The 67,126-nt window shown below is 45.9% G+C and overlaps 16 protein-coding genes across 16 annotated transcripts; 12 read left to right on the top strand and 4 right to left on the bottom strand.

Moving 5' to 3' along the window:
- Positions 1-15,598: 15,598 nt before the first annotated feature.
- Positions 15,599-16,466, top strand: F5B22DRAFT_295169 (uncharacterized protein). The gene has a single exon (XM_047970457.1). It carries the CDS (start codon positions 15,727-15,729, stop codon positions 16,234-16,236), a length of 510 nt encoding a protein of 169 aa, XP_047829096.1. The 5' UTR covers positions 15,599-15,726; the 3' UTR covers positions 16,237-16,466.
- A 2,392-nt stretch (positions 16,467-18,858) lies between these two features.
- Positions 18,859-20,883, top strand: F5B22DRAFT_295188 (major facilitator superfamily MFS-1). The gene is made up of 3 exons (XM_047970458.1): positions 18,859-19,254; positions 19,321-20,499; positions 20,559-20,883. The coding sequence occupies exons 1-3, from the start codon at positions 19,021-19,023 to the stop codon at positions 20,592-20,594; spliced, it is 1,449 nt and encodes a 482-aa protein (XP_047829097.1). The 5' UTR covers positions 18,859-19,020; the 3' UTR covers positions 20,595-20,883.
- A 289-nt stretch (positions 20,884-21,172) lies between these two features.
- On the top strand, positions 21,173-22,059 carry F5B22DRAFT_648402 (uncharacterized protein; the record flags this gene model as incomplete). The annotated part of the gene is made up of 3 exons (XM_047979006.1): positions 21,173-21,389; positions 21,454-21,567; positions 21,659-22,059. The coding sequence occupies 3 exons, from the start codon at positions 21,173-21,175 to the stop codon at positions 22,057-22,059; spliced, it is 732 nt and encodes a 243-aa protein (XP_047829098.1).
- Positions 22,060-22,308: 249 nt separating this feature from the next.
- On the top strand, positions 22,309-23,850 carry F5B22DRAFT_295328 (uncharacterized protein). Its single transcript, XM_047970459.1, has 3 exons — positions 22,309-22,802; positions 22,980-23,539; positions 23,620-23,850. The coding sequence occupies exons 1-3, from the start codon at positions 22,557-22,559 to the stop codon at positions 23,714-23,716; spliced, it is 903 nt and encodes a 300-aa protein (XP_047829099.1). The 5' UTR covers positions 22,309-22,556; the 3' UTR covers positions 23,717-23,850.
- A 358-nt stretch (positions 23,851-24,208) lies between these two features.
- F5B22DRAFT_648404 (2,5-diketo-D-gluconic acid reductase A) lies at positions 24,209-25,345 on the bottom strand (the record flags this gene model as incomplete). Its single annotated transcript, XM_047979007.1, has 4 exons — positions 24,209-24,703; positions 24,831-25,125; positions 25,191-25,201; positions 25,271-25,345. 4 exons carry the CDS (start codon positions 25,343-25,345, stop codon positions 24,209-24,211), a joined length of 876 nt encoding a protein of 291 aa, XP_047829100.1.
- A 1,257-nt stretch (positions 25,346-26,602) lies between these two features.
- On the top strand, positions 26,603-28,687 carry F5B22DRAFT_614349 (uncharacterized protein). Its single transcript, XM_047975457.1, has 3 exons — positions 26,603-27,067; positions 27,151-28,456; positions 28,532-28,687. The coding sequence occupies exons 1-2, from the start codon at positions 26,978-26,980 to the stop codon at positions 28,273-28,275; spliced, it is 1,215 nt and encodes a 404-aa protein (XP_047829101.1). The 5' UTR covers positions 26,603-26,977; the 3' UTR covers positions 28,276-28,456; positions 28,532-28,687.
- An 8-nt stretch (positions 28,688-28,695) lies between these two features.
- On the top strand, positions 28,696-33,192 carry F5B22DRAFT_614352 (WD40-repeat-containing domain protein). Its single transcript, XM_047975458.1, has 4 exons — positions 28,696-29,356; positions 29,464-29,693; positions 29,802-29,959; positions 30,022-33,192. Exons 1-4 carry the CDS (start codon positions 29,107-29,109, stop codon positions 32,612-32,614), a joined length of 3,231 nt encoding a protein of 1,076 aa, XP_047829102.1. The 5' UTR covers positions 28,696-29,106; the 3' UTR covers positions 32,615-33,192.
- A 621-nt stretch (positions 33,193-33,813) lies between these two features.
- F5B22DRAFT_614354 (WD domain-containing protein) lies at positions 33,814-35,997 on the bottom strand. Its single transcript, XM_047975459.1, has one exon. The coding sequence runs from the start codon at positions 35,878-35,880 to the stop codon at positions 34,381-34,383; it is 1,500 nt and encodes a 499-aa protein (XP_047829103.1). The 5' UTR covers positions 35,881-35,997; the 3' UTR covers positions 33,814-34,380.
- Positions 35,998-36,149: 152 nt separating this feature from the next.
- Positions 36,150-37,591, top strand: F5B22DRAFT_295611 (Oxo-4-hydroxy-4-carboxy-5-ureidoimidazoline decarboxylase). Its single transcript, XM_047970462.1, has 3 exons — positions 36,150-36,335; positions 36,478-37,063; positions 37,202-37,591. Exons 2-3 carry the CDS (start codon positions 36,491-36,493, stop codon positions 37,253-37,255), a joined length of 627 nt encoding a protein of 208 aa, XP_047829104.1. The 5' UTR covers positions 36,150-36,335; positions 36,478-36,490; the 3' UTR covers positions 37,256-37,591.
- F5B22DRAFT_295589 (uncharacterized protein) lies at positions 37,523-39,785 on the bottom strand. Its single transcript, XM_047970461.1, has one exon. The coding sequence runs from the start codon at positions 39,313-39,315 to the stop codon at positions 37,927-37,929; it is 1,389 nt and encodes a 462-aa protein (XP_047829105.1). The 5' UTR covers positions 39,316-39,785; the 3' UTR covers positions 37,523-37,926.
- A 986-nt stretch (positions 39,786-40,771) lies between these two features.
- On the top strand, positions 40,772-41,661 carry F5B22DRAFT_295651 (uncharacterized protein). Its single transcript, XM_047970463.1, has one exon. It carries the CDS (start codon positions 40,945-40,947, stop codon positions 41,404-41,406), a length of 462 nt encoding a protein of 153 aa, XP_047829106.1. The 5' UTR covers positions 40,772-40,944; the 3' UTR covers positions 41,407-41,661.
- A 1,864-nt stretch (positions 41,662-43,525) lies between these two features.
- On the bottom strand, positions 43,526-44,619 carry F5B22DRAFT_614370 (uncharacterized protein). Its single transcript, XM_047975460.1, has 2 exons — positions 43,717-44,619; positions 43,526-43,548 (listed from the first exon to the last, which is right to left on the bottom strand). The coding sequence occupies exon 1, from the start codon at positions 44,582-44,584 to the stop codon at positions 43,772-43,774; it is 813 nt and encodes a 270-aa protein (XP_047829107.1). The 5' UTR covers positions 44,585-44,619; the 3' UTR covers positions 43,526-43,548; positions 43,717-43,771.
- Positions 44,620-46,305: 1,686 nt separating this feature from the next.
- On the top strand, positions 46,306-46,780 carry F5B22DRAFT_295574 (uncharacterized protein). Its single transcript, XM_047970460.1, has one exon. It carries the CDS (start codon positions 46,468-46,470, stop codon positions 46,705-46,707), a length of 240 nt encoding a protein of 79 aa, XP_047829108.1. The 5' UTR covers positions 46,306-46,467; the 3' UTR covers positions 46,708-46,780.
- A 3,909-nt stretch (positions 46,781-50,689) lies between these two features.
- On the top strand, positions 50,690-51,711 carry F5B22DRAFT_295871 (60S ribosomal protein). Its single transcript, XM_047970464.1, has 3 exons — positions 50,690-51,018; positions 51,103-51,219; positions 51,300-51,711. Exons 1-3 carry the CDS (start codon positions 50,905-50,907, stop codon positions 51,516-51,518), a joined length of 450 nt encoding a protein of 149 aa, XP_047829109.1. The 5' UTR covers positions 50,690-50,904; the 3' UTR covers positions 51,519-51,711.
- A 7,566-nt stretch (positions 51,712-59,277) lies between these two features.
- F5B22DRAFT_648412 (uncharacterized protein) lies at positions 59,278-60,914 on the top strand (the record flags this gene model as incomplete). Its single annotated transcript, XM_047979008.1, has 5 exons — positions 59,278-59,973; positions 60,030-60,077; positions 60,134-60,250; positions 60,306-60,359; positions 60,834-60,914. 5 exons carry the CDS (start codon positions 59,278-59,280, stop codon positions 60,912-60,914), a joined length of 996 nt encoding a protein of 331 aa, XP_047829110.1.
- A 1,955-nt stretch (positions 60,915-62,869) lies between these two features.
- Positions 62,870-64,813, top strand: F5B22DRAFT_657659 (uncharacterized protein; the record flags this gene model as incomplete). The annotated part of the gene is made up of 1 exon (XM_047980064.1): positions 62,870-64,813. The coding sequence occupies one exon, from the start codon at positions 62,870-62,872 to the stop codon at positions 64,796-64,798; it is 1,929 nt and encodes a 642-aa protein (XP_047829111.1). The 3' UTR covers positions 64,799-64,813.
- Positions 64,814-67,126: the final 2,313 nt, after the last annotated feature.

The following is a 67,126-nucleotide window of genomic DNA, read 5'->3' on the forward strand; positions in this document are numbered from 1 at the left end:
AGCTGAACAGGCACGGGAGACCTGTCGCAAGGACGTGTTATCGCGCATAGAAGCTGAAGTGTGCCGGATTCTCGCTGCCGTACAAGGAGTTTAGCTTAGCTCGACTCACAACTTCTTTCCATGCATTAGGAATCTACATATATCGAGGAACGTGTACTAAGCATGATTTCTATGTCACTATTGAGCTGGCCGAGATAATGCTATGCAATTAGCTCATTGACCTAGGATTTGTAATGACACATCAAGGAACTCTAATGAGACACTTAGATCACGATGTAATCAAAGGCGACATCGGTCAGACTTTCTCGTTATGCTAGGGTGTAAGGCATACAGCGACTATGAGTTAGATAGAGGCTACTTGCGTATTATCTTGTAATAGATCAGGGGCAACTCGGACACTAGTTGGAGAAGATAGTCAAGCAACTCTTGTATTACGCGGTACATGGTCCCTGAGACGTTTCCTAGACCTGCCCCTCGTGATGTAGATCGGCTCTTTCCGGGACAACGGGACCTCGAATATTAATGTACAGAGTCCTGAGTGTAGCACTGACGATTCCAAGTCAAATATATTCTCTTGGATGGGTATGTTGAAATAGTGAATATATCCCAAAGTATGTTAATTTGCTACAGAACCGCTCGGGGGTGGTTGGGCTCGAATCTGATTTCCATATGAGTGGTTCAACGTCACCTCCATGCAATAAAAGTCAGATACGGCGCCATTAAATAGTATCATTATAAATTAGAAACCGCATTCTTTGTGACTCGAAGAATACTATATATATATGATGCTCTACGATCTTGATTAGGTACTGACCTTGACTGTTCGGTCGAAATTCCCCGTGATTGATTGACGATGAGATGAGCGGAACCCCGTCCGCCGTATATGGGACAAGAATTTTCCGGGGATGACTTGAGTCAGCGCTTGTGCCGCCAAGTTGCTTCAAGACGCCTGGATGTCATGGGATCGGAGCCAGGTGGTCCATATTTTACCCGCCCTCCGGAAGCCCAGCTTTGCCGGCCGGGTTTCTACAAGCTAGCTTGTTATGGTGCCACTTTTTCGACATGTTTATTTGGCTATCATAAATAAATACGGGTTGCAGTCAGCTTTGGGTATCAAAGGTTTTGGCCCCTTCATGGTATATTAACATGCAAGTATGCTCCACGATGTAACGTGACACCTTTGTGCAACAGAAAGCTCGAATCACAGTTGCGAGATATATTACTCTCCTATTGTGGTTTTCGCTACACACAGTCGCTGGTGGAAGGCTTTGACGCTCGTTGAACTAAATCAATAGCACGAGTTTACCCAGGACTCTATATCGTAACGCTCGTTTTGAGCAGGGCTCGTTCCGAGTGCTTAGTGAGACTCAAAGCAGGGCAGTTGAGGCTACTAAGAATATCTGCCTAATGCATATTATACTGTAAAAGCCGTCAACAACCTAGTCATACTGTCCTACAGTCTTAGCCCCTTAATGCCTACAGCAAGGAAATCGCGTTAGAGGGGTTTTGCTACGAGCACAGTGAACCAGTTAAGATTAATGAATCTACACTAGTCTCTAATTGCCTTATCCTTGATAAAGCCTAATAGAATCGCACATCCAACTGAAGCGCTGAATCGGTCAACAGACTAATGGTAAATCTATGTGGCCAGCTGAAGGCGGTGTTGAGATCGTCTTGGGTAATTATTGGCTCGACGTTTCTCTCTTACATTCTCTTGTTACTGAGTGAGTATACGCTGTTTATCTTTGGTAGCAACATGTGGTAGATAAGCTATGAGGCCCTCATCGCAAAGCTTCACAGAATATCATGTAGAGTTTGACATTTCGTCTCGTTTCATTTGCAACTGTATTTTTGCAAACATTAATTTCGGATTACTCTGGAAATTATTCAATTACCATACCGTGTTCTAACTCGGCCTACAACCTAATTTATGTGTAGAAGTTTGTCTCCGACTGTCCACCGTTGAATCTGTCATATAGGCCAAGAGGGCCGCAGCTATCGAAAATTTACTACCCTGTTATAACATTTATCTTCCATGGACCCTCCTTTCTCATGAAGGGACCGCCTCTAACTCAGCCATTAAACTAGCAAGCGAGCTAGCATCTTCGTATTGTTATTTGTATCCGTTAACCAGCGGTTCGTTCCGTTTGACCCGTACGCTACGAAGACCTTCGCGACCAACCCCTTGATCAACGTAACAGCTGTACAGACGAAACACATAGGCATTCGACGCTTGGAGTAATCTGTATAGGTTGATTGATTGATTGACCGTGTTTAACGTCGTAGGGACTAATCTGCGTTACAGTTAGTCCAGGCCTCCGCAAGGGCACTGGGATATAGTAAGCTATCCACTATTATTCTATGTATATAGTAGCTTTAAAGCTATTTTTTTACTTCTTAAACGTGTTAGGTTATAATTACGTATCCATTCCTTTTAGGACTTCTATACCTTATACGTTTAGTTCGTTCCTTTTAAGTTTGGAATTTAATTTGGTACACCTATAGGATTTGGTATTAGTTGTAAAGGGCAATAATGGATACAACTCTATATTTAGGGCGGTAGTTTAGCTAACTACCGTTAAATATCCATAATCTTTATAACCATTTACCGTTAAGGCTTATAACTAAGCTAAGCTACAGTAAGTATATAATAGGTTAACGGGTAAGTAGATATAATAGCGGTAAGCGGGCTTATCGTTAAAATTAGGAAGTATTATACTTTTAAATATATTAATTTATATTATATTTAAGGTAGTCTTATACTTTTAAGTATATTAATTTATATTATATTTATATTTATATATAAAAAGCCTTTAAAGGTTATATATATAAGAATTTTTAAAGGTTTATATATATAAAAGGTATAAGGGAATAAATATCTTTTAATATAGTTATATTTACTTTTTTATTTATATTATTTTTATATTTTTATTTTATATATATTTTTCTATTTTTAAGCTTTTGGGCTTTTATATATAAGGAATAAAAAAAAAAAAAAATTAAAAACCTATAAAGTATAATATATAATATATAATATATAATTTAAAATATAAATAAAAAGGTATATTATATAATAAATATAAAGGGCTTTTTATAAAGTAATATTTTTTTTATTTATAAATAATAACCTTTATTAATTAATATAGATTAATAGCTATATTATAATATAAAAATTCTAATAAGTTAATTATAATTTTAAGGGTTATTTATAGGTATTTAAAGGATCTGCTATAGGCTTTTTAAGGGTAGTAGGTTATAAGGGTAGTATATTATATATAGTTATCCTTTTATTCGTTTTTTATAAAGCAGGAATAAAGGAATTATTATTAATAAAAACTAATTATTTTATTTAACTTAAGAACTTTAACTACTATAAAGCTTTTAAGGAGCTTTATTTAGGATTAATTTTAATAATTAAATATATAGTTAATAGTAATAAGCTATGCTTTTTATTTTAAACTATAGTATTTTTTAAGGTAGCTATTTCTATTTTATAATATAAAATAGCTAGTTTTTAATAATATTATTAAGCTAGTTTTAATAATAGCTTTAAAGGTTAATAATTCTTTTCCTTTATATAATAGTTTTAAGGATATTTAAATTAATTAAAAGGAGGGTTTTATTAATTTAGAAAGTTTATATTCTAAGGTAGGTTTTATTAAAGTTCTTTTAAACTTTATTATCCTTTACTTTAAGCTAATGTTTAATAATAAATAAACGTAAGGTTGGTTTTTAGCTTTATAGGTCTTTTAAAAATATTAAACTATTTATTAATATAAATAGTTATACAATGTTTAAATTTTTATTATTTTTTTCCCCTTTATTTATTAAGTTAATAATCCTAACCTATCTTTTATAATAGATTTTTTAGGTTATAAAGGGTATATAAACTTTTATAAAATAACCTATAACCTAATAAAACTATTAAAAGTTTAATAGGTTTTATAGGAGTTAAATTAAATAAGCTTTATAATTATTTAAATTTAATAATTTTAACCTATAAAATCTTATTAATTAACTATTCTCTTTTTATTTATTACCATCTATTTTAAGTTTTAATTTAAATAGCTTTAATTATTATACTATTCTTTTTTATAACCTTTTATAATATATTAAGTATAACTTTATTTTTATATTATAGTTCTATTAGTTTTTAATCCTTATATAAGGGTAATGTATTTCTACCCCTTTATATTTAAATTTCTTATAGTATTAATTAAAGTCCTTATACCTTAAAAGGTATATAAAGTATTTATTTAAAATCTTTTATAATAATTTTAATATTTTAAAATAATAATTAAAAATATATTTAATACCTATTAATTAATAACTAATTAATTATATTATACTTATATTTTTATTTGCCTTATTTTTAATTAATAGGTTATTTTTCTATTAAACTTATATATCTTCCCGGATTTATTTCTTTATTATTACTTTAATTCCTATAACTATAGGGCTATTAAACTCTAGGTTAAATAACCTATCTTTAATTATCTTTTTTATTAATATATTAATTTATTTATTCCCTTTTAAATCTATATAGCTTAGATATTATTTTAACCTTATATTATATATATTTATTATATTATATAATTAAATAAATGTACTTTAAGAAATAGTTAAAATATCCTTTTTAATATTATATATTATTAATATATTATTAATATATAATATAATTTTAAAAGTAGGGAAAAGCTTTATAGCTTTTTATATACCTTTAAACGCCTTTATTCCTTTTATATTATAAACCTTACTTAATAGGTATATATCCTTTAAGCCTTTAACTACCTTTTTTTATCTTTTATAAACTATAAATCTATAGCTTAACCCTATTATATTTTTTAAACCGTTTAAAAAGATTATTATATTAAAGATAAAATAGTCTTTAAACCATTTTTTAAATTCTTTAAATACTTCTTTCTTATTTATACCTCCCGTTAGGTTATTTTTTAATCCTTTAAGGTATTTTAGGGGGTAAAGTATTAGCCGTTTAACCATTAGGAGAAATCTTTTAATAAATTAAATATTAAACTATAGCTTTTATATCTATTTAGCCCTTTTTCCCCGGTTAATAATTTTAAATTCCGCTTTAATAATTAAGGGGTAGCCTTTTATAACTATATTAACCCTATAGGAAAAGCGAAATTTTACCTTATTTAGGGCTAATTAGGCTATTAAAAGGCTGCTATTTATAAAAAGGGTTACGTTTAGCTATATTTTCCAGATTGGGAGCATTCCGTACACTACCTTAACTAATGCTTTTTAGACTAATTTTATATATCCTTTTAACTTTATATTGGTTTCCATTAACCTTTCTAAACCTTTATAAGCTATTAATTTTATTTTCCCTTTATATTATACTTTATACCTATATAAAAGTAAAGGTAGGATTATTATTTTAATTAACTTTTATAATATTATTATTAAAAGACTATATTTAATTATTATAAGGGCCTTAATATAATTTAAAACTTATATTATAATTATTACCCGCTTTTTAACATATTACTTAAATATAAGTTATTTATTAAACTATACCCTTAACTATTATAATATTAATTAAGATCTTTAAAGGACCTATTTAACTAAAGAGCTAATATTTTCTTTATTATATAATAATATAGGTATAATTATATTTATTAAAATTTATATTTTTGGATTCTTATTTTCCTTTCCTTTATTAAAATAGATTATTTCTATCTTTTTTAAAGTAAATAAGATTTTATTATTAATATTATATTTTAAAATCCTTTTTACCTTTTCCTTTATTAATTTTATACTTTCCTTTAAAATATTTCCTATTTTTAATATTATTAAGTTATTTATATACCTTTAATAATTAAGGTTAACAGTAATTAATTTAACTATATAAAATATATAAAGGATTAAAAATTAAAATAATCCTTAAAGCATTCTATATTCTTATTCTTAAACTTTTATTATATTTTCTTTTAATTTAATTTTAATATTCTTAATAGTTAAAAAGCTATTAGTTAACTTTATAATTAATATTAGCTAGCTTTATTTTATCATTTAAACTAATAGCCTCCTATATAATAATATATTAAATACCCTTTATATATTTAAAATAATTAATATAACCTTCTTTCCTATAACTAATACTATCTTTACTTTATAGGTAAAGCTTACTATTAGGTTTATAGTTAATCTTATAAGAAATGTTCTAATATATTATAGGTTAAATATACCCTTTTATAACTTAATTTATACTATTCTTTTAATAATTAATCTTTTATATCTTTTATTAATATATAATAGGAATATTATTAATTTAAATAACTTAAAGGATAAAAAGTTAATTTTCCCCACCTTAGGGATTATAGCTATTTAGGCTACCTTTTAAATTAAGGGGAAATACTTTATTTTTAAGATTTTTTCCCCCAATTTATAATAGTATTTCCTTATATAATTCCAATAAGCTTTAGCTATTTATATTATAATATTATTTTCCCCTAACGAAGTAAAAGTAACTTTATATATAAACCTATACATTTTTTTATAATAATTTAAATATATTAAAGTAGCTTTATAAATATTTTAAAAAGTTTTCCTATTAAGTTATTAAATATATTAAATCTATATAAAATATTTTTATATAATAGTTATACCTTTTTTTTCCCCTTTTTTATTATTTATTCTATATTTAAATCTTTAATTAATAAAATATAAAATTATACTTTTAATTTATATTAATTAATAAAGATATAAAGGTTATAATCTATTTTTACTTTATTAATCTTTACCCTTTAATAATCTTTCTTTACCTTTTATATTATAAAAATAAAGGTTTTCCTTTTTTTAAAAATTATATTTTTTTTCTATTCCCCTATTAATATATTTTTTTATAATTCCTTTTAAGTTTAATAGTTATATATATATTCCTTTATTTATTAAAGTATAAATTTACCTTAACATCTTTAAATATTACCTATAACTTTAATTCCATTTATTAAAAAAGTGGTAAATGCTTTTGCTACCCTATTTAATATTTCTTCTTTATTTAACCTATTTAATAAAGGGAAGGTTAGGGCTACTATCCCTACTATTTCTGCTAATCTCTTTAAGGAATCCTTTTTAATTTATTAATATTATTATTTTAAAGTAAATATATAGCCTTTATCCGAATAAACTATTTATATAAGGTAATAGTCCAACCTTATAATGCAGTTCCTATCTAAGTAGGCCTTTAAAAAGGGTACGTTGGAGAAGAATAGGTTAATAATATAGCTGTTCTTATAGGTAGGTCTTTTTAGCTTACCTATATAGTTTATTCCTATCCAGGTAAACTATATAAATAATTAATAGCCTTTATTTTATAAAGTAATCCCTAGTTTTTAATTTAAATGCTTTATATTAGCATTACCTATTATTAAGTAATTAAATAATAACTTAAATAAATATAAGTATTTTAATACTTTTAATATATTTAATACCCTATAGTAATTTAAAATAGGGTACTTATTAATATTAATCTATAAAAGGTCCTTTAACCAGATTAAGTATTAGAGTATAGTTAATAAATCTGCCCCTTTCTATACGTAAGTTATAACCTTTAATTTATTTTCTTCATTATCCTAATAATTAAAGGGGGCATATAAAGTATAGCCCAAATAGTTCTATATTAAAGTATTCCTAACGGTTATTATTTATAATTCCTATATAAATAAAATATTTATCTTTTTATCTTAATAATATTAAAAAAAGGTAATATAAATTAATTAAGCCCTTTATATATTATAAATTATAACTTATAAAGCTTTTAATAATTTAACTTAATAATTAAACTATTTATTCCCCTTCCTCCTATTATTTATTTATAAATTTAAAGTAAGGTATTAAATATATATTTATAATCCTTTATATTATATAAACGTTTATTAATCTTCCCTTACATTTTAAAGCTCCTATAATACTTATTTTATTATTAATTATTAAAGTACCCTCCTATAAGTTACTTTAAAAAAGTTTAATATCTATTATATTTATTATAATAATATTCTTTATTATTCCTTTTATATTATTATTCGATCTACTTTTTTCTTTTAAAAATAAGCTTAATATAATAAAGCAGCTAATAGGAATTATAATTAAAAAGGAAGCATTTCCTAATAAAGCTAGCCTTTTCCTTCCTTAATTAATTTATTTAACTTATACTTTTTAAGCTATCCTTATTATAATGCTTTCCCTATTTTTATTTAAGTTTAATATTAATATGTTTTCTATTATAAATGCTAGGCGGTTTACTTTATTATATCGTTTTCTGCTAACTCTTTTTACCTTTTATAATTCTGCCTTTAAAAGGGCAAGAACTTTACCGTTAACCCTTTTAGGTCTAACGGGGCAACTTTTATAGCTTATAGGATAAGGCCTATAACAATTCATATACCTTAATACTTTTATATAAAGACCTAATTTATAATTAAAGAGCTTATCGCTATAGTTTTTATATTTAAATATTTATTTATAATTTCTAACTATATAATACTCTTAATAGCTTATTTTATTTAATCTATACTTATAAATTATAAGCTTCTTATTTATTTATTTTATAAGCCTATTAATAAAGAAAAGTTTAAATACCTTTATTAAATATTTAAATAATATTACCTAAGTTATCTTATTAATTTATAGGTTAGCCCTATATTTAAATAGGTAAACGTTTACCGGTATATACCCTATTTATACTTTTATCTCTTCCCTTATTTATTTTAGGGTTATATTATTAAATGTTCCTTTATTTAAGTAATTTAAAAAGATGGTAAAGATATTAAGTATAATATAGGTTACCTATATTTTAAATAGTTTAATTTTTTCCGCTTTTAATATTTATAAAATCAATAACTACATTTCCAACGTTATTAGCTTATCCCTAACTTTAAAGCCTATAGTATAAATAAACTACCTAATTTTTATTATTTATATATTAATAATCTTATTTACTTTAAGCTATAATTCCTTAATTAGCATAACTTATATTATAAATAAAATAAAGTAATAAATTAACCTATCCTTTATTATTTATATAAAAATATATAGGTTTTCGGTATTAATAGCTATCGATTTTACTTTAAAGGATATATATATATTATTCGTTTTAATAGGCCTTAATATTCCGGCCATTTCTTTTAAATTTATCCTTTATATAGTAGAACGGGCTATTTTTATATATATATTAGTTATACTTATAGCCTTAAGTACTTTATAGGTTATTTATCATTTTAAGGCGGTGCCCCCATTTATAATAACTTTATTACTTATAGGATAGGTTGATTATAATTTTAAATACGTTAATATAATACCCCCGGATCTAATAAAGATAATAATGCTAAGGTATTAACCTACCTTATTAATAAACTTTTAAATTAATTTTCGCTATAAGCTTTAATTTATTTTATTAAATAATTTAATAAAGTTATCCAATATTATAATAAGGCCTATAAAGACCTCTTTTTTTACTTTAGCATTATATTTCGCTTCTATAAAGTGGTTTATAATTAAGCCCTATAATAAGGGCTCTTTTTTAATAGCGTTCTTCCCTATAGCTATTTTAATTAATATAAATATACTATTAATTCTAACCTTTTTATGCTATAAGTTATTTACAGATGGCGTTAAAGGCTTAGTCTGCTTAATAAATTAGGGTTTGGGGGTAACAGGCTAACGTTATAATATATAAGGGTCCGTTATAAGCGGAAAATCTTATTAGTAGATCCTTTTTAGTATTTTACGTAAATTATGCTAATTTAAGGCGGTATTAGTATATTTAATGTAGTATACGCCTATATATTAATAGTTCCAAACGTACGGACAATAAATTAAAGGGAAGGTGTAATCTGTATAGGCTGGTAGTGTAAACTCAACTTTTAGAGTATCTTGTCCTTAACTCAGTTAAAGCTCGTCCTCATTTGGAACTTACTTATTTTGCACTACGTGTCAATGTAGATTCTCCATCTACCAACAGTCAAGTGGGCCATATTGAAAAACGTTGGAGTCAACCACATATATAGAGAGCTACGAAATTTAGTATACATAGATGCTACAAGCGCTAGACATCGTATACGAGTTTTAGCCCACAGATCCGAGTGAGAATTCATTACAACCTTAGTCTAATTAGAGTGATACTATTTGTCCCTCAATAACATGAACCTTACCGGCGGGCCTTGGAAGTGATGAACAACGATACATTTATATGTATAGATCACGGCCAACCACAACGGACGGAAGAGTTCTAAGTTGACGAAAAGGACCTTAGCAAACCCAACAAAACATTGTAAAGTGAATACTAGCTTTGATTTTATCTCGCTCTTTATACCTTTGATAGAGTAGGATTAATACCTATAATATGACCTGCGCGTACTTCCCTCAAATTATTGTTATGACGTGGTGATTAGCTACTCACTCCGGGTGAAATGAGTGCGCTACAGCCTGGGCGAACCCAATTAGCGATGGACGCTATTCTGATACTACCAGGCTACCCAGACAGTATACTTAACCATGAGCCGATGGTAAATCAGTTACAGTTAATAATGAACATACTAGTTAGTCTCTTCGAGTTCATGATCTATGTAACTTATATTCATAGTCCAAGTGTATAGGGAACATAATTCATTGCGAGCTCTGGTCACTGGAGCTCTAGGGGTAATACGTACAAACGGGTCGGAGTAGACAACTTCTGAGTTTAATATGCTGGTGGCCATGAAACTACTCAACTAATAACCTGATAGTCTCTCTCTAGCTGGGGAAAGCAGCTCAACTGCCTACACAATTTGGCTTATGATAAAGATAAGAAAACCTGAATCGCCATCACAACGTCCAGAGTGATCATATGATTGACGCTAATTACATGTTAGCTTTATCAGACTTGAAAGACGAGTTGAGGTTGGCTCCCTTAAATATTAAAGAGGCTAGGGATTAGTTGACTTCTTTCTGAGCTCTAAATAAGCTCTATAGAAACTCGACCAGCATGAGTTAATTTTCTCATTTGGAAACTAGAGAACTTAATGACAAAGTCACGACTAATGGAAAATTTAATACCTGGGATGTAGCTCACGGTTATACAAACAAGTGGGATAACAACAACAACAAATCCTTAATAATCTTACGATATAGAGAGCATGTTGCCAGGAAAGATTCTCTGTTCTAAGTGGGAAACAAAGTCAAATGCAAACGCCCTATACATTCCTCTGAGCTTTAGAGGCTTTTCAATCTCTATGGTTGGGTTGGACTAAAGAACTACGTCCACTAAGCGGAAGGCGGGATGTCTATCTACGCGAAAGCACCTACAGAATAAATCACACCGCTTTATCATATGTCTTGATAGGCTTATTAGATATAGCACATAGGTCGAAAAGATACATATTCTAGTGGGCATGAACCATCGGCATCATTGATGTTCGTAATACTTTTAATATTTGTAAGCCTTGTGGACTATCCTAGCGAAGTTTTGCATAGTCGATAATGTTGTGTTTACAGCTGTACTGGCATTCAACAAATTGTAATGTAATTATTATTTCAGTTGGGATAGGGTTGACCGTCGTCAGTAAAAAGCTGTAAAGGTATAGTGTGATGCTTCCCCAAATGATAATGATTGGCACCCTAAAAGCATGGCTATCTACGGGCCAGAGAAGTTCGTAACAACAAAATACACGCAGGGGGATATACATGGCGTAAATAGCGTATCGGTTAATTACTGGGTCTTTATACGGAGCTATTATTTCGACATGTCTTGATCAAACTTGACGGGTTAAACTTATTGGACTTCCAAAGTCACTTCGATTTAAGGATAGTACATTTTCTCTGCAGTAATCGCCGATTTATGATAGTCACAACTTGAATCTACTTAATGCTAGTAGTAATGATTTAATTGGGCTGATAATCTAGAACTACGTAATACTCGCAATTTGGGTTTCATATATACAAGTAAATTTTTACCTTCCGATTTTACTATCATGGATAATAGGGGAACAAGGTATTCGAAGCAGGAAGATTCAGACGATAGTATTTTATTTCACAAATACCATTATTACCTGCCCTCAAGGTCGCTGCAGGCTTCGCATAAAGGACTACCAACAAGCCAGCTACGCAAGTTGTATCAGTTATCAGCCCGCGTTTATGGGTAGGCTCTCGTAGTCTACTCCTCTAGTATTCCATCAACCATAATGCGAACACTATACCCCTTGGCATCTGACATACCATGAATAAACAACAGAAGACCCATCTTCCATGGATCTTTGCCACTAGTCTCTGTATACCGTCAAAATTATTACTCGAGTTTGGGCGTGATTTGATGTTCTCCCGACGCTTCCGCTTTCCTCGCGATTCACAATTTAGGAAATGACGAAATATATCGGCTCGATGTCACACGGACGGAATCATAAGCAGTATCGCTTCGTTGTGTAATATATCGGGTAAAATACGGCGTATACTGTAGATAAAGCATTCAGGACTCGGCAAGCTTCCAGGTGTTCTGGGCTAGGATTGATCTAGCAGGTATTATACTGATAAGATGAAAACATCGCGAAATGCCTTGTCGCCAAGTGCATTACTACAACCATTGTCTTGACATCTTGGCCTCGTGACAGGCACTCACACCTTGCCAACGTACTTGTACACACCAGACCCCCAAGTTACAGTCATAAAAGTTACCTAGCTGTGGAAGTATTCTGTATATCATCTGTTGGAAAGCCTCGTAGGACGAGATTCTTACAAATACTAGACTGTCCGATTCCAGGATCCTTCTGAAATCAGCACATGATATGATGCCGAATGCCCGCTGTGGATACGATTGAGCTTGCCAAGGTTGGTCAAGGCGTGAAACAAATCTTGGTGTAATCGGTTGATTCTATTACTCAACATCAGACGATGCACGTCATTGTAAGGCATACATAGTAGTCGCACCCGTATTATCGCCTTAATCCTTGTATAGCCCTAGATTAATATTCAATAATTGAGGGTACTCGTATAACATCGTGCAGAAGATCATGTAGTTCTAAGGGCTATATTATGGCAGCTCGCTGATTACCTACATAGAAGCTTATAGCCCTGACCGATCTCCTAGAAAAGGGCTTGGGGCTTACACGAAGCGCCGGCTATGAGGAACAGCTTAGGAGTGTAGGCAGGCCATGACATGCTAGACACCCTCGAGCCTCGACGCAAGGCAACAACCAGCATTTAAGCCGTCAGCAATTGTACATTTAGTATCACGTGTCTCTCGAAGGATTTCATCACCGGAACTACCTAATCTAGGTATCCTCAGATGCCAACAGTTCGTACTTGCACTGTTTAGTCAAGCTGAAAAACAGTTGGTCCACCAAAGCCAGTTTTCGTTTCGTAAAGCTGGCGCCTCATTCCTGTGTGACTAACAACTTACACTTCACTTCTCGCTGCCCATGATCTCTGTCCGGTTCCGAGCTGCACATTCTCCAGCTAGCGAAGATCATGCTACTTAACTGAGGACAATACGGCGATTGGTCCTCGTGCCAGGTTGTATTGCAGAACATATAATATTTAATGCTGATAGAACACAACAAGCGCGGATGAACCACTCAAGGGTCACCACTGAATGAAACCTGAGTAAGTCATCTAGGAATTTGTAGGCTTTCAGCGTCTCTGTCTGCGAAGTAATTAGGTTTATATGTAAGCTACGTTTAACCGCCTCGCCTCCAGACTACATAATACATGCCACTCGAGTCCTAAGGCGGCCGATACGGAGAATACGGCCTGGCTGTGTTCTATTTTAGGGCGTCGTCGTTCATTCCATAAATATGTTGCCACAAGTAGTCCTTTGGTTGGCCAAGTCTTCTAGGTTAGCAATATAGAAGGGCGTGGAGATCCGGGGAGTCGCCGCACAGGACCAGAGTACGGTAGGTATACGGAAATACGAAGGAAGAGAACTGAAGGTGTTGGCTGCATTGAACAAAACCTGATTTCGTCCGTTGAGTCATGACTGAAAGGCAGGTGGCAACTCTCAGCGCTGAATACCAAGACTTCTCACTCGCTTGCAAGCATGGTGAAAGGGTGGTCGCTGGCGAACGCTTGATCCGCCTGGGGTGCGGAAGTGCTGCACAGATTTATATTCAGCTCTCGTCCGTGCTGCAGAGTAGTGCATCGACATGAACCTAGTGTAGACAGACAGATGAACTAGGCTCAGTGCCAGCGCCCCAAAAACATCCCGAAAGTATAGATCGGGATCACCATGTCAACTTCATCTCATTCAGAGAAACTAGCACAGGCAGCTCGTGATAGCTTCCTGGACAGCTACTTGGTACTTGGTATAGCTGAGAGCTTACGAACTTGGCAATTACTCTACGGAATGATTAGCCCATTTGCTAGTCAGCACATCATCATTTTGGTGGCGGCTGACTTGACTGTCCTGAGTACTAAGTAAGTGACTAAAAGGGGCGGACCACATGTAGAGTAGCGCACCAAGGCTAACACGCCAAGTACCTATACGATATTTTCTTGGTGTGGAGCGTCTATGTAAGATGAGAGGGTAGAAAAAAAAAGGGTGCCATAACAAGGACTTGCCTGTAATGGGATTCTCGCGCTCCTGTGCGGTAAGAGCGGCGAACCAAGCGTTTCAAAGGTCCGAGTTGACGGGTATCGCCAGCTTGGCGGGTTGAAGATGGTTAAGCGACAACTTTAAATAAATACCCTGGTTGCTCGGCATCTGTGCCAGGGAGTAATCAGAGTTGAGAGTTGATGGGCCTTATATCAATTTCAATAGGATTTTTGGGGTAACACGAATATTTGCTAAACAGCGGGTTACGTCTCGACAGATGGGTCGTGGGTCAACATTATCGTCACGAAACGAAGCGCCTATAAAATCATATGGGCGTTTAGTTACTATAACGATAAGACTCTATCGGCCTGCCCTACTTATAATTGCTTTGTAGATGGATGATGCTATTGCTAGAACTGGTCTGACGTGCATAAGCACACCACACAACAGACTCGACAGAGTAACAGCTAGGGCTGGCAGAGCTGGGTAGACCGGCGCTAAACTAAAGAAGACTGAAGCGTTGCAGTGCCGAGATCACCGCCGCACAATGGCATATAAGTATGTATATTTGGAGCAGGGTTCTAGACTCGGCACACGGTGGACCTCAAGTTCGAAGAAGCGGGATGATTCGAGCGACCTGGTTGGTTGCTCGGGGGGCGCGGCCCGAGGTCTTTCTGGTCCAACACGTGCGCCGTCTTCTCAGACTCTGCCGGCAAGAATGTTGCCGGGTTCGAGTTTCGGTCCCGGTAACGCTTGGTATCGCTGGCACGGCTGCATCTCAGGGAATCACAAGACGCACAACGGCGTTGATGATAGGAGGTTCAGTTGCTGGCGTCGAGGTGTGCGATGCGTGGCCGCCTCACGGATACATACGGCTGCGACTCGCGTTGAACCCAGGTTGGACTACACTCCACACTACGACATGGTATCATTGCATGACACCTAATTAATGTCCGCGAGGGTATTTTCTCGGCAGGCAACTAGGGTTACCCTTAGCCTCCTACGCTATGACGCTCAGGCCGACCCGGCTGGCAATAGCCCCTGTCGAAACCAAGCCACGAGGTGTTGGTCGATCCCATCGCACCAATACAACCATCACCTTCGCCAGCACCAAGACCTACTACTAAGCCGTGGCCTCCGTTTTGTCGGCGAGTGGGCAGCAATGTTTGCATCAATAACCCTCAGCTACCCCAGATAGGCGCATGTCAAGGCGCTTGCAACAACTTAAGCTTCTCTTCCCGTCTGATCTCTGGAAACCAAAGCTTGTTTGGGGACCACAGCGGAACGGGAGGCCTGGCTCCTCTTCGGCCGCCTGTTCATTCTCAGCCCTGGCTTCCATGTCGAACCATATAGTATACGGTAGTATGAATGGTGATAAGAACTACTTACCTATCACAGGACTAAAGCCCGGCTATCAACTTCGCTTTTCGGGACGATTCTGCAGTCTGGCGAGCGGGGGTCGTCCTCCTTGTGCCTATCTATACCACAGTTGGCAAGGATTCACATTGTGCGTGGGAGGCAGGTTTTGGCCTCTACTACCTAGCACTCGATCCCTCAGCGGAAAGTCATCCGTGCCAGCCTCACTAGTGCCAGTACGTAGCTGTAAGCAAAATCCACGTGTGGCCGCCACGGTCGCACACCTTGGATGTCTTCCAGTTGGACACATGCAGACGAATATGCGCCAAGATGCATTGCAAGCGATTGTGTGGTAGATTTTCTTATCTGCGTTGACTACCTACGAAGTAGGTATGCCATGCGTCCGCTCATGCTGCGGAGAAGAGAAAAGCAAAAAAACGGTCAGCAACAAGTCGTCTCGTTCCGCCATTTCGGTAGAGCACCACATAAGTTACCTCAACGGGCACAGCTTCACCTGCCGATCTTTGGCTAGAGTAGGTACCATATTAGTTACCTACAGTAGTTGGTGGGTTCACAATATCTATCTGGTCTGATCTATGTAATACGCTGTTACGTGATACGTCGGAAGATCGAGCTTCACTACCTACGGATGAAGAGGAATTTCTTCTCTGTGGAACGAATTCTGGAACGAATATCTGGGAACGACGGTAGAGTAGCGGGTTGGTGGACGATGGTGAAAACAAATTTGGTCTAGATAACTCGGGGCCGCACAGCACTCATGTGATCCTACCCAGATACCTACAGTAGGTACTTCGATGAGATTGAGAATCCATGTTTCTCAAAACGCCAGTCTTTATGCCCCCTCGGCCCCTTGTGTTTGTGTGTGCGTGTGTATCCATTCAAAGCTTCCAACATGGCTTCTCCCTGAATCCTTGCGCCACTCACCACGTACACTACGGTACACTAGGTACACCACACCACACTACTACACCGCGCTTTATTTAAGCATACATTTAGCTCTGAATGACGCTGAGTATGAACGGTGCTAGAACCTGACGCCACCATCTAGTATGTAGTGTAGGTATGTGTGTCCTCGAATGTGAGCTAACGGTACACACACAGAGCACCAGGAGCGTTGAGTATGACTGTACCTGTGTAGCATACTTGATAAGTCAGGTCCAAGTAGCGCAAGCCAAGCCGTGCTAATGTCTTGTGCTACACCTCATACAGTCTCTCGGCATTGTCGCGTAGGACGGCGTCGAGCGATGTGGATGGTGTACTGTACGGACTCAAGGACGCAAATGGGAGCGCCCAGACGTGCCCAGGCGTGCTAAGATGACACAGCTCTGCTCGCCAACCAACCATGAGCGGGCAGAAGAACAAGCTCAAGACCGTCTGTGACTGCTAATTATGTACACTGATGCAAAAATAGACATCGCCAGGGCAAACCCCATCTCTCCCCTTTTCTCCGTTTCATCATTATCATCGGTGATTTATGTTAATCTACGTCGTTGGTGGTTGAAATGTTTCAAGTACAATACTTAGATAATCTAAATGCCGGCATGTGAAGGACATGGACGATCGCTCCAACGGCTTTTCCCGGTTTCCCTCGTCCTACGTCCAGACCACGTCAGAGAAGGGCAGTGATAGGCAGACGCACGTGCGTGCATTTTTCGCGAGTCCGACTTGTTGGAACCACTCTGCTGCACTACTATGCAGGCCTCGCAAGTCTTGGCGAATGAGAGGCATTGCCTGAGAAAAGGACTGCAGGGTACTTCGGAATCCAAGGCACTGGGCTCTACTGGTGGTCGAGACCGCGCGCGCTCGTCTACGCCAGGTTGAGTAGAGAGCTAAGTAGTAAAGAGCAGAGATTTTCGAATCCTTCGAGCCGGCGATCCCTGCTCTACCGCGTGTCAGCGGCATTCTATCACGTCAGCACATTACAAAGCTCACCACCAGTTTCCAACGTCGCTCGCTCATTCATCGCACCCACCACCGGTCTACAGTAGGTAGGTATATTCTTTTTGCTGCCCGGGACTCCATATATCGTGACTGTTGGTCCTGTGTCACGATGTTGTGTCCGTGATACTACAGGGTAGTTACACAACACGAACAGAAAGATGACTTGGGACTCATCATAACGGCACAGCATACCTAGCCTGTACAAACGCTATCTCGATGATAGCAACCTGCGTCCCCGCATTCGTCGAGAGATGCGTAATGGAATGTAACATGCAGGCGGTCTTTTCCCTCCCAGTAATACGCCAAGTTTGCGGGCAACGGGGCAGAATATAAACAGATATTGGATTCCCTTTTAGGCATGAGTGCTGACCGTCGACGGTGCTGGGTGGCTTGTCAGGCGAACGTCCAAGCACAGTAGCGAGCTCGGCATGAAGCCATGAAGCTTGGCCTATCTAGATATTACTAGTTGCCAAGGTATCCCGGACTCAGCCAGCTCGCCCAGGCCGACTTAATTAGGGACAAAAATAACCTTAATCTGGCGTACACAAGACTAATCTAACATGTACTTGATGGGACTAGCATGGGCCGCCAGAAGCCACAGAAGGCATGCCGTACATTGGTCGAGGACGGGGATTGGTGGTCGTGCCGGATGGCAAGGTTGTGTGCCCAGACCCTAGCTTCCAAATACACCTCTTCCCCATCCGTGGCGTTCACTATCGAGCATGGTTGGCCTGCCCGCCCAGCAATCACTGTTCATGATACAAGCTTATGTCAAGACTTCGTTCCTTTGCTTGGCAGGCCCTCAAGGCTACACGATGTGAGCTTAGCTGCGAGAGGAACCCACCCGTCATGACGCATGGGAGAGTAAGATGGAGCCTGCGTGAGATGACTCTCGATGATGAACATGGGAGTTGCTAGGGCTGGATATTGAAGGTCTCACAGAGCTGCTGTTGGTATAATAACCCCGTGGTCGCACCACCTTTCGTTGATTCGATCGACACGCCAGTCCTCGTCAACGCGGTACCTTCTTTCTTCTTTTCCTTATCCGAAGACGCCAGTTTATGAGTGTCCTTTGAAAAGGTCACTTCTTTTTTAAGGCTTATTTGGCTTCGGTTCTTCTCCATCCTTTTTTTAAACATACCCTTCCTTTTTCAACCGCCCCTCCCTAATCCGCCGCAATGGATTCCGACAGCTCCAGCAACAATGAGAAGACTCGCATCGACGTCGAGGCTTCCTCCATCGAGGAGTTCACTCCTCAGGAGCAGAGAAAGATCACTCGACGCATTGATCGCCGTCTCCTCACCGTCACTGGCTTCATGTACTGTATCAGTGTCATGGACCGAAGTAACTTGGGTTCTGCCTATATCGCCGGCTTGGGCAAGGATCTCCAACTAACTATTGAAAACCGATACGTAAGTGCCTCTTGCTCATCATGGTTTCCCTTTTATCCAGAACAGGACTGATTTGAAACTTAATAGTCTATTGTCACACTCGTGTTCTTCATCACTTACATCCTCTTTCAACCCCCTTCCACTGTGATCTGCCGAAAACTTGGCCCACGTCCCTTCTTGGCTTTCATCACGGCAGCCTGGGGTGTTGTCTTGATTGGTCTCGGTCTAGTTCACAACTGGGGTGGTCTTGCTGCTCTTCGTATCGTTCTCGGTCTCTTCGAGGCTGGTTTCTTCCCCAGCGTCATCTACCTCTTGTCAACATGGTACACTCGATATGAAATGGGCAAGCGATATGCCTTCTTCTACGTCATTGGCTCCTTGGCCTCTGCTTTCTCTGGTATCATCGCTTACGGTCTTATCCACCTGGACGGTGCCGCGAACCTCGAGGGCTGGCGATGGATCTTCATTGTCGAGGGCCTGCTTACGGTCGTCATTGGTGTTGGTGGTTACTGGCTCCTAGTCGATTTCCCTGACTCTGACCGCAAGGTCTGGGGCTTCCTGAATGCCAAAGAGCGCGCCTGGATTGTCGAACGTGTGAAGGTTGACCGTGGTGACACTGGTGTTTCCGAGTTCGACCTCAAGAAGTTCTTGGGCGGTGCTCTCGACTGGAGAATCTGGGCCTACGGTGGCATGGGTTTGGGTACTTCGACCATCAACTACTCTTTCTCATTCTTCTTGCCCATTATCCTAAACCAGAACTTGGGTTTCAACGCTGCGCTGTCTCAGATTTTGGTCGCTCCTCCTTACGGTTTTGCCGCCATCTACATGTTCGGTATTAACTACCTGGGAGACAAGTTCCATTACCGTGGACCCGTCATCGTCGTCAACATGATCATCTGCCTTATCGGACTGCCCATTCTCGGCTGGCACAGCAACTCCTATGTCCGTTACTTCGGTGCCTTCTTGATCTGTGCCGGTGCCAACGCCAACCTTCCTTCGGCTCTTGCCCTCCAGGGTAACAACATCCGTGGACAGTGGAAGCGTGCCTTCTGCAGTGCCATGTTCGTCGGTCTGGCTGGTATCGGTGGTATCGCCGGTTCTCTCGTCTTCCGTGCCCAGGACGCTGCTACCGGCTACAGGCCCGGCTTGTACGCTTGTATCACTGCTGCTGTCCTTGTCCTGATCCTTACCGCCATCTGCGACTTCTCTTACTGGCGCGACAACGCCGCCGCTGACCGTGGTGAGAAGAACCTGGAATGCGACGAAGTAAGATATTCCCCATTGACCCCATTCTCGCGAGATAGAAGACTAACCAATCTATACAGGACGAGCCTCAACCCAACTTCCGATACACTCTCTAAGCTACATAGGCTGGAGGGTAAACGATCAGGCCTCGCACCTCGATCGATTCATGAATACTGTCACTCATTGTATTTACTGGCATAGCGACTATCACTGTCAGCATATCTCAAGATATCCCGGGGATTTAATGGTTATATATATAGACTTCAACTTGCACATATCAATGAAAATTTTATAGCGCAAAAACTATTCAATTACAACTTCGTTTAGTACCCCATCCCCATCCCCTCAGTCATTGTATTCAGCATAGACTGAGGGGATGTCTCGCCTTGATTGATATAGTCGATTAATAGACTCCTCCAACACCTCGAACTGCATGTTCATGGGGTTATTTGTGTAGCTACATCTTGCCCCCACTAACCTGACCAGGAACGGAACCACGAGTATTGATTGCCCAGACTCTTCAATTTAGCCGAAACAGAACCTTGTCTAGTGTCGCGATAGTCATTCATCGAGCATCTCGTCATGGCCAAATTTCCAGCTGTCGGGACTTCGCCTTTCGATTCTCAACGACGGTCACGCAGCTCTAGCCTCCCAATATCACGAGCAGACGCTAGAGGTTGTGCTTCATGTCACGATGAGTAGCAGTAAAGAAGATGCGATGGAGGAAGAGCAGGCATTTCTTCGAAGCTCATCAGGTCCCGAAGATGCGGCTTGGGCACAACAGAGCAGAAATCGGAAGACGCATTACCTGCGATTGGCCCTGGAAGTTGGAATGGCTGCCACAATAGTTGTCTTGCTGGCGTATATACTTCACGAACGGACCCAAGTCAAGTCATCGCCAACACCGAAGTGTATGCCATACCCCTCCAAACCAAGCAAGACAACTTCTGGATGATTAAATGTCCGTCTATACAGTTCCACGGAAAACCTACAAATTCCTCCCCGACCCGAACTACGTACGCGGCGACATGCTTTTCAGCGAGCAAGAAACGCTGAACACGCTCCACAGCTGGATACCCCTGAGCTCAGGTAGGTGCAATAACGGAGGACAGATGAAAGACTACAAGCACACACACACACTCAGAGCTGGAACTAATCCATTCTTTCCCACTCTCCATAGACGCCAGAGGGTACGTTCAGATCCCCAACCACGCTTCCTACGACATACTAGCCGACCCTTACACGGTGGCGCTGGACCGGAACACCGACGGCCCGGCCTACATGATGTCCGTGTTCCACCAGCTGCACTGTCTATCGTACGTCGTGGACCACTACCAGCGCGGCTACGGGGGCGCCAACCTGACCGACGACGTCGCCCACCACTCGGCCCACTGCTTCGACTACCTCCGCCAGTCCATCATGTGCGCGGCCGACACCAACCTCGAGGGCGAAACCGAGGCCGGGCCTGGCTGGGGCTCCGACCACGTGTGCACCGACTACGACGCGCTGCTCCAATGGGCGAACGAACATGGCGCTATGAAATGGCGGAATGGCCTCCTGCCGGGCGTGGCGATCCTCTGATAAGTATCCAGATGGGATGAAGAGGAGAAGGACGACGGAATGAGATACGAGGTCGATATCGCCCCATCTGCAATACCCGAGTCCTCGGCTCGTGCACATTGGCGGTCCTTTCCTTCGACGAAGGAAGTATTTCAGGGATCGCCCACTGCAATTTGCTTCGAGAGTCAGTTCGAGGATCCGATCCTCAGGCTTGACGATTGATATCATCTTGCCCTGTACTTATTATACACAGCTCATCGTATCTATACGAAATGAATGCCATGCTTGCATGTTCCGCCAAGCGAACTTCTACTTCGAGCCGACGATGCAGATCAAGTGGTGGTCTATTTACCCGTTCCGTTCTATTAGTCGGACATATCGGGAAGGTACTTACTTACTTACTTACTTACTAACTTAGTTCTCGATATGCATCGCATTATATATTTCTGTATCGCAACGCACAAATAACGTCGCTTTTCTCTGTACGTTGCCAACACAGGCGGTGCGGTACTATAGCCATGGCTTCGCATCAGGACTGGTTCCGCCTCTTTTATGAGGGGCTCTTCTGGCTCGTTGTATCTCTCCTACTCTCCGTGTTCCTCTATACCGCCGCACGGAAAACCCAAAGGAACCTCGTCTCAGAGGAGGCGAACGGCCGCAGCAAGGATATGACGCTCGAAGAAGCGTATCTCGTCAAAACCAGGATCGCCGAGCGCGAGTTCCCCTTCGTCTTTTCCGCTGCGACGAACGCCGTGTTCTTCAAGGTTAGATGGATATATATCCCAGCGCGCAAGCCCGGAAAATGAAACGTTCGGGTCGAGATTTGATTCCGTTTTTCCCGATGTTTTTACCATTTTGTACAGCGCGTTTTCACAACTGCGCAAACTAGCAATAACCATTTACTCAAAATGTTACTTACTGACTAGAGACTGCATGCATAGGCCGAAGGGATCCCCTCCATAGCCAAGCTCGTCGCGCGCGCCGCACGGCGCTCTACACCCCGGAAGGGACCCAGCGCAGCACCGCTAGACCTCCTCGGCCGCCCCGGCGCGTCCGCCACGAAAGCCGCCGTCGATCGCGTCAATTACATCCACAGCTTCTACCGGCCGTCGGGCAAGATGTCCGACGACGACCTGCTGTATGTCCTCTGCCTCTTCGCGCTCGAGCCGATCCGGTGCGTCGAGAGGTTCGAGTACCGCCGTTTGACGGCGCTGGAGCGTCGTGCGCTGGCGACGCTGTGGAAGGCGCTTGGAGAGGAATTGCGCATCCCGTTTGATAGGTTGGGGGAGGGTGGCGGTGATGCGCTGGAGTGGCTTGCGGAGCTGGAGCGTTGGGGACAGGAGTATGAAGAAAGGTTCAGGGAGAAGACGCCTGAGAGCGTCTTCCTCGGCGAGAAGCAGTTGGACGCTTGGGTGAGCGGTGTACCGCTGTTCTTCTTGAGGCGCTGGGCTCGCGAGTGTGTTGCTGTGCTTATTGAGCCTGGGCTTCGGCGGGCTATGGGGTAGGTTTGCTTGAAGCTTTGCGTTTCTTGCATCACGGGAGAAGTTGATTGCGTGGTTGCTGATTGGTGGTGATTTATAGTATCGAGACACCCTCGACGCTGGCCGTGGTTCTTGTGGAATCGGTTATCGGCGCCCGCAAGTTCATACGGCGTTGCCTCTGTACCCTGTGGTGGTAGATCTGTGACCGTGGACGTCGCCGAACAGACAGGGAAATGGACACATGCACTCTAGAAAGGGTTTCATGTGTTTGATTGTGAATCTAGTATACCATCAAGATACTGCCAAGGTATTAGAGGCAAGCGTTTTGGGAGCCGCACTGACTCTGATATGATCATGGGGCGGTTCGAACGATGTAAGAGTGGCATGACTTGACACGACGTTACTAACCGAGAAAGAGCGGTCAGTTCTCTGATGCTGGCCCTTGATGCCTACCTCGGTTCCATATGGCCGGTGAAAAGACGAGAACACAAAGCTTAACTAAGTCACTTCATAGGAAGATAAAAGCTATTAGTAATCTATCAGTATACGCATTGAACTACTTCGTTGTGTTGAAAACGAATCACTATATTATGTCTATTGTCAGACCCTATCCTTGTTGTTATAAAACATGCCGAGTACCTAAATGTTCGCTACGCACACCTAGTCCAACGACTCTTATGATGGGCCAATTAGTTGTCCAGTGGGCTCGTCAGAGGATCCCAGCAGACCGGCGAATATTCATTTGTCTCTAACTCGGCCATCTCCTCCTTAGAGAGCTCAAAGTTGTAAAGATCGGCGTTCTCCTTGATTCGAGAAGGGGTCACGCTCTTAGGTAGCGGGACCAGGCCTTTCTGCAAGCTCCATCGGAGGAGGACCTGGGCTTCAGTCTTGCTGTGCTTCTCAGCCAACTTGACGAGAGTCTTTTCACCCCATCGCTGTCCCTGGACAACCGGCGAGTAGGCCTCGCAGGCAATGTTTCGCTTCGCAAACCAGTCGACGACGTCGTTGCGGGCACACCAAGGGTGAATCTCGTATTGACCGACGGAAATGACACCACCGTTACCCCGCTCAGACTTCAGCTCGGCCATGTGCTGCTCGAGCTCGTCTAGATGGTGAATGCCGTAGTTGCTGATGCCGATGGATCGAAGTTTGCCTTCTTCAGCAGCTTCGACGAGGGCCTTCCACTATACGTCGCTATGATTAGTAATGACTCTCACAGGAAAATCAAGCGCAAAGATTAGTGCTTCCACTTGAAAAGCGGTTGCTGTAAGAGGGTAATAGAGGAGAGTGATAGCTTTAGGGTTAACGTACGGCGCCTTTGCGAGCGGCTGATCCACCGTAGGGTGCGTGAAGTAGCATGAGATCGAAGTAGTCTACCTCAGCGGTCTTCAAACTCGTCTCAATCTGCTCTTTCGTGGCCTCATACCCGCCTCTCACAACACCTGCGGGGATTTTAGAGGTGAAGTAGACCTCAGAGCGGGGGATACCACTCTCTCGGATAGCCTGACCAACGCCGGCTTCGTTGCGGTAGGCGGCAGCAGAGTCAATGTGGCGATATCCGGCCTTGAAAGCCTCGAGGCAAGCATCTTTAGTAGCATTGGGTGGTCTGATTCAGAGATTAGTACGCCTGCAGGGTGGGGGCCATAGCTACGTGATGGGTAGCGAACTCACGTCTGGTAGACCTGGTGAGAACAAGTCAGTATAAGAGTGATGGTTGTATAGAGAGCTAGTAGAATTGGGGGGATACGAACACCAAAGCCTAGACGGGGAATCTCATAACCACTGTTCAACTTGAAAGTTGAGTTGAGGTTGTACGTAGAGGCCATTCTGTGGGGAGAATCGAGATTAGTTTATTAAGCTTTTGGACCTACTTAGAGAAGTAGAGATGAGGTAACTTTACATACTTATAAAATCTCGAATGACTGTGATTATAACGTATTCCAGGTAGAGTAGAAGTGTATGAAGGGCGCAGAATGAAATGAGATGGGGAGGCAAGTGATGAAGTAGTGAGAAGGACGGACGTCAACGACTTTATATGAGGCCCAGATGCAAGGGCATGCATAGGTATGTAACATGTGAAAAGTCCATGCATTATGTAGCTAGCGACGTATTCCCATACCCTGTTCCCCGTTCACAGCACTTGGATGGTGATCCGCGGTGAATATGTCGAATTACTAAATGCGTTCGGCGTTAAGAATCTGGCGGCTGAGGTTCTAGACCATTACTAACGTAGTCTCGCTAGGTACCATCGAACGAATGCACTCAGGTCACGATCAATACTCATCTTCTCCCTTGTCTGGATGGGTCCTGTCGGAGTGAGATCTGTGTTGTATCGAAACTGTAGTGGAACGAGGGTATCGCCGATGATTATGTCAGTCCACCATCAAGGTAACTACCTAGGTAGGTTACTTACTTAGCTTATTTTCGCTTACTTGGGCCATCCATCTATTACCCCTACATTCCATACCCTCCTACCCCGGTACCTACGTGTAGCAGGTGCGTGTCACTAACTCTGTACTTACCCACTTGTCTACCTCATCTAAGATGAATATAAAGATCAGTAAAGAATAAAGCGGCTTTTATGTACGGTTGGTTTCACAGAGGACAATATACGATATCTTGGGGACTTTTGGAATCTGGTTGCATTTGACATAGCGCGGGGTAGTTTTCTTAGTGCGGGGCAGTCTTGGGCCTGTCACGCACGCGCATTACCATCGATTGATGTAATGGCGTTATCCACAACCTCATTCCGATCGCGGAGTAACGGAGCTGATTATCTATATCTGAGGTTGGGCATTAACTTAATAAGTAGGTAGGTAAGTAGGTAGGTTGAAGATGATCATCTCGTATAGCAATGGCGAATATTCTTGGTGTGGTAGGTGAGTAATACTGTAATCTAAACCCCGACAACTCAAGGAGAGAAGATGCGCGAACTACCTAGCAAAACCAAGTAGCCACACATAGCCATTGAACATGTAAGTTAGATGGAAAGCTATGTGGACTAATAATAGAATGTCTTGAATAATAACACAGACAGGCATAAATGAAAGATGAAAATGGATATATTATAACATAGAGTTGAACTTTCTTGCTTGTACCTTGTATGAGTGGGTGGGCTCCTTTTTATGATGGAAAGGTACAGGTACTCCCTCCTGCACCCTGCACACAGGTACTTCATGCATGAAATGTTAGGGCGGTATGTACATCTACTTGCACTACCAATCTGACGTAACGGCCCCCGAGTGTCTGCACATGTAACCCATCCATTCCCAACGCTTGAGCATCGTCGAGTAGTTTACTGATTACTGATTACTTATCACGGAAACACCCAGCACGCCTACCAGAGACAATCCGACAAATTCGACGGCCCGGCGAGCGCACCATTCAATATCTTAAGCATCGCCATTGCTAATCCCCGTGCCGTGCTCTGCTGCAACCCCGCATTCACAGTCGCCATCATGCAGCTCGTCGGCTCCAAATCATCACGGCGCCTCGAGGAAATCGGCGAGGACAGTGTGACCCTGCTCCCCACCGATCCAGAAGATATGGTAAGTGACAACACTCACCCTTCATAAACCCGATACAAGCAATATCAGACTAAATCCTCTCCCTCTCTCTCTCTTCCCAACAGTGGCATGCCAATAACCTGATTGGTCCCCAAGATGTCATCAAGGCGCACGCCATCCGTAAGGTCACCACAGAGTCCAAGACGGGTAGCACCGTTTCGGAGCGTGTTCACACCGATTTGACCATTCGCGTCACCTCGACCTTCTTCGACCCCGCCGCCTCCCAGCTCCACGTGTCGGGCACCGTCATCGTCGAGAATGCCTTCGTCAACATCGGTCAGTACCACACGCTCGACCTCGAGCTCAACCGGCCCTTCACCCTCTGGAAGAAGTACGGCTGGGATTCGGTCGCGCGAGAGACACTGTCCGATGCGCTCAAGCAGGACAAGGATGGCGCCGTCGCCGCCGTCGTCATGCAGGAGGGCATAGCCAACATCTGCCTCATTACAGAGTTTCGTACTGTCCTCAAGCAGCGTGTCGAGAGCGCCATACCCAAAAAGCGGTCAGCCAGCTCCGACCAGGACTCGGGCATGCGCCGCTTCTTCGACAAAACCCTGTCCACATTGTTGCGTAGCATCGACTTCTCCAACCCACGCCCTCTGTTGCTGGCCAGCCCGGGCTTTGTGGCTACCGATTTCAGGAAATACATATCCGACGAGGGGACGCGCAGGGCTGACAAGACCATGATGGCGATGGCGAAGCAGGCGACGGTGGTACATTCTAGTTCGGGTCACCTACACAGCCTCAACGAGGTTCTCAAGAGCTCCGAGGTCACGACGACGATGAAAGACATGAAGTTCTCCAAGGAGACCAGATTCATGGATGACTTCTTCGATCGAATACGCAAGGACGATGGCCGGGCGTGGTACGGCACAGGACCGGTGGAGAAGGCGGTCCGAGAGGGTGCAGTTGGTCGGGGTGGCGGCGTGCTACTTATCAATAACTCGCTCTTCCGCAGCCTCGACATCGCGACGCGGAAACGCTACGTGGCCATAGTGGACAAGGTGAAGGAGGATGGGGGTGAATCCAGAATTCTAAGTAGTGATCATGAAAGTGGACAGAGATTAGATGCGCTGGGAGGCATCGCTGCTCTCCTCACATACCCCATTCTCGATCTGGACGAGGATGACGACGAGGGCGAGCAAGATAACGCCAATGCAGAAGCTGGCGAACAAGAAATGATAATATGAAATTACCTTGACTATTTGTTTTCCTCCGTTCTATTAGGTATTTCTCTTTTCTTGTCTTTGCTACTTAGATTCTCCACCACACCCCTCGAAGTACGATTACGATTGCGATTGCGATCGCGAAGAGTAGATGAATGCATACCTAGGTATCCGCCCATATGGCCCTTCCAATTTACTCATCCGCGTAAGTATAACGCATTCTATACCGGGACGCGGCGGTTCCTGATATCCCATGCAATGGAGTTTGACCGATCTTTAGCCATCCGCGTATTGTTCATGCAGTAAGCTAAGCAGCTAGCCGCCAGAAGCTACTTGGTAGAAGCAGAGTAGAAACTGGGATCCCCCCTGCTGAGGTACCGATGTAATATGCCTACGTCATGCTCCTTTGGGAGTTGCAGATTAGGGGTTGGTTATCGATTCCCCCAAAACTGCTTGCTTCTTGGCCCATGTCGCCGCGGTCCAATCATTCTGAGCCATTCTGAGCCAACTACGATGCTTGTCCGTTTTTTCTCGACCATTAATTGATTGATTGATTCTGATTGATCACAGATGATCGAGTTCATGCTCTCTAAACTAGGTAGGTATGTATGTACCTACTCGCCTACTATGTATGCATGGCGCGCTCCAGCCAACGTTGCATTCATGACATCTTCATCTGATTTACCCCATACCATACCACTACCTGCCCACCAGGCAGTTCGTAGAATGCGCTGAGAAACTAACTTGGTATCTCCATCTCAAGCACCGCTATCTCTAGGAAACCCCATAACTATTTCGCCGAGGAGCGTCTAATACAGCCCCAAGATAGCGTACGATGAGAAAAGAGGATGGAACATGTCGTCTGCATTTTCCGTGACGGCTCAAGGCAGCAACATTCCAGAACACCGCCCCGCCGCTTCCAGCGCTGATCCATCACATCCACCGACGCCTCTCCCGTCTCACGATGGCCATGCCCGCTCCACCGACGCCTCAGCCACCTCGGCGGCTCTCACCGCCAGCCCCGTCAACATACCTCGACGCAGTCTCACCACTGTAGACAGTCCTATTCGCCCATCGCGGTCGATAGCCTCTTCTGGCGATGTCGGTGTGTACATATCTCGCTGACCCTCTTTCTGGACGTTGCTCCATCGGGTAAAGAGAATAGGCCAGAAGAGCCATGTGCTAACTGGGGTTGGCCCCGGCCGGTTCTAGGCACCGACATTTCACAACGACTGTCGTCAACCCCAACCCAGACCCCAGCTAAGAAAGAAAGAGCGAAACCCGCTCGCAAGGATACTACTTCGGCTGTCTCAAAGGATGCCATCAAAGAACCCAGAAATTCAAGGGACTCTATTAAAGACTTCAAGGACCAAAGAAACGCTACCAATGGACGAACCACGTCCTTTGCACATCCCTCGGCCTCCGTAGACCCTTTGTCCCACGTACGTCGAGCACCCCCTCTGCTTCCTGAAGCTACTGCCACCGTCACAAGTGCCGCTTCAATGTCACTCTTTCGTCTTGACGGTGCTAAGATAGTCTATCATCCGTAGCATATATTCACGAGAACTAATACAGAACGCTCAATTGCGTCGCGACTGCTCAACTCCGCGCACCCGGATAGTCCTTCCAATGACTCCATACAGCGTCCCGGCCCTGACATCGCTAACAAGCTCTCTTCCTCTCAGCCCGACTCGGCCAAAGACAAGAAGTATGCGCCACCTGAATCTCAATAGAACCGACTACTAACTCGTCTTTGTTGCTTTGCCATAGAAAGGGCGTATCTTTCCTGAGTCGATTGAGCATGATAGGCGGTAAGAAGAAGGATGACGATGTCTTGGATAACGAATCCGAACTCAGTGAACAGAGAACTGAAGGCGCCAATGCCCTCGCCTTCTCATCCGCCGTCTACATCCCCCACCACAAGGAACCGCCACGCTATATTCGAGTCCACGCTCAGTACAAGAAGGACAGGGAGTTCAACCGCATATTCCTGGCCCAGGAATTGGCGGGAACAGGGCTGTCGTCATCAGCTGGACAAGGAGAACCCCTGAACGAGAAACCCTCCTCTGCAGCACGTACCAAAGGTGATTCGACATTGAGTGGTCCTATTTGGGCCACTGAATTCAGCCAGGATGGCAGGTATCTCGCTACCGGTGGCCGAGATCGCATTCTGCGAGTCTGGGCAGTGATCGCTACGGAGGAGGATCGCAGGACCTATCACGAGGAGGAAAATGCTAGCACAGAGCATGAAGAGCATCTTAGTGCACCCGTTTTCCATTCAAAGCCCGCTCGCGAGTTCACTGGACACGAAGGTGATATTCTTGACCTGAGCTGGAGCAAAAACAACTTTCTACTGTCTTCATCTATGGATAAGACCGTCAGACTCTGGCACATGAGTCGTCGTGAGTGTTTGTGCACGTTTAAACACAAGGATTTTGTCGCTTCCATCGCTTTTCACCCTCGCGACGATCGTTTCTTCCTCGCAGGCTCGCTCGATTCTAGCTTGCGGTTATGGAGCATACCTGACAAAGCTGTCGCATATTCAAGTCAATTGTCCGATATCATTACGGCTGTAGGATTCTCTCCTGATGGTAAGACCGCTATTGCCGGGACCCTCCATGGTATCTGCATGTTCTACGAGACCGAGGGACTCAGGTTCCTCAGCCAGTTACATGTACGGTCCTCGCGCGGCAAAAATGCAAAAGGAAGTAAGATTACGGGCATTCAGACGATGAACTTCGGCCCCGACGACACAGACAGTGAAGTCAAACTCTTGGTGACGTCAAATGATTCACGAATTCGCATATACAACATGGCGGATAAATCCCTTGACGCTAAGCTCAAAGGTCATGAGAATACATGTAACCAGATTCGAGCAAGCTTTAGTGATGATGGCGAATATGTCATCAGCGGTAGCGAGGACCGAAAAGCTTTTATATGGTCGAGGGAGATGGCCGGATCTGAAAGCAAAGAAAAATGCCCTCACGAGTATTTCCAAGCTCATTCCGAGGTTGTAACGACGGCTATTTTTGCGCCGACAACGACTCGTCAGCTTCTCCAAGCGTCTCATGACCCCATCTTCACGCTCTGTAATCCTCCACCCGTTACCTTGCGGAGCAAAGACGAATCGATGGTGAATGTAACGCCCTCTGTGTGCGATACCCAATCAGAGTATTCGGTTAAGGCGAAGAAACCAGAAGAGACGCCCGCTTTTATTTCGCGTTCTAATCACCGTGATGGTAATATCATCGTGACCACAGACAATTCTGGCCTCATTAAGGTGTTCCGACAAGATTGTGCTTTCGCCAAACGTCGTCACGACAATTGGGAAACCAATTCGTCGTTTTCGAAAAAGCTTGGTAGGGACAAGCTGCTACTTGGGAGAACAGGCAGCATCATGACAGGAACCAGCGTCAGCAGTCGGGATCCGCATTCCCGACGTGGCTCACTTTCTCAACCCTTTCAAATCAATTCAGACAGGATCAACACTTGGCGTCAAGGCGTAGAAGGAAATCCGGGTCGACCACTCTCCATTGCTGCCACCGCTACTACCACGACAACTCCCGCGGGCAGCGTGCGATCGCCATCGCCAGTGAAACGGACGCCTGCATCACCCACCATAAATCGAGTACCAGAGGTTCGAAGGCAACTTCGGAACATAACATCGCCCACATTACACCCTACCAGCCCAACCACAAGTATTCGATCCAACAGGATAAGCGAACCATCACGAGGAGAGACAGAGACATCGGTTCCTCCAGCTCCCGGCTTCTCCTTCCGTTCCGCCGATGACGAAGGCGAGGACTCACGACTCGACCTTGCTGGCACAGCCTCTTCGTTCTGGAAACTCAACAAATGGCGTAATATGGGGGTACGCCACTCGTCAATGACGTCCAAACATGAGGGAACCCTGGGTGGGTCCTTCCAGACAGCAGCGGACGAGCTGCCGACGCCAAGCCTCGGGGGCCGAGAGAGCAGTCTGGAAGAATCGTCATCCGACATCATGGCAGAACAACAACAGCAACACCACCAACAACAATCGCACGAGAATAATAGCAGCTTCTTCAAGGATCGCAGACGGAGCGGCAACGTTAGTCTTCTCAAGCCATCGCCGCTTGAGGAACGGGACGAGAACGATGGGTTCTTGGCCCCCCCGGAACAACGTATTATGCTGAGTAAGACGAGGACGAATCGTACCTCGTCGATACTCAGCCGGCTTAGCTCTGAGATCACGTCTGCGGCTAGTGAAGAGGGCGAGGAGATGGAGTGTGTTAAGTGTGGGAGCCATGATTTTCGCGCTAAGAGAGTTGGGGGTGCACAGCGGTTGCTTTGTGGGAAGTGTGGGCGGATGGTCGATGTTTGATACGAGCATGTATCAGATCAGATCAGATCATTGATATGCGAGTCTGGAGGTGGGTGAGTGAAGGAGTGTATATGTGCATGCGAGTTCTGTTCATAACTTGTTGCTTGTGTCGGTTGGTTGTTTGATTGTGTTGTTTTGGGTGTTAGAAAAGGAAAGGGAAGGGAAATTGCATATAGATGGCGCTGAGCGAGTGCTTTTTTTTCTTGTCGTTTGATTCTTCGTTGTTAGCATACACACACAGAGAGAGAGAGAGAGAGAGAGAGATGTGTGCTGGAGAAAGGGAAGACAAGTGATGCGGAAGGAAAGAAAGAAGAGTACATTAATGTGTTGCATATACGCATCGGATATACTCGTGTAGAATATCTGTGTATTATTATGGATGAAGTGTCGAGATACCCTGAATAGGTACATATCTATTTCCATTGCGTGATGTGCGGATAGGATGGGTATTTTCGAAGTTCAGCGCCCTAGATATGGCATTGTAAGACTTGAAAACTTGCCTTCGTTGAGCGATTGCCGAAGCTAAAGGAGATACTGACTCGGTGAACGAGGACAGAAGAACGTAATAAAAGGATGGATAGATATACTACTTTGTATGGAACCCTAATCATGATAACTGCTTGATTGCGATGTATTGAAACAGTCGCTCTTTACGTATGCGAGTGTCATTTGAGAGAGGTGAACTATAACTTGGCACCTCTATAATTGTAACTATCTCCGCGAATCTAGTGAGATCAACCTAGTTGGGAAACAAAGAGTCGGATTCTCCATACAGAAGCACGTGTGATGTTACCATGCGCATACAGGATAGGCAAACATGTAGATCATCTACTACCGCTAAGGGCGCCTACTCTGAGAAAGAGGCGTTATGAGATAGTGCGGAAATATCGGGTTATAATTACGGACTTCGCTGGCAATGCGACATCTCGAGCTTTGTAGATGAGCGGAAGCCGTGGTAAAAGGGCTGTATAACTGTGTATAGAGTCGGATCAGTCGCTAAGGCCGAGAAAAGAATTTTGGCAGCCTCGACACATGATTGATTGTATTGTCGGTGGCTTCGATTCAAAGCCCTGTTACCAGCCCTTGTCATATGTGGAGTCCATTTGTGAACAGGCATAGAAAGCTCATTTTTTTTTCTCAAGAGAAGACGGGTTATAATGGCTTTACGGGATTCGGCATTTTTACGTGGGATTTATGAATCTGGAAGTTAAGGTATTTATATGTATAACTTATGTATAAGAATGGTTGATATTTGCTATTTACGATGCATCGTTACAAGCAGATGACGATCTCCCATCGCCAATACTCATCCGCCGCTCAAATACGCCAACACACAGGCGACTCATGGCTTGAATATACTTGCTCTTAGAGCCCCTTCGTAGTTCGGGGCCGATATAACACCGGTCTTAACTGAGTACATATCCCGACAAGCCATGGTAGAATATCAGCTGATGATTGTAAAGGGGGTAAATCCAGGGGTATCTATTGTTCGGGAATAGTGAACACCTATCGACTGTTATCTCATCATGTACCCAACATAGTAGGTCCAGAAATATCTTGCACCATGGACTCAGCTCAATTGGTGCACGACATATAGACATGATATATCTCCGGGATGAGGTCGGACCTTTAAAGACAGCTTACACGGGCAAGTTGGAATCTGGAGCTGTCATACAACTACGCGGTTTTGCTCGGTGCAACTAGCCTGTCTCTCAGTCGGCCGGTACCGTTTCGTCTTGAGGCCTTACACTTAACTCAGGGCTTCTTTATTTCCCGTGTATACCATAAACCACAGGGATAGGTCGGAATATACTGAATTCCTGGCCTGTGGCGACTAATGTACCAGGAATCTGCGGGTGCCAATGCACTTCCTTTGCGTGTTCTGAGATGTGTTCGAAGAGAAGTTGGGGAGGCATGTCCTTCACGCCAGCGGTATCCTTGCTCTCCTCGTCATCCAGTTCGACCGACAGATCCCACAGTGTGACTTTATGGTCTCCGGCCGCAACAGCCACCATGCTATCATCTGTTGGGTGCCATTCGACGCTAGTAATCTGCTCTTTGTGATAGGCGAAGCTGGCGATGGGACTGGGCTTGTCGGCGCCTCCTTTCCATTGGCGCAGATCCCAGACACCCCAAACTCCGTCGTCGGCACCGGTGGCCAGTAGATGGGTCGTTAACCTCGACCATGAAAGGACGTTAACGTCGGTTGAGCTGACCTGGACCGTGATGGCCGGCTTCCTGCTCTTGCTCCTTACGTCCCAGACGCGAACAGTGCCATCACTAGACGCCGAAGCGAAGACGGAGGCTTCCTGTGGACTCCACTGAATATCCTCGACACTGCTGGTATGGCCCTGAAAAGCCCTGGTATCTGTTACCCAGCCTCCACCATCTGTTCTTGTGGTAGCATAGATCAGGCCTTCGTTATCACCCGTCAAGAGCTTTCCACCGGGCACGAGAGGCGACCAGTCCAGCGCATAACCCTCGGATTTATGGGCCCTGATGGTTGATATGGGCTTATTCTGCTGAGGGGTTATGACAGTGCCGGGATTATCGAACGAAGCGAGATGCGGTGTTACATCGTGAATGAAGATTTGGGTAGACTCGGTCATGGTGGCGGTTAGTGTAGTTGGGGGTTTGGAGGGGTCTAAGGAAGGAATTTGGTGGGCGCGGATACGGTTTGTGGTAGATGTCAGGGGGATCGACTTGTGCTCGAGGATTGGGTCGGTGTCCTCGTCGTCACCTTCGTCATCGTCAGAGTCTGAATCATCGTCTTTCTGTTGGCGGCTCAGGCCACTGAATTTCATGACCATCAATTGGTTGTCTTTCGCGTTGCTGCTATCCGCCTGGGTGCCAGCAACGGTATACATGGTGGCCGGGTACACCTTCTCTCGCTTGTCGCCCAGACGGTCGCGCACGATGTCGAACGAGAGACAAGGCCACGGTGTGCTGAGACTGTGCAGCATCTCGTAGGTTCCCAGGTCGGGGGCAAGATGTTGGCCAGCTTCGAGCTTGTTGCGACCGACGATGAAGGTCCCGTTGGTGTCGTCGACCTCCATGGCGGCTGCAGCACGTTCCTCGGCCTCCCTCTCGGCATCGGGTCTACCGTCGACACCAGCTTCGAATATCTCATCCTCACTCTCAAACTCGTCCTCAAATTCGTCCTCGAAATCGCCCATTTCCTTATCATCTACATCCATGGGCTCAGGGCGGTCGCCCCCCTTGAGAGGGGCATTTCCATCGCCTTCTTCGGCTATACGTTTCGACATGGTATTATGTGATATGATAGCGATGGGTTGGGCAAAAAATGTAGGCTAGTATGACCAGTTGAGACGCAAGCGCTTAGTGGCACGAGGACTACGCGCAGAGAGACCCTGAATATCTGGTCATGGTGTTAAAAAAAAAAAAAAAAAAAAAAAAAAAAAGGTTCAGGTGCCCCGCGCCAACCCCGCGATATGTGGCTGTGCTCAGTCTCTGTGGCTTGAGTATCAAATGATAGGCGGACAAGTGCTAAAGCGGGACGGATAAGACGGATATAGGTAGGTGCATTAGCGGTTGATTTAGACTGCCTACCGGAGCATTCTTTCCATTGCCCCTCCATCGCGGTGCTCCCCGGCGCCCATCAATCACTACCTCTTCGTACACTAAGGACTAATAAGTAGGAGCGCCGTCATTAAGTGCCTCCCTAGACGATCAAATGAGTATAGATAGACACGTTGGAAGTGTAGGTGAAATAGCTGGTCCCACTTCACGAGCACTCTATGCCCTTGTCTTAGTGTGAAATTCAATTCTTCATGACGTGATGATATCTCCCGAGGTTGCGAAGTGACAAGTAAATATAACCGAATAATTATAGCTTCATCCAGCAGTACCAACACAATGGCCACCGCACCAAGCCTGCCGCCCATCTCTTCACTGCCCGACGCAGATGAAGCAACAGTCACATCTATCTTGGATACGCTCTTCGAGCCGTCGTCCGAGCTACGCGCCATCGCCGTCCCCGCCATCCAGCGGAGAAGACGCTTTGTCGCCAACCCGGATGTCCTAGCAGATCGCCCCGACGACGACACCGCCTTCACCACCTACGCCTCTCTGATCCGCTACGTCGGGTCCCTGCTGCAACAGCTCGCCGTGTACTCCGCCTCTCCTGCCTCTCCTTCGTCCTCTGCCTCGCGGGAGAAGCTCCATGACATCCTGGGCTCGCACCCGCGCCTCGGCGAAAAGAAAGTCGACAGCGCCCAGAGCCGCGCCGAACAGGCGCAGCTGAACACGGGGGGCGCCGCCGACGAGGCTGAGCGCCTAGCTGCGCTGAACGCCGAGTACGAGGAGAAGTTCCCCGGCTTGCGGTACGTGGTCTTTGTGAATGGCCGCAGTAGAGACGTCGTCATGGAAGACATGCGGAGACGTATCGATCGAGGGGACATTCGGGCGGAAGAGAAGGAGGCTATTTCGGTGCGTTGTCTGTCTGTCCCATGTCTCGCGAGACTTATCAAGACTCCCTTTTAACTCCCCTTTTCCCATGTTTTGTTTTCCTTGGAAAGAAAACCCACTCAACGACGAGCGACTAATTAGTATGTCACGCTATTGCAGGCAATGGTTGATATTGCGATGGACCGAGCTAAAAAGCTGGGCTCTGATAGCTGAGAAAGAACTTTGGCTTGTTTGATGTGAGATATAGTTGCATCTCGGGGGCGTGATTTGGGATGGAATTGCTGCATGGCGGCAATCTTCTATGAGCAAAGCGAATCACACTGGTTCTGCGCAGATAAAACAGCTTGCGCTGGCTTCTCCCATTTCAGCTTGCGTTAAGACACCTTTGACTTGGGAGTATTGGAGGCGCTACAAGCTCGCACGTTTTTATCCTGGTCTTATCGAGACAGAGTATTATTCTGCTTCAGCATTATAGAAAGCGGGAGTTAGAGGGTGTAGGTAGCATTTCGCCGGGTAGGAAGTTATTCTGGGTGCGCTTAGATTCAATAGGTAATCGCCACATTTAATCGTGGAGAAAGAAACCTGTCTATGCTTTTCTTTTGATAGGCATGTTATCAAAATGATAGATGCTATCGATTGGGCGCAATCCCCGTCTCAACAGCGCTCCCTACTAAATAAAGCCACGATTTCCTGTATCTCTCGCTTTGATTAACCACCAGGTTCACTTCACACTGATCCCTGTAATACATCGTACACCGGAATGAGTCAGTTTCCGGTGAATGCTTCCAATCCCCTCTGTCAGGTCCATACACCAACAGAGACAGACGTATTGCACACATAATAGATGGGTGGGAGGGTTGGTATTACGATGTACTGATTATATCTCAAACAACCCAAGGAATCCCATCCAGTTCGTCCAGATACTCCTCGTAGAACTGCTCCTCGGCAGGACTCCTCGTGGCCCCCCTATCCGGCGACCGCGCGCCGGAGCCGAAGAGCACGCCAAAGTCGGCGTATACGTCGTCCATGTCGTCGTCGGAGAGGTCCGCGTACCGATCGCGGAAGCTCGCCGCCGGGAATGCCGTGTTGTCCTCTTCGTCGCTGACGGCATCGGCGGGTGGTGGAATGGGAGTGGGGATGGAGCTTCTTGGTTGTTCTGGTGGTGCTGTCTCGCTGGGGTATTTGTGTGTGAGGTTTACTTCCGTTTGCGTTATATCCGTAGTACTATTATGTTGTTCGTAGCCTTGGTTAGGAATGATTGCCTGTCGTGTATCAAAGCGGTTTGCTATATCTATACTACGACTGGATCTGTCTTGTTTCTGATGTTGTTGATGCTGTTGCTGCTGATGATATGGTTGGTGATAAGGGTGATAATTAGCATAGTATTGATGATGTCCGTGATGTATAGGCGGGTGAAAGCTAGTAGTATGAGGCCGCCAGATAGGTGGCACCGTCCTATGGCCTTGTGCAACTATTGGCACGTTGGCGACGGTGAATGTAGCGGATGTGGGTGTTGTAACTAGAAGCAATCCGTGATTGAGCGCATTATACCGCGCCGCAAGATCGGCCATTATCGTATGGCCCCTGGACACAGCGGCCTTCCGCACGCCGATGCGCACACGGTTGAGGATGGCAGCCTTCCGCACAAGTAGTGCGCCCTGGTTTCCGGCAGACCGTCGGGCTCCGAGTGCCGCGAGTTGTTGGATGCGATGTAGAACAGGCATGTTGTCGCCGCTTTCCCGGATGAGGATATGTGTCGCAGGAAGCGAAAACGGGCGCGACAGGCGTGACGTGACAAGGTGCAGGAGAAGGCGGCGTTTCTTACATGACAGCGCAGCAGTGCCCGGACCATCGACGTCGTCCAGTGTACGGATTCGCTTTCTTTGTTGCCACGAAGGCAGTTCTGGCTGCGTAGAAGAATGCTTAGGAAGATTTGCCTCAGCTCGTTGCTCCTCAGATTCAACACAAGGCGTGCACGTCTTAAACCGAGCCTCCATCTTCTGGGGAGAGTCATATGGCGACTTGGTGGGTGTCCAGGACTTTGAGCACGATCTTGCACTTGGGATAGCATTAGGGGCCCGGTTCAAATCCCACGAATCCCAAGAGCTCACGCCAACACCCCTAGACCCTTCGCACGGCGCTGGAGAGCGAGATGATACTGACGAAGACGGCAATGAGGGCCGTCCGCCCAACTCCATGTGCTGAGTATGTTTCACCTGACATGCATACGTCCCAAAGGGACTGAGTGGTGCCTGCTGGGCGTCGAGCTCCATGATGGCGCGGAGTGTGATTCTAAAATGATGACGGCGATCATCCGGCTAGGAAGCGAGTTTTGAGGACAAAGAAATCTCCAAGATCCCCAGATGTAAGAAGTGTTCAAGGCGGCAGTCTCCTGATCGGATCCATGTATTCGAGAGGAGATGAAGAGGCGGAGAGCAATTAGAACTTCATCTATCGAGAGTCATGAGGCATAGTCGATCGTGAGCCCATAGAAGGGAGGGTGCTAATGTTCGTAGATCAACCAACTGATAGGGCTAGGCAAGTTTTTAGGGTATTGTGAATAGCAGCAAGCCAGTCGTGCTTGGTTCCAGTCGGCAGAAGACTTAAGTTTCCGCCACACCTAAGATGCTCGTGAGGCTAAGGAAGTGTCAAGTATTTCCAAGCACAAAGGATTCAATATCTCCAACACCGTAATGGTGTGTGACTTAGACTAGCATTAGCCCCGTTGATGATGGCACACGTATCACAGACCTTGGCGTAACTACCGAGAGATGCAGGGACAATATGTCGAGGGGGAAGAGATCAAGAGAGAGGAGAGAGAGAGAGAGGATGCTAATATTGAAAGCCCAGTCTCACAGTCTCGCTTCTCCGAGGTGAAGCATAGATTCGAAGAGGACGCGTCCCCGAAGCACCTCGTAGGTATGTCAGGACGATGTCATCCAGAGAGAGCAGACTGTTGGTTCAGTCCATGTCCTTTAGGTAACCAATGCGCGTGAGCACGGGGATGGAGCAAGGCTATGCTGGCTTCAGGGTCGCAACGTCGGTGAAGGACTGGTGACCAACTACCCACTACTTACCTAATACCAAGCTTGAACTGCACGAGGGGTCGCTTGGAGGAGGAGGTACATGTGAGTACTGACAGCATTGTACACTACATCGTACGTTTAGAAACGCCGGCGCCGGTGCCTATTCGCTCGGAGTCTTGCGCGTGTATGCCTGGTACTAATAGCCGGGCTGTATATTGGTCAGAGTTAATCTGTACGCTTATGTATGTGTGTATAATCATAGCCAGACGAGCGTTTCTTATTATTTACTTACATTTGTTTTCTTGTTTCCCGTCCTTTGCTGCTTGTTTCGGGCCTCGCAGAATGCTACCGCACTTGAAGAACCTATGTTTGTCGAACCGTTCGTCGACAAGAGGGTACACGAGTCACAGATCGCCCACAGCGAACAGTCAATCCAGAGAAGGACAACCTCAAGGAGTCAAGCTTTCGCAGTATGCTGCTACCTATATGACAGTATGCGCAGCGGATGCTCGAGCAGCTGCTGGGCTGTGAACGGCGAAATCAGACCACAGTTGTCGTGTCCTAAGCACACTACAGGTGGGATCAGGGATGAACCAGGACTGGGAAAGGGTATGGAGAAGGAGATGCAGGACACCAGAGATATCCTGGAGAATCCTTGTTCATGCAGGCCGGGGTTTCGCCAAAGTAGTGTACAGCTCGTAGCGTAGCAGCGAGCTGCCACACCACACCACTCTATTCATAGCATGGCCACCGAGAATCGCCACGATTGCAATTCGCCAAGTGAGGTTTTGGACACGATTAATTAGGGTGGCAGACCGTCGCGTTCCCAGACCAGCCCCTGACGGACCTATCAAACCCGCAGCCTCGCAATGCGCAATGCTTGCAACGACGAGTACCAAACGACGACAGGCTGTTCCGCCCAATGAGCCCGGACGGCACCCCTCCTGCAGACGCTCATCGACAGTACCCCAGATTCGTCTGGTCCCTCTTCCCCGGAGGTGCAGGAAGCCGACATACACTCGCTATGTTCCCGTGAGCTTAGCGGTACGCATGCATGACACGTATGGTGGTATTCTTCTCCAGGCCGTATTCAGCCTGGGATCATCATCTACTAATCCGGATGAGCGGCATTGCGCTGTAGCTGCTACACCAATCCACCTCGGTCGGCAGGTGTCTGTACAGCCCAATAGACTGGACTTTGGGAACTGTCATGGGACTGAAGCCACCGTCTCTTCCAGACCTTCTAGATCATTGGCAGGGAGCCAGGTAGGTGATGTAAATGCGCTTTTTAATTCGCGATTTGGCCGTGTACCTAGAGGAGGGGGGTTAGCAGGGTGAGGGATTCTTTGGTTTCTGGGACGCAAATCTCCTGACATGGTCCAGGGAGCATACGTACATACATGTGTACATGCAGAGCAGACGGCGTGAGCTGCTATCCACTATCTAGAGCGGTCAAGAGAGACTTGGCATCGTGAAGCGCTAGGCTAGAAGAGTACATCGTCGCGACGGCTCGACTGGGCTCGTTAAACCGCATACCACCAAGTTTACTTGGGCAGATCTGGGGGACGATCATCTTGCACGGATGAGGTCTAGGTAGGCTGACGCTAGCAGGACACAGCAGCAGGGTTGTAAATCCTTCGACTCGCCATCCTCTTCATATCTAAATTACAAACCGCGCGCTTCAAACTACACAGTATGAAGAAACTTCTCTCTCCAGCGAGGCTGTGATAATTACGTTGTGTACTGGCAACTCTAGCCAGCTGAGACCGAATACGCAGAGACTCAGTAGAATGAGATCCTAGAGACACGGAAGAGTCGTAACTACCTACTTAAGTAGACAGACTTTGATTCAAGATATCTCGAGGTTTCTAGACATCTTCAGTATCTCAATCTGGGACTTAAGTACACTATTCCCTCCTCTCCATATGCCATAACTGCTGTTCATGACAAGGCTGCAAACTGGCCAAGTACCTTGGCACCTATGGGATTTTTGATGATAGCCCGAAGCATCCATGAAGAGAAATACACGGATCCTCCCGACAGCAGCATCTATAAAAGACCTCAAAGACGGCATGTCCCCTGCTGTCTGACAGATGTCGCCTCCTGCATATACATACTTCCTACATATAACTTTATGCAAGCCAATGTCACGAGACTCGTTGAAATTTTCACCTGTTTGCATGTAAGATCTCTCATTCGTGAACATGGTGGTGCATACCCTACCCTTGTTTCGGCCGGGGCTGGAATGGTGCCTTGTTTCGCTTCGCTTTTCCGAAGCATCTTGCCGGCCGAATATTGATTGCCTCACTCGAGGCTCAACGTATCCTATTCGTTTGTCCTACTTACATATACCTTGCTGCGGTTTGTTCTGCCAGCAATCATTGCTTAGCCTTCGGCATTCTCTAATCTCAGGCCTAGAGAAGCTGAGTTATCGTCCGGGGCTCGGCTGCGTTAATAAACAGAATTGTATTCGCTTACTCAAGTGAACTACCTAACCTGGGTACCTGCGTAGGCAAGTTTGTAATTCCCGATCTCTTCCTGGGGTACCTTGCGCCCTGTCAATAGTCAATGAAGGATGTCAATATTTCTCTCAGTGGCGAGCTTACAATTTCACCCACCCACGTGGTTCCAAGATTAGTATTTGACTCATATCCGACTAGGTATACATCTATCAGACATACCCTTCGTAGTACCTCGACCGCACTGCCGCATTTACACCAGAGCTATACATCGGGCAATATGTCCCAGGGAGATCGGCCACCCCGGCCCTGGCATCTCAAAAAGGCACGCTGAGCCAACAGCATACACCTATACTAAAGCATACGAGTAAGAGGTTCATTCCTAACTTACTCGCTGTATCATGTCTCTAAGATGAATCGTCAATTCAACTACGATATTGCACAGTGAAAACCCTCTTTACGTCAAGAAGAAATTGAAACGACATATCTGTGCCTCCCTCCAACCAGCCCTGAAAGTGAAATAATGTACAGGTCCCTACTACGCCGGACTCCAACCGTCATGGTTCCGTTTGTTCTCGTCATGTCGTTCGTTTTCCGTAGTTGTACGGCAGGGAACCGACCAACCGACCAACCAGACAGCCTTCAAGACTTACTGTCGCGGTAGCCTTTTTCCACCCACCATCTCCGACTGGCCTCTCATCGTCCATGCCATCCGGCCAACCAGAACCAACCCCCCTTACATCGTCTGTTTCTTTTTCTCGTTCCTCCAACAAGAGAACAATCCAGCCATTGTAGAGCCACTTAGGTAAAATGGTGTTTCTTCTTTCGTGTTCTTTCGGTGAACGACAGAAGGGAAAATCTTAATCGACCCTCTATAGGTCGCGACTCCTTCCACAAGCCCTAGATCTAGGCCAACGAAGGTTGAATGAAAATATAGAAAGGAGGATGGGGAGTAAAAGGTAATTGTTCGTAGCAAAAATGATCAATGCGGATATGTAAGAATGGGAAAAGTGAGTTAAAGGTAAGTATCTTATCTCCAATAGTCAGATCTGAGCAGTCCCTGAAAAGGGGGTTGCACGAAGAAGTAAAGAGTTTATCAAGAAAGCACTGGTGTTTGCGAATATGGAGTACGTTGCTATCAGCTCCCCCCCTCTGCTAATCAACCCATAACTGATTTTGCATTGAACAGTGTCGCCTAACCTCTGTTGCCACTCTATTTAACCAACAGTGGACTCGATGCGGGTTCAGACTGACGGCATGCCTGCGGGTGCTACACCGGCGCTGCTGCGTTCCTCTCCCAACCGCCGCGTGACCGCCTTCTCCTTCGGACTCCGAGGGTGGCTGTCGGTGCCGAGAATGGCGCTGATGCGTGTCCTGTCGTACATGCTGTCGCGGTCGTTGGGGCTCGGGGCCGGCGTGATTGGCGTCTGGGTTCCGCCCGAGAACATGTTCGCTTTCCAGGCTTGTTCCAAGACAATGGGGCTTACACCGGAGCCGTAGTCGCTTGCGATGGCACCCCAGAACGACGACCGGTGAGCGGCATAGATGGCTTGGAGCCGAGGGATGTCGACATGGGCCGATGGCGGAGGTAGAGTGCAGTCGAGTCGAAGGCTTGGTACCTGTCCCAGAGGTGACGGTTGCGGAAACGGAGACGGACCCAAGGATCGGGCACTATCGGGCAGAGGTGTCGGGAAACTCAAGGCTGGCGAGGTCATGCCCGTGGAGAGCGTCATCGAGGCCGGCTTTGGTAGGATAGCTGGAAGACGTGGCGAGACGTTGTTGCTTGACATGATTCTGGGCAGCTGGATTGAGTTCGAATAGTCAGGTGAGGTGGGCTCATGGCTACCTGCACTTCCAGGAGGGGTGATATCTCGAGATGAGGAATCCTGGATGGAAGGGTTAATAGCCGGTAGCACCGGGGACTGTTCGGACGAGGAACCCGAAGAGACTGATGCGGTGCGCTTGCGGCGGTTACTTCCATGGCTCAGCTGGTGGTAATGAAGGCGGCAAGCCAGCTCGGTCTTTTTCAAGTGTGCGGCAATATGCTTGTACGGCATCTTTTGGAGGCGAGTCTGCAAGAGATACACTTCCTATTCCACAAGACCAATCAGCACCATTCCTCTCCAGAACCTATTTCCAGTATACTGCTCCCCAGATCGAAGGCCTCGTGAATACCGCAGCTCCAATTAATTCTTCATGACTTACCTCATCTTCACTCCAAGCTCGCCCTCCTCCGGTTGACGCTAGCTTCCGATTTTTCGTGATGCCAAATTCATGACGATCATGAGCATCACTTGTTGGGGTGTAAGGAACACCCTCCTGTGGATTCAGCTGAATAGTTGGGGCCATCTTGTAGTAGTGTAAAATGACTTGTTGCTGTGATGGACAATCGATGACGGTGCGGCCGTTACGAAGCGAAATGTGTATAAAATGTATACTGGGCTAAGATGCGCAGGTCTTGCTGCTTGATGAATCGAATGAGTTGAAAAGGTTGTATTGAAGTATGAGTATCGGTGCCCTTAAAAGGTCTGAATCCGGTTATGTCACTTATTGATGAGTTAGACGAAGATATGTCTCGTCTGTCCGACCATGCGAGGGGTCCCTGAAGTCGTGAAACGGAAGACGAGTTAGAGGATAGACCGGAAATGCCTCTCAAGAGTACGAATAGAATCACACCAATAACCAAGATGAAGGTAATTCAAAAGAGTGTAAGCAGCCAAGCCAGTTGGTCAATGAAAGAGAGTGGTCGCTAGCTGCGAAGAAAGAAAAGAAAAAGGGAGGACGGCACGCAACAAACGTTGTCACCGATGCACAAATCGTGCGTGATAAGGGCAAAGCAGAGAAATAGAAACAAGAGAAAGACTGAAGAAGAAGGGGCACAAGTGAGATATTAACGATAACGCATCTGATGCTTCATCCATTCTCGGACGTCGCCTCATCCAGGAACAAGGGCTGAGGGTTGCTGGGGTCGGCCGCTACCCACTCCATCATGCGCGCATACACTACATTAACCCCGTTGCCGTACTTGTCATCGATCCTGGTAATATGGGGTGGATGTGACAGAATCAGAAGCACGACCTTAACTTGATCTGCTATGTCCATAATCGACTGCGTCGATGCAAAACAGCCAGGCCCCGGTCGATTTGAAGAAGAACTGGGAGGACCAGACCGAGCCAAGATGTTGGACAGGGGTGTACTGTTCCCCCCAAGGTGAATCAAGGCATGAGACGAGATTTTCAAAATGGGCGTTCATATGATAATTCTAGGCTCGTTAAGATCAAGACCGGGGATTCCAGTGACTTTGACCGAACCCCATATGTCTCTTTGAGACTTGTATAACCAGACTCGACTTGGTATAACTTGAGAGCATTTTCCTCACGTCAGTATCCAAGTGCACCGCTTCACCAGGTTGAAGCTGGGTTACTTTCAGACCCGAAGCGAGACTGGGCTGCCTGGGATGACACATATTCATTGAAACGACGTCGAGGGTCAGGAGAATAAGCGCTATTGGTAAATTTCCCGTTTCGTTGGGTGCGCGGCAAACTCCTGGCCTTGTCGTGTTTCGACGTGTAAACATATGGAGCGGCGGCCGAGTTGCAGAAACCAGAGGCCGCATAGTTGACCACCCGCTGTCACGTTCAGAACCGTTTAGCTTTCTCTCTGTCTCTGTCTCTCTCTTTTTTTTAATTGCAGTACATGCTGTTGCTGCTGATTTTCTGGCACACCTTCACAGCCGTTTGTTGTGTTCTACGTGCAAACCGTATGTATGTATCAGCCACAGCATCAAGTGTTTGTCGGAGGATGAAGTCATCTTGATGAATAGTAGCCCCGCGCAAGCTTGGCGTTCTCCTTTAATACCATGTACATTCGCATCGCCATACATGAGACATCAGAAATACATCTGGAAGCAGTGTTTGGCGGCTACATGCAGCGGTAGCAGATGAGTCCTCTGTTTGTTTTCTCGCTCTCGTTCATGTTGAGTACGAGCTTCGAGTTTGACCTTCGACGTTCAACGTCTGACATTGTGCGGGTTTGGTTTTGTGTGGGCGGTGCCTCAACATGTTACAGAGATGCGCTTATTCAGAAGACCGGGGTTCCCATTGGACGTGGAGGCTTCTCCAGTCTTCTCTCTCAGCCCCTGAACCCTCCCGTTCCGGTCTTAACTACAGAGCACCCCTGACACCAGCACCAGCCCTGGTCATCTTGGAACTGTTTCTGGAGCCCCTCGGTTTCCAGTTTCGTCAGCAGTGTCGTGTGGATGTGTCTCTTTCGTAGGCAGCGAACCTAATTTACTGACTGCTTGACCTGTAGAGTAGAGCCAGAGCGAAGCCGACGTCAGTCAATGTGTTTGCGCGCTGTGTGTTCGACATTTGACTTGCGAACGGTAGCCTCCTTGAGGCTGTGATGTCTTGATATTGTTAATCTAGAACTTTTAAGGTAATGTGGATTATAAGGCCAATCATGGCTTTCGGCTCCTGCTACAAACACAATTATAACATACCTACTTCACTGATGGAGCACGTAAGTAGATACATAGAAATTAATACAACTGCATGGTGCTTAGTGTAGTATAGAGGGCGAAGTTCAAGTGCTCACTTCGCCAGGTATTCCTTGATGCAGACCCTCAGTAGTTGCCAAGAAAACTTAAGTAAGCTTCAGATGAGCTCTCAAAACATCTCCAGTGACGTTTCAACCAAGAGGCGGTAAGGTGGGCTAGGCTATGCACGACATCCATTAATTGCTCCCGCAATCGAATAATTGCTCGGTGCATCTGACAAACGCTGAGCGTGTAACAGCTAATAGGGGTGGTTTTCATGTCTCTCGGAAAGGAGCTGTGCTCAAGCCGTTTACCATAGCCGATATCAAGCTTTGAAACTGAACACTGCATAACTACAAGAAGCCAGTACTTTCCCAGTGACGTAGTAGAATATATTATTTGCATATTGAGCACCTAACCACATGTCTAGATAGTTGTCTCTTCTCTCTATTTCGTACGCGGTACTAGACGGTCTCTAGAAAGGTTGGCCCACACATACTTAGAGCCGTTCCGACGCAGTCCTTGAAACTCACTAGCCAGGCCCTCGGCAAGGAGTCGGGTCTAGTTAATCCCGGCAGAAGAAAAACAACCTCGACTGTCTACTTAGGTAGGTTAACGGCCCTCACGGCACCCTACATGCAATCACTCGTCGGGAGATCTAATCGTTCGTTTGCCGCGTAGGTATGCGAGGGCCGCTTTTGGTTACCCGTGACTCTGTGGACTACTACGTATAGCAGACCTTGGAACACGTCTCTCATCAGTATGCAGGGCCTGGGTTGCAATCCACACACAACGGCGGCTGGATCTGCAAGCCAAGGACGCACGAGACACATGAAGAACGTCTGGACGAGACTACACTAATGCACCTGTCCAGATAAGGTTGTTAGGTGGGTTGTCACCGGAAAACTGCAACGTCTGATGTGTAGTGTTACGCACTTCGTCCATCCCATGAATGCGGGCGGCCAGTGGATCTTATCACCATGGCCACAACGATGGCCGTTCACGGCGGGTAATGGCCAGGCGGCATTGGCTATGAAGCGGAATTCCGGTCTTTACGGCTCCGGCCAGGCATGCACGGAAACCATCGGTGGTTTACAATATCAACTTACGTCCCTACCTCGTGACCCTAGGTGCATTCCACGAACTATTCTTCTGAATTTTGATCCACGTTCGCATTGAAGATCCGGACACCCGCTCAGACTGTTTGGTTGGGGTTGACATCTCTTGGTCCCGGGGAACACCTCAACTCTTACCAGCCGGAACTAGGAGTAAGGACGGTCCGCTTCGATGCAGTCACAGACCGAAGTATGGTCGATTCGGCCCCCCTTCTTTTAAGAACGCGATATGATCCTTACCTAAGATCCCACCGGTCTGTCTCATAGCATTGCAGCGACGCCTTGTTGAACGTCTCCCGGCCCACGTACATAGGCCGGTGTTCGTGATGACGACGACCCAACACTCCACACGGACGTGTTGAGTGGTTGCCAACGGTCGATCTCGCAACGCGGGCGCGGCCCTTTGGGGTCAAAGTAGATCAGTCGTCTGAACTCCGTGTCTCTGTACGTTGAAATTCAATGCTGAACGGCGGCTAAAGAATTGCAACATACGATTTCTCCAATATCAGAAATTCCTGAAGATTTTGTTCAACTTATAGCCAAGTCTTTACTAGTAACGTTACAAGATGACTGTCAAGGTGATACTAGTTACAAATGGTCTTTCACCAATCATCGTCCATGCAGTGGAAAGGTGGTAATGGTCTAGCCTCAACGTAATCCTGCCATTGTAGCTCATAACTTCCTCAACGCCCTCACTCTAATTCCGCTTTCCCACTAGTAGATAGCGTCGACTGTACCGGCCACTGAGCGGCTGTTACCCTTATGAACTGAGGCGTAACGGGCGTTGAAGCATAGGTTTATGCCTCATACTGTAATCTACTTATCTAGAGTATCCGTGCAACTCGTATTTCATCTTGCGTGATCCAAGACGTCCATTCCATCACCATCCGCACCAGTCTCCATGCGACGACCCGTGCGCAAGCCTGCCCGTTCCCCGGATTCGCCTGTGTAGATAGGCAATCATGGTTCCCATTAGGTTTCGTGGAGTGCCGTGTTGTAAGAAATCGATCTAATCTGCCGTCACGTTGCACAACGAACCTAGACGCATTACCTACATACTGTACATATTGTATTTCGCAGGGCTGAGATGAACTGAGTATGCCTACCAAGCGCCCGGGTGTCTCGGTGACGTACTAAGCGAGGTCGATCATTGAGCGCGACCTGTTCAATGTAAATACTCGTAACGGTTACCGTTCCTTTCCTCTTTTCCTCGTCACACTCGGCCGGTGCAAGCCCCAATGCATGATAAAAAGTTGCTCACCCGCAGAGAGTCGATCTTGGGTCAGCTGGGGAAAGGGTGGTCAGCAGCAGAGCCGCGTGATACTCAGACCACATCAGACTGATCTGCGACTGCGTCTGTTTCAGCATGTGGATATCTCGATGTTCGACAGGCGCATACCTTACCTAACCCAAGAAGAGGGCGCGGAGACGCCGGGTCTTTTATACACTAGCGACTGAGGCCCGCATCGTCGGGATGAGAAGAATAAGTACACAAGGATGGGTTAAATACCTCTACAGACATCTATGTATTTACTTACCTGCCGGTATACCTAGGTAGTAGATGAGGTCATCTCCATACAACTAACTGTACATATTTTAGAAACCTAATCCTTGCACGCTTACTTGGTCAGTATGGGTCCCAGGCTACTGTACTTACTTTATACACGGCCCAGTGTTCATATGTTTCGAATATAATACTTAGTAGATATCCAGTGTTATGGTTCTCATTGCAATCCTCTGCCTACCTGCATCTAGAGCTAGTCAAGTGGGCTCGCAGAGCTCGTATAGACTACCTTAATATGTACCCAATTGGGTGGTGTGTAGCGAGCGAGTATCGAAGTATTGCAGCACTTATAAGCCTCCACACCTTCTTTGTATGCGGGACTACCCGAGACAGAAGAATTGTGTCTTCTGCTAAGTGTCTCTCCTATTCTCCATACCTAGACAGGTAACGAGTGTCTAGGGCGGCAGATCCCGTTACAGGTTCTCTATGGAACTTCATCCTTAGAGTCGCCTGCTCCGAACGAAGCATCTTACCTGGATAGTAGGTTTACTACAACCACACACTCCCTAGACACCTCTACTGATTACATGTAGTTGCCAGAAGCCCACGCCTTTGAGAGGATACAGGTCAAGCGGTAATGAAAACAAGGAGACAAGGAGAAAGCCAAGCGGCCGGGTCTGGCAAGTCCCGCTGTTTCAAACACCGAGGTTTTGAGCATGTACTTTTGTGTAGTTGTTATGGGGTTGTTTGCTGAAACCTTTGCAGAACCGAGGGGTCGTGTGGCCCCTGTCCGGATGCAGAGCCAACCCTTGGGTACTTAGATGCTTGATAATCTGAGTACTAGTACCTCTATACCTCTGTAGCGCACTGCGTACTACTTCGTATGTAAGTACAAAGTACAGTACATCTGTACCCTCTCTTGAGAGAAAGGCCGGAAGACTGAAGTTGCTGAGTAAGATGTAGATACCTCCCTCTTACATAAGTAGGTACCTAGGTACTTGGCTACCTAGATCCGTACCAGCGGTTGTGGCTAGAGAACCAGGGGACGCCAATGTGGCTTGTTCATCCTCTACCCCAAGCCAGGATCAGATTAGCCTTAGATTAGCCGGGTGTCCTCCCCACCACTAGCCACACCTTACCGCACTACAGCAAGGACACATTCTGCGAAACAATCGACAACAGCCGAATCGGACATCGCATCCTCTACACCAACACGCCGAGATGCCCACCCGATTTAGCAAGACACGGAAGCACCGTGGCCACGTCAGTGCTGGTCACGGTCGCATTGGAAAGCACAGGAAGCATCCTGGTGGTCGTGGTATGGCTGGTGGTCAGGTAAGGAATGCAGCACGCCCCGGGGCCATCAATGCTCGTCTATCGCAGTTCAATAGCTGATAGCTTGTTCGATTCGCAAAATAGCACCACCACCGTACCAACATTGATAAATACCATCCCGGTTACTTCGGAAAGGTCGGTATGCGCCACTTCCACCTCCAACGGAATCACCAGTGGAACCCGATTATCAACCTCGACAAGGTAAAATAATACCCCTTCCCTTCTGCCACTCGCCGCGGCAGTCAGCTCGTCACGATACGGGCTAACACAGTCTGACCTAGCTCGCCTCCCTACTTCCCGAGGACGTCCGCGAGAAATATGTCTCCGGCGAGGCTAAAGACACTGCTCCCGTCATCGACCTGCTGAACCTCGGCTACTCCAAGTTGTTAGGCAAGGGACGCCTCCCGGAATTTCCCTTCGTCGTCCGCGCTAGATACGTCAGCAAGTTGGCCGAGAAAAAGATCACAGAGGCTGGCGGTGTTATCCAGCTGGTACCGTGAGTGTAGGGGCAATGAGAACAAGGATTACGGAACTCAGGAATATGGGGTCACCAAAGCATTCAACGGTGTTAAGGATGGTTAGGACGGTATCACAAAACGAAAAGCCGCTTGAGGACGATAGATCCTAAAATGACCAAATTTTTTTTTCTCCATTGATGATTTTTCTTAAGACCAGATATGGTATGCTGAAGCGAGTCTGGAGCCAAATTTCGGAGGAAGGGACTTGGCCCATGCGCCTACTAAGTCAACCACGCCAGATGACGAGTTGTGAGAAAAGAGTTAGATATGCACAAGAAACGAGTACACTGGGAGCTGTACACTTCCATTGCTCCTAATTCTCGCGCCTAATCTCACCAACCAGGGTCAATGTATGGGCGGGCCTTGCTATGTTCAGGACTTCGCCCCAAAATTGTCTTGTATTTTGGAGAAGCAAAGGTATGTCACTGCCAGTGGCTCACATCTCACGCCGGCCTGAGTCCTTCCTGCACCAATCCACGATGTTTCACCGAGGTTGTGTATGTATTTCTGCGGACCATCTTAGTGAACTTAGGATCTTACGCGTTCATGCATACGGAGGTCGAGGTCGTATATGTCCATCACCCTTAGCATTGGCCTACCGTGCCAAGCCTGATTTCCATTTGCGACCCGACCCTATGTATCTATACCCATGAATCACCGCGATGCCTTTGGAAAGGGCGGGGAAAATGGAGTAGGTAGATGCTGCTTCCCTCTGGTACCGGATTAAGAGGTATTTTCGTCATTAAAAAGGTTAATCCACCGGCTCCTGTGTGCGGTAATCTTCACGCGACCTGACGAAGGTTCAAAGTCTAAAGAGCCCAGTCCTAGGCATAATATCGTGAGCGACCAATAGGTGTGTATGCCCTCGTCTGCGATTACCCTATATAGCTTCTTGTGTAAACCGTGTTCCCACGGGCTAAGAATAGGCTTAAAATAGTATACACGTCATTTCCACCTCTGTTGAGGATTAAATCGCTAGGTAATGTGAATCACGGCACCAATATTTTGAAGCATGTGATATGTATATATCGTCTCCAGTCGTGAATAAAGATATGGGTGTTGCTAAACGATTTCGTCGTGAGGGAAATCACATAGGTCTAGCCCGAATACCAACCAGCTGGATCGGGAAGGGAGAGGATTATTAAATAGTCGGGCTATAGATCGATAGACTTTCGGACATGGATACACAGACGTCCAAATCTTGGAACTTGACGCACGCAGTGTAGACAGGCAGCTAGATACGCAGGCACAAAAGTATGTACACCCGAGAGGACCCGAATTCCCAATAGAGTGCAGTGTTGCAATGATGAAAAGCTAGGTACATTGCATCGACGTACCTACATCTAGTACCCATTACAACGGAGGTTATATAGGTACCTGCGGGACTACTAGGTAGTAGATCTGGTATCGTGAAGAGATGCGATGCGATCTGATCGAATTGCGGGGATAGCGTGTGTACACTGCCATAGGCCAGAGTACGTCGCGGATACTTCGAAGTCCCAAGTCTCAGTATGTACAGTACCTCAGGCTTGGCACGAGAAACCTCTGGAAATGGAACCAGTCTTGCCAGTCTATTCTGTACATTTAATTCATGGAACTCGGTGCTTATTTTTCAAAAGAGTTTACTTGAGAGTTGTCATTAATTGGGATAGCCGCGCTAAAGTCTATCTAGACTACCTATATAACATTGCTATCTGCTTCAAACTCTAATTTTAAGAGCTCTGTTATCAATGCACTTGTATTCTAAACGGTATATTATAAAGCCCCAAAGTAGGTATGAATTGAGCTTCGGTGAAGCATTGTACTCAGTCTAATAGGGCCTACCAGGTACTCCTACTCTGTCCTACCTATCTATGTCCAGGCAGTGACTGAAATCCCCAACGGAATCCTTTCAACCTTACCAGACAACTGTCTCTTTAGACCATGGAAAGATGCATTTCTCTATGCACCAGTTACCTGAAACCAACCCATAGTTAATATGTAGTGAGTAATTCTTATAGGTATAGTTATCGATACCTAGCGCTAAAGTACTGCTAAATCGTGTATTGCAGCGCTACCAGTATCTATTGCCGCTCTCTATTTGCACACTGGTCGTCTGTTGGCTGAAAATCTTGTACAGGACGATAATGGTCCTGATTCATTCTTTTACCCAAAGTTTCTTGGAATGAAAGAAACTTACCGATGGGAGTACTCCACGCGGTATTATCACGTGTAAACTCTTAACGCTGGGTTGGTTACCTAGATATATCCAGGTGGTTGCCCACGGCTCGGCATGGGTGTTCGTTCTCATTCTTCGTTTATTCTATTTAGATTATTTCATTCTCTAAATCGAGTATGGAGAAGGGGGGGGAGGGTCAAGAGAAAGATCTACCTCTACTGTATATTACGATATATGGCATACGAGAAACGAGAAATTCTACGCCCAACCATTAGGATTGTACACTATCCAACCAAACCACGCAACAAGTACGGTACCCGCAGTTTTGTCCTCGCTCTACCAAGCCTTTAACAAGCCTCTAGCAGCCACTAGCTAGATAACTCGCTTCATTGGGCCAGATAATTCATAGCTCGCTGGGGAGGGAGTTGCGGCGTTTATTGCACGGCTGCTAGCCGTCATCCTGATTACAGGGGGGTGTCAGTCACCCTCACCTGGTCGCACAATACCTCTGCGTTCTCTGTTGGTGGCCGTGTGGTCTTACGGTATGCCCATCACATGCCCGTTTGCATTTTTCCCCACTCCAAATTTTTTTTTCTTAATCCTATCCAATCCAAGTGGACATCTCTCCCTCCCACGTCCAGTTCAAAGCTGATGTGAGCACCGGCCCTACTAGTAGATAGGGGGGGTGAGTTGGAGGAGGGAGGGTGAGAGAGTGTGAGATGGCGTATGTACCATACACGGTTGAATTAGAAACTGTGACTGAACATGCCCGAGACAGATCCACTTGGTCACCCAATGGGACCAACCATATCGTCGAGACCTACACCGCATTCCGCCGGTGCAGCTGATTTAGCAGTGGCCTGCGTGGGTGGGTGATGTTGGTTCGGGTACAACGGCTTCAGCTGTCCGACTCTACAAACTCTATCTAGCTGTGCTGCGCTGCGCTGCGCTGTTTTGCCCGCGGGGATACCACGGCACCTGCTGCCGCTCATCTCTGATCTTGCGTTTTGCAAATATCAAAGGACTGTTGGTTCTGTTGGTCTGTTGGTTGGCTGGTCTTACATCAGTTCAAGTCGCTGTTGGCCACAGCCCGCCTGCCCGCCTGTCTATATACATCTGATCTACACGGATTATATCGTTGCTGCTTCTTCTCCCTTTGGTTGTTTCTTTTACCGTCTTCTGTCGCTGCGTGGATGAATCCAGTTTCCCCGAGCTGGGTACCCGTCTATTGACTTTTTGGCGCCGTCTCAAAGCACGTGGCTGACAGAACTCGCTCGATTGCCGCAGGCATTGTCTTTGCAAATCGCGATACCTACCTACTGCACCTGATACCTAATTAATTCCCCATATACTACTATATACTCGTGGACGTCCTTTCAGCTTGGGTACTCTACTTGGTCGCTTCGCTGCGGTACCCCCCGTCCGGACACATATACCTGGTACTTAAAGTACATACTCTTTTCCTTGCTACCAAGTAGCAACTTGCCTTGTGCCAGTAACAGTACTAGCTACCTATCTGTCTTTAGGTACATACAACACAGTACTTAAAACTAAGGTAGATTGACCTACTTCCAAACGACCCCACCGAATGTTGAGATTGATTGACCAAGTCACCGTCTGTACAGAGATACTACAAACTACACGACGCGCGACGGGACACGATACGAGTACGCTGTACTGCCTACATAACTGTAGTCGGTACTCTTTGGAGCGCAGGTTGAGGTCAGACAAAACGGGACGGGACGAAACGGGCAAAGCTCGATCGCCGTGGACCAAGGTCCCCTCTCTTTTCCAGTCTCGGGTCCCGGTCACCGTGCTGTTGGCTGGCTTGACTGCTTTGCCTGCGCAGTACCTGCGTGAGTAACTGACTGATTGACTGACTTGACTGAACCAGCTCTGCGAGGCGACAAGTAAGAGTGATCTACAAGACAATTGGTAGACAGACACGCAGACAAGACAAGACAAGACAAGACGGGTCAGGACAGGACAAAGAGCCTTAAGCAAAGCCTTCAAGGTACGTATTATTGCCCTCGAAGTCACTCGACTCGCCTCGCTTCTTTCTCCCTGTTCCCGTCCTTTGTTCCTTTGTTCCTCGGTTCCCGCCACCCTTCACACGCCATTGTCTCTCTGCAAGTGTACGTACCTACTACGAAGTACCTTAGCTGCGTACTAGTAGTAGCCCACTACACTGTACTTAGCCCGTAGATACATGCAGTACCCACAGTACCACCTACCTACCTATGTAGCCTGTGGGTGGCACGGGCATGGTACAGTACAAGACGAGAAGAAGAGCAGAGAAGAGAAGTACCCGTGTGTGGTGTGGTGCTGGTACCTCGGTACTTACTCTACTTGGATTCCTGTTGGTCTCTCTTCTTCTTCTCTGTCACTCGCCTCTCGTCTCTCTGTCTCTCTGTCTCTGGGTCTGGGTCCCTAGAGACTTCATTGCGGTCCATTCTCGCCATTCATTGTGTGTGGCAGACCCACTTTTTCTCTAGCTCTTCCTTTTTTTTTTTTTTTTTTTTTTTCCATCACAATTTCTCCTCCCGACTCCACTCCACTCTCGCATCATCATCATCCTTCTTTTATTTTTCCCTTCCCCCTACATCCTCTAGTACAGCCACCCTGGCCCGCCCCTGTTCAACACACCCCCCGGTCGGTTTTGCCTCTCGCCTCTTGCCCATGTCGATGTCGATGCCGACCTAAATCACTCGTCCATCCTCGCCCACCCGTGACCTTGTCTACTTGTCCACTTCGTCTCTTCTCTCTTCTCAAGTTCTTCTACTCGGGCGCTACCTCGATCTACTTTGCATGCACCCGCACACGCACGCCTGTCTACCGTCTACAATCTGCCCACATACCGCGTACATCCTACATACATCCTGCCTACATTACATACTTCGTACTTACATCCTATCCTATCCCATCCCATCCTATCCTGCCCTGCCTGTCTGCGTGGGAATTCCCAAGTACGCAGTACGGTAGACACGCGCATCAGTGAGTTCTGTTCTACTTCTCTACCTCTCTGCTAGCCTCGTGTCTCGTGTCTTACCGAACTACCTATACGGTACGGTACCCCCAAGGCAGGCAAACAATCAATCAGTCACTTAATCAATCAATCAATCAATCAATCTGTCAGTCAGTCATACCATTACTGTCCTGCCAACAGTACAGTAGCCCAGTCTCATACATACATACATACATACATACATCCCCATTCCATAACCTAATCCTCCCCCTCCAGAGAGAGACACGGGCCCGATCCCACCCCTCCCCAGGCCTCTGGTGCTGGTGCGTACTGGTTCTGTGCTGCGCTGTGCGTCTTCTGGCCGCGACCCATCCAAAGTGAAAAGGTACTGCCGTGTGGTGTACGTATAGGTATCCGTATCCATACACTGGACTGGTGGCGGTACTTGGCCCTCTTGTTCTTGTCCCCCAGGTCCCAGGCCCCAGGCCCTCCCTCTTCTACCTCGTCCTCGTGTACCTACCTGTTCGTCTCTCTGTCCCTGCACATTCCTTACCTCATCCCCGCCCGCTCAGGTCACCCAACCCCAACAACACACCCCAACTAAACAGTACCGTACTACGTAACGCTCAGCTGCACTGCACTCGCGTATTTGCGCAGAAAAAAAAAAAAGTACCAACCAACAACTTCTGCCCTACCCACCCTGTACCCTGGACTTCTCTGACTTCCCTGACTTTCGTTGCCTATACAAGCTTCCGTGTACCTGCACGCTTCGTCACTTCGCGCGCCCTCTCCTGGTCACTCTCACCTGGTCGCTTTTGTCGCCTTGTCGCTTTGTCCCTTTTTCCCTGATTCACTGCTGGTGGTGTTTGCTTGCTTGCCCGAAGGCCTCTAACCACTCTATACATTAGTTCGCGACAAAGTCACCCATTACCCAGCCAGCCCTCGAGCACAGCAGCGTGGGGAACCTGCCACTACGTCGTCTACAGACCAGCAGCACCAGCAGCAAAGTAGAGCAGAGTAGAGTTGTACCTACCTACTTCCACTTGCCCATTGCCTTCGTCTGCTTCCGGTTGTCGTTGTGACGCGCTTGTGTTTTCCGGCACCAACGCACGCTCTTTGCCATTGACTTTTGCCTCTTCGACACTGGTCCAAGTACCTCATCGGAGCCCCGTGCTTGCTTCCGCAGGCCGCTTCATCAATCAAGGTCGCTAGTCGTCAAAACAGTAGCCGGTTAGTCATCTCGTTCGTTTTCGACATTCAATCAATTATCTTGTCATTTATTTTCATTTCGCTTTGCGCGTCGGTTCTTTTCGCCTCTGTTATCCTGCATCTGGTTTTGGTCTACGCGTTTCCCGCGTTACACGCACTGGCGCGACACGCTACGGTACACTTAGTACTGGGCCCATGCGCCTACAGCCTCTAACCACTACCATCCCCTCCCCTCCCCTCATGTACCGACCCTTGTATCGAGGTATCCCCTCGACTCTTCATTCCATGTTATACAAGTTACACAGCAACCGCTTTCACCATCAATCGTCTTGTATGTCATCGGGCTGTACTACAGACTCACTGCCTTCACACATGTATTTGTCCATTTCATCTCATCTCATATCATCTAGCAATCTTGTTCTTTCCTTGTCCTTGACCGTTGGTCTGAGAATGAGATTGGCTGTTTAAATTGTCTGTCACATATCCCTTACTGTCATATTTCCCTCCTTGTTCTTTCGTTCCGAAGTCTTGTCTCGAGAATTGTTTTGTTGCACGTTGGGGGTTTTTTCTCTGTATATACTGTTCTTGTTCGCGCCCAAATCTTGTATCGGCTCAAGTGTGCATGTATCTTTCAGGTTCACTTGCCTGCGTTTCACACATGATATTGACTGCATTTGTCGTGTACTAACTATACTACACTCACACTCGCCTGTACTTGATCAAGATTGCTTAGCTGACACAAACCTACCCACAGATCATGCAGCAGTGGCAGGTAGGCCCTGTGCCGGAGTACCTCTACAGCTCCACTTCACATCAGCCTGAGATGCAGTGAGTACTATGCCTTTTGCTATACCTTCCTCTAACGCCTAGCCCAACATCATCATGCACAACCTATACTACCGCCAAGCCCCTCATCCATCGAGCGCAATATCTGCCGCTTCCCATTGATCGCCTCCCCTTTCAGCAGCTGTATTCACTTCTTGCTACGTTTTTGGCTTGCCCAATACTCGGGTTCAGCTGAGCATGCAGCCTTGCACGGCCCCATACACGCCGGACGGAATGTCTTGCTGAATACTTTCGTATACATTCCCTACGCATGCACTGCGGGTCTGTGAGCGCTGCTTCTGAGCAGCCAGGAGGTGCTACCAGCGCTTCACGCCTATTTCTACTCTTGGTGTGCAATTATGTGACCGGGAAGAAACGAGTGTCCTCTTCCACAGTCATGGAGAGATGAGCTCTTCCGCAGCCTCTTTCCTTAGCTGCTCGCTCTTGCACCTGCTTATGTGCCTAGTAGCACGCTGGGTCTACGTTGTGTTAAGATGGTGCTCAGATATTTTGTTCAGTATATGATCGGGCTACGATACTAACCATTCTCCGATTATAGCACGACACACCCTTATCAGCCTGATATGTCACGCCGTAATGAGTTTACTGGCTACCCTACGCCGGGTCAGAATCCTGCTGCCCAGCAGCACCCGCAGCATGGCCAGCAACACCATCAACAGCAGGCGCAGCATGGCCAACATCAATCGCACCAAACGCATCAGACTCATCAGTCTCATGCTCAGCATGGTTCGCATGCGCAGCACCAGCAGCAGCACACGCAGCATCAGTCACAGCCACAGCATCACCAGCAGCACCATGCTACCCCTGTGCCCCCGCCAATCAATTTGTCGACATCAACTGCAACGACTACACCACAGCAGTCTACTCCCACGCAGACTCCGGCTCAACCAGCCGCTCGTGGCCGCAAGAGGCCAGCCCCTGGGCATCAGCAAACTACACAACAGTCCCACCAGGCCGGCCACACTCAGCCACACGCGTCTACCCCCACTCCAGCATCTGCTGCCTCTACTGCTCCGGCCACGACAGCTTCGGCTCCCATGCCGTCGACCCCGGCTACTGCGGCTACACCTGTTCCAGCCCCATCAGTCGCTCAGCAAACTCCCGTCCCTGCACCAACCCCTGGGTCTGAAGCTGCGGAGACCCCTTCACAAGCTCCCCCGGTCAAGAAGAGTCGCACCAACACACCATGGACGCCGGCTGAAGAACTGAGACTGAAGCAGATGCGCGATGCAGGTAACAGTTGGGCGGAGATTGCCAAGGTTTGTTCAATTCTAAGTGCTCGGATGGGCATGACAGCTAACTCGATGTTTGCCAGACTTTCCCAACAAGAACAGAAGGTAGCGTGAAGAAGCATTGGTACAAGGTAGGTTTGGATCTCTGAGAAAGTAGAGATCTGGGCGTGGATGCTAATGAGATCAGGATATGCATTATGCCGAATTTGCCGAGGATGAGAGCCAGGCTCTGCTCAACGCTATTAAAGATTACGAAAACAACAAGTGGAAGACGATTGGTCAGAAAGTTGGCAAACCTGCAAAAGTCAGTACATCTTAGTCACATATCATGAGCTCGGCTAACTTGTGGTACACTACAGGCCTGTGAGCAGTATGCGAAGGAACACTTTCCTGATCACTTTGCAACCCAAAAGGTACGTTACACGCCGTTGCTCTCTTTTCTTTGACTCGGCTCTGTGGAATATGAGTACTGAACGATATCCCCTCTAGGCTTAATAAATGGCTGTCAGGCTTGTTACTCGTGTGGGCGACGGTTTCATGCGCAAGTGCGCCCATTGTCAACGAAAGGCATCGGATTTAAAGGCCTAGCTCGGTAACATTGCCGCTATACCAATGAATATTGAGCATGTTCTACGGCTGCATGACTATATTTCTCGTATCCTGGCACTCGTGCTTCGTACCGAATCTCGACCATGGAACATTCACTATCAAGCTTGGATGACATTGTTGCTTTGCCTAATTGTACGACTTCTATCGGCGTGTCATGTTGTCACGTCACTGTATCATCTTTTGAGCTATTATGTAGCTTGTTTTGCTGTTCTCAGCATCGCGAATCTCCGGACATACTATGAACCATTCATATAGATGGCTGAACAGAGCGTCGCCAGACTCAAATTGCCAATGTTCTGATGAACAGCAGGGTCAACGACGACTGTAAAGCTAGTGCCGAGCACAGAAGGACCTCGTAGACATTGCTCCAGGATTCGCTCACTTCGAGTATCGCAGAGCAGTCTCTACGTTGCACCTGATTTTTCTTTACAAAAGTTGTTATTCTTCAGAGCATCATACCCATCTTGCGTTCATGGTGGAATAAGGACAATCATAGGAACAGAATTTCTGTAGAACAGGCCTTCTACCTTTTTTTTCCCCCTAGGTTCACGGAATGACTCTTATCATCCACTCGTTTCACCTTGGATTGTGGCGGTGTATTCAAATGAGGGATGGTATCAGATAGGAAGGAAATGAACGCTGGTCGGACGGATTGATTGATTGATGAAGGTGTCGCAGGGAGGGAGGATGAATGGGTCCGGTGGTGTTCTTTGATGGTTTTCCTTGATTGATTGATTGATTCCTGGAGGTATCTCCCATAATTTCAACTAGAGCTCTGCCGCAAGGCAGATTCAATGGAATGGTTTCTGTTAGGTTTCGAAACGTGTGTTTTGCTTGGTTCTTCTTAAATACCTAGCTAGTTACGATAGCGACGGTTTTTATGTTACGTTCTCTAGGCCCGTCTACCCGTGCTGAGTAGATGACTGACTGACTGACTTTATATATGATTTTGCGCTTTTATTGTAATGTAATCAATCAAATCATGTGCTTGTTCACTTAGGTAGGTAGGTAGATATCAGAAGGGCTGTGCAATAACAAGGTAGGTATACAATATAGTAAGACTTTCATTGTGTGTGTGTGTGTGTGTGTGTTGGCACAAGGTCTAAAAGGTCTGAAGTCAGAAGACATTCAGACGGACTTCTCTGACTATATATAGTGTATGTATGTATTTATCTATCTATCTATCTATTGTCTCGTTTGTTCTCCTCCGCCCTGATACCTGATAGTAGAGTAGGTAGGTATATAGATTTGGGATTGGTCTTGGGTTATTTCTCTCCCTGGATTAAGGTGCTGTTTTTACATACAGGAGATAAGAATTTCAATGCTTGGTCTTTTTTTTTCTCTACGCGTGAGATTTCTCGGTGAGGTTGTATGCTTCCTTGATGAGTTCTTGGATAAAACTTGGTAGGTGCGTGATGTATGATTTTGAGTTTGTGCGGCTTGGGTGAGTGGAAACAGGATTTGAGAGACATATACATACTCATATCCCGCTCATCTCCTACTCCTACTCCCCTCCCCCGTCTTTTTCTCCCTGTATGTAATGTTGTATATGTCATGGTCTGCCTGTCTGTCTCGTTGTCAGTGGGCTGGATGGCTGGATGGCTGGTTAGGTAGGTATGAATGGATGGATGGATGGATGGATGGATGGCAAGCAAGATGGCGTGGCTTGTATCGATACCTCACTCGTCATGTAGTATCTTTATCTAGTGCCCGGTATCTATTGTCTATCATATGGCAGGCATCAGGCATCCAGCATCTATCTAGCATATGGTGTCCGTCAAGTCCTATTCCGGCATTGATGTTCTATGAGCGTTCCTCTAGATACTACCTTGCTGGAAGCTAGTCTGCCATAGATATAGCTGAATACCTCGGGAGCTGGGTAGTTGAGGAGCCGAGGAGCTGGGGTAATAGCATCGATTGATGGGGCACGCTTCTAACTCCTACTCCCATGCCCTGTTCTTCTTCTTCGTCCTTAGGGTGTAGTATTCAGCATCCGGTCGGGTTCTCTCACGACATTCTCTGAGCGTCTTTACGTAGCTAGAAGCTAAGGAACGCATCGACCGACAGATGGAGCACGCTCCTACGCCCCTCTTCTTTTCCTTCTTCGTCACGCGGGATTACAATGGAATGTCACGTACATCGACATAACGCTCTTCTGCCTTCTTCTCCTTCTCCCAGGCCTGGACATCACCACCGTGCATCATGGTATAATTGTCATTCGACGCAGACCTGGACGGCGACGAGGAATTGGGGACATCTTAAGCTGGATAGTATACCCTCGTCATTGTTGCCGGAACAGAAATGTATACTGGCGATGTCAAAGGCAAATTTCTTAGGGTATATAAGTTCGTCTTCTACTTCTACTTCTACTCTTGCGATATCGATTTTATCAGACGAGAGGAAAGCGGTGTCTTCTGAGGACCGACGGGATAGGAGTAAAGGGAATGGAAGAAGTGGATGGGAAAGGGGTGGAAGGGAGGATATGGGAGGGGACACCGTGAACAGCAGAGTGTTGTTCGTGGGCGTGTGCATTTTCCGCTTGGATAGGGAGACGCTACAACCTGCTGTGCTGCTGATACGCCGCCGCGAACCGAAGTCCCCGGGTTGTTGCGCGTTCGCCACGACGAAGACCAGGGCGGCCACCGGGTGTGAAGAGGCGGGAAGGCAAAAGGAAAAACAGAGGAGGAAGAATCGGAGACAGACGCATGTGGTTGGTGAGTGGGAATTGCCTGGGGGAAGAGTCGTGGACGACGATTTCTGTATCTCGGCTGCTGTTGATCGGCTTGTGAGGAGGATGCTTGGGTTAAAGGTTACGAAGATCATGGTCATGCTTTCGAGTATGGAGTGGAGTTATGAGGACAGGGTTTCGGGGTGGAGGAGAGGTGGGAGAGATGGTGATGGGGAAGAAAGTGAAGGGAGTGAGAGTGATGACGATAAGGGCTTTGGTTCTTCAACGGATTGCATTGATTCCGGTAGTGGTGATGGTGATGTCGACGAAATGAGTGAAGGTGATAAAGGGCAAACACAGAGTACGAGTCAAGTTAGCGCCAGCGGTCACGGAGGCTGGAATAGGGATTCTACGTCCGTTTCCGGGTCGGTGTATTCGACCGATGAACGAATTGGCCGTGCGGAAAGTGAGTGGGATCCTAACGAAAGAGTCACGCTCAACACGGGTATGCCTGAGAATTACCAGAGCTCGCCACCCTCATCACCATGGACACTCGTTCGACCGCTATCCTCTTCCGATCCCGATCTCCGTTTCGACTCTACTTCCATCCCACCACCATTGCCGCCTAGACATCGTGGACGAGGTGGTCATGGTTATATACAAGAACATACAAATGAGCATGGGAACAGCAATATCAACAACAGGAATAATCACAAAATTAACAGTAAAAAGAACAATCACTACAATAAGAATAGAAATAATAGCGTCGCTACGTACCTGTACGACTCAGGCTCCGACCACGATCCGTCGCTTGAACCAGCACCCCTCTGTGTGCCGAGGAAACCTGTTGCGGGAGCAGCGAGAACTATAACGACTACTGAAACTATACCACTGAGAGCAGAGAAGGAAAAAAAGGGAAATGAGAAAGAGGGAGAGATAATAGATAACCCTTCCCCTTTCCGCACCCGCGGTCGAAGCAATACGGCGTCGTCCACGACATTATCGCTGTATGACGATTTTAATCCCGGGTCTGAAACTACGAGGACGAGGTCGAAATCGAAATCGAAATCAAGAAGTAGAGGAGGACTGAAACGTAACGCGCAAATGATTCCGCATGACGTCGTGCGGAAGACGTGTATGCAGTTGAATTTCGGGGTCATTGTTGACGAGGACAGTGATGGTGGTGGTGGTTTTCTTGGTGAGCGTCGTGATGATGATGATGGTTATGGCGAGGATGATGATGATCATAATGGGAAGAAGAAGAAGAGAGCTGAAAATGGGGGAGAAGAAAAGGGGGAAAGAAAAAGTCAGGAAAGAGCAGGAGCAGGAGTACAGAGAATTAAAGGGGTTGATGATGGTGATTTCGGTGGTGATATGAGAGAACGAGAAGAAAGAAAGAAAAGAGGAAGAGGACGAGAGGGTAATGGAAGTGGAAGTGGAGGTGGAAATGACTTCTTCTCCTTCGAATGGGCGACGTGCGCACGCGTGCGCGAGATGAATATGAGCGAGGATCTGAGGACTGTTGTGCTTGAGGGCTTGGGTTGGATGGCTGAGTTGAATGGACAATTCTTTTGATGTTTTTGCATGAAGGGAAGGAATGTGTGGATTTGGCGCCGGTGAAAGGAAGGAAAGGAAAAGGGAGTGGTTTTTGGTATTTTAGTATTTTGGATTTAACTATAGAGGAGATGGATATATGGTAATTAAGACTTTTGGAATTATTGCGCGAGTCGATGAGGCTTTAAGAGGCTTTGGGGAGTAGGGTGTTTAGAGTTCGTTTATTATTTATAAAGATTAATTACATTTTGAGCTAGATGCTCCCTCTCTCTCTCTCTCTATAAGATAGGGGAAGGAAGGAAAAGGGGTAAAGCGGCCAGAAAAGGGAAATAAGAACAATGTTCATGATAGTAATTTATTGTTTCTGAAGGGAATTTTTAAAAGCAGAGGATGAAATTAACAAGAATGTTTTGTGAGGCTTGTTGATGCATGAAATTGGGACAGGAAATATACATACTTGAGTAGGTAGCTAGGTAAGTGATAGCGAGATTCATCTTAGGTGTAGAGTATGAGGTTCACGATGATGGGGCTGATTTCACTTATTGGTCTATCTTGCCGCTCACTTAAGGGATTAGATACACACATATATGTAGATAAATCATAACTACATGTACTTAAATAGATGAATAATACACCGCAGTTTTACTGTTTTCATATATCTTATTACAGTATTATAGACAAGCCTATTTTTCTCTAAAGTCTGACTGAGGCATTTACTGCACCTTACTCACTCTAACGCACTGATCATATATATATATATATATATATATATATATATTGTGCAAATTCAATTTATCTAGAGAGTTGATCCTGGCGGATGTACGTGGCCCGACAGGTACGGCACAGCACAGATCGGCTATGAGAACTGGGGTCATTGAAAGGTTAAGCACAGCTGAGGCACAATGCAGCGGTATCCTGGGAGGTCTCAATGCTTATTTTTACGTATGACGATTAACTAGATGTTTCATAGATACTGTATCTATTCCAAGTACGCATAGGTATTCGTATGTAAGTGCTTATATAGGTAGGTGAGTGTATTCATAGCTAGACAAGATGGAGATAATCTGTTTCATGTAGTTAGAAGCTAGAAATGATCTACATGATACTTGTTGCTCGCTGCTGACTTACTTGCCTGTCGAACCTGTGTGTTGCGTATGTAGATGATAAGGGAGGACATGATTGAGATCTGCACATCTAGGTAAGTATGTATTACCCTGTTGCAGACTACCTATTCCTTAGGTAGGCATCAGCTTTTACACCATTACGATCGGAAGACCACCGCACCCCATCATGAAAAGGAAGGACATGAAACAAAAACCCGATAGACTTGAAGTCGTATCGCTACGTCACAGCAGATTCGGCACTTCGATCACGAGCCGTGCTTGGCTATTCTTGGTAGGTATATACCATCGGCGGCTATTGGTGATGGGGGAATTCCAAAGAGAACAAACAAAGCCAGTGTGGAGAAGAGGGTAGAATACGAGGTAGTCGAGGTGGGAAGAAAGGATATTGCGGTGGCCACACACTACACCGGAAAGAGAAGTTGGGATCGAGATTTCTGACACAGTCGGACTTTTTGATTTATCTGGTGTAATTCAGATGACTATTACCATGTAAACTAGGTATACGATGCTTCGCTGTCTCGTTATAGTGATCTCGGTACCGCTTCTCTCGAGTATAGTACACTAAGCCTAGGCAGTTAGACATGACCAATTGCTGAGTGGTACACTATGTAAGTACCTACAGTACCTACAGTACCTCCTTGCATAGCACATTGCTTAGCATGAATGCTACCTTTGATAGCATCATCACGTACACCATCTATAAGTATACCGGGTAAGTTGTTTACTATCTCGATACATTCAAGTCTACCTATACATAGTATGTATATCCTACCCGCATAAGATCTGTGCCTAGTCGATAGTGTACTATTACGGGGTATCATGATGGTGCTGCTAAATTCTGCTAAAGGTCTGCTAAGGTACAGAGGGTTCTGGGGACTTGGAGAGATGGAGATGGAGTAGGTACCTACACTAGGTACACTAAGATCCACCTCCACAAGTACTAATATACACTAGTACCTAGCACAACGGCTATCTGATGGAGAGACTTGGCAGACGATGGCTGAAAACGTTGCATCGGGGAGTTCTAATTTAGCTGTCGTGGCACGATACCTACTTATGTACCTACTTTGCATATCCTCGGTTCTTCTCTCTTGTTTGCGGCGTCAGGTACCTACCGTATAGTGACCACTATCGATATCCCTGATGATGGCGCCTGAATGTACGCCTGACAGCTTCCCAGATAGGATGTTCCCCCTGTCCAGAGAGCCCTGTGCTGCCCTGTCTT

Source organism: Xylaria bambusicola, assembly GCF_022495145.1.
Source record: "Xylaria bambusicola strain CBS 139988 unplaced genomic scaffold F5B22scaffold_33, whole genome shotgun sequence".
In the NCBI taxonomy this organism is placed as follows: Eukaryota; Fungi; Ascomycota; class Sordariomycetes; order Xylariales; family Xylariaceae; genus Xylaria; species Xylaria bambusicola.

Excerpts from the sequence above, each read along its gene's own strand:
- F5B22DRAFT_295169 (XM_047970457.1), top strand. The coding sequence starts at position 15,727 with ATGTCAAGGCGCTTGCAACAACTTAAGCTTCTCTTCCCGTCTGATCTC.
- F5B22DRAFT_295188 (XM_047970458.1), top strand. The coding sequence starts at position 19,021 with ATGGATTCCGACAGCTCCAGCAACAATGAGAAGACTCGCATCGACGTC. Across the intron at positions 19,255-19,320 it reads TAACTATTGAAAACCGATAC|TCTATTGTCACACTCGTGTT; the intron begins GTAAGTGCCTCT and ends GAAACTTAATAG. Across the intron at positions 20,500-20,558 it reads AGAACCTGGAATGCGACGAA|GACGAGCCTCAACCCAACTT; the intron begins GTAAGATATTCC and ends CAATCTATACAG.
- F5B22DRAFT_295328 (XM_047970459.1), top strand. The coding sequence starts at position 22,557 with ATGGCTTCGCATCAGGACTGGTTCCGCCTCTTTTATGAGGGGCTCTTC. Across the intron at positions 22,803-22,979 it reads CGAACGCCGTGTTCTTCAAG|GCCGAAGGGATCCCCTCCAT; the intron begins GTTAGATGGATA and ends CTGCATGCATAG. Across the intron at positions 23,540-23,619 it reads GGGCTTCGGCGGGCTATGGG|TATCGAGACACCCTCGACGC; the intron begins GTAGGTTTGCTT and ends GGTGATTTATAG.
- F5B22DRAFT_614349 (XM_047975457.1), top strand. The coding sequence starts at position 26,978 with ATGCAGCTCGTCGGCTCCAAATCATCACGGCGCCTCGAGGAAATCGGC. Across the intron at positions 27,068-27,150 it reads CCACCGATCCAGAAGATATG|TGGCATGCCAATAACCTGAT; the intron begins GTAAGTGACAAC and ends TCTTCCCAACAG.
- F5B22DRAFT_614352 (XM_047975458.1), top strand. The coding sequence starts at position 29,107 with ATGTCGTCTGCATTTTCCGTGACGGCTCAAGGCAGCAACATTCCAGAA. Across the intron at positions 29,694-29,801 it reads CCGTAGACCCTTTGTCCCAC|CATATATTCACGAGAACTAA; the intron begins GTACGTCGAGCA and ends TATCATCCGTAG. Across the intron at positions 29,960-30,021 it reads GACTCGGCCAAAGACAAGAA|AAAGGGCGTATCTTTCCTGA; the intron begins GTATGCGCCACC and ends GCTTTGCCATAG.
- F5B22DRAFT_614354 (XM_047975459.1), bottom strand. The coding sequence starts at position 35,880 with ATGTCGAAACGTATAGCCGAAGAAGGCGATGGAAATGCCCCTCTCAAG.
- F5B22DRAFT_295611 (XM_047970462.1), top strand. The coding sequence starts at position 36,491 with ATGGCCACCGCACCAAGCCTGCCGCCCATCTCTTCACTGCCCGACGCA. Across the intron at positions 37,064-37,201 it reads AAGAGAAGGAGGCTATTTCG|GCAATGGTTGATATTGCGAT; the intron begins GTGCGTTGTCTG and ends ACGCTATTGCAG.
- F5B22DRAFT_295589 (XM_047970461.1), bottom strand. The coding sequence starts at position 39,315 with ATGGAGCTCGACGCCCAGCAGGCACCACTCAGTCCCTTTGGGACGTAT.
- F5B22DRAFT_295651 (XM_047970463.1), top strand. The coding sequence starts at position 40,945 with ATGCTTGCAACGACGAGTACCAAACGACGACAGGCTGTTCCGCCCAAT.
- F5B22DRAFT_614370 (XM_047975460.1), bottom strand. The coding sequence starts at position 44,584 with ATGCCGTACAAGCATATTGCCGCACACTTGAAAAAGACCGAGCTGGCT.
- F5B22DRAFT_295574 (XM_047970460.1), top strand. The coding sequence starts at position 46,468 with ATGAGTCCTCTGTTTGTTTTCTCGCTCTCGTTCATGTTGAGTACGAGC.
- F5B22DRAFT_295871 (XM_047970464.1), top strand. The coding sequence starts at position 50,905 with ATGCCCACCCGATTTAGCAAGACACGGAAGCACCGTGGCCACGTCAGT. Across the intron at positions 51,019-51,102 it reads GTGGTATGGCTGGTGGTCAG|CACCACCACCGTACCAACAT; the intron begins GTAAGGAATGCA and ends TTCGCAAAATAG. Across the intron at positions 51,220-51,299 it reads CGATTATCAACCTCGACAAG|CTCGCCTCCCTACTTCCCGA; the intron begins GTAAAATAATAC and ends AGTCTGACCTAG.